At 45.1% G+C, this 72,089-nt stretch overlaps 2 protein-coding genes across 3 annotated transcripts; one reads left to right on the top strand and one right to left on the bottom strand.

Moving 5' to 3' along the window:
• The first annotated feature begins 4,323 nt into the window (after positions 1 to 4,323).
• LOC136847501 (uncharacterized) lies at positions 4,324 to 5,889 on the top strand. Its single transcript, XM_067119242.1, has one exon. The coding sequence runs from the start codon at positions 4,324 to 4,326 to the stop codon at positions 5,887 to 5,889; it is 1,566 nt and encodes a 521-aa protein (XP_066975343.1).
• A 12,527-nt stretch (positions 5,890 to 18,416) lies between these two features.
• On the bottom strand, positions 18,417 to 52,548 carry RpL17 (ribosomal protein L17). 2 transcript variants are annotated; one of them, XM_067118289.1, is made up of 5 exons: positions 52,479 to 52,548; positions 52,153 to 52,240; positions 19,322 to 19,456; positions 18,896 to 18,994; positions 18,417 to 18,690 (listed from the first exon to the last, which is right to left on the bottom strand). In XM_067118289.1, exons 2-5 carry the CDS (start codon positions 52,231 to 52,233, stop codon positions 18,448 to 18,450), a joined length of 558 nt encoding a protein of 185 aa, XP_066974390.1. In that variant the 5' UTR covers positions 52,234 to 52,240; positions 52,479 to 52,548; the 3' UTR covers positions 18,417 to 18,447. The 2 variants fall into 2 exon arrangements, with proteins under 2 accessions (XP_066974390.1, XP_066974391.1); XM_067118290.1 differs by having other exon boundaries at positions 18,422 to 18,690; positions 52,438 to 52,521.
• Between the last annotated feature and the right edge of the window lie 19,541 nt (positions 52,549 to 72,089).

The following is a 72,089-nucleotide window of genomic DNA, read 5'->3' as shown; positions in this document are numbered from 1 at the left end:
CATTTGCTCGTCATGTGGACTGCTTGTTTAACTGCTTTATCAGCCTATTCATTTCCCTTTAATCCCTACATGGCCAGGTATCCATCGTATTTCAATATTTTTTTTCATTGTTATACGATTTATGGAGTGAAAACTTAATTTGTTGTACAATATTATTATTTTTATTATAGCTTTGAATGGCTTTTGTAGCGCTTCTAGAGTCGCCATAAATCACAAAATTATTATTTTACGAATAGAACTTACCTGGCAGTTATATATATATATAGCTTAATCCCTGTCAAACCGGCAGATTTTTCAAAACTCGCGGCAACCGCCGAATGGTAGGTGTTCGATTAGGTGGTTAACAACCCTTACTGGGTGGTACTTGGAATCATTCCCGTTTTCAGTTCCTCAGATCATCTCTGCCGGTTGGACTGACAACATCGTTGCTGGTCCATCGTCGGGTTTTTCGCTCGCTTCCCTAGGTCGCTGTGATTGGACTTATAATTGGTGACGTATATTGACCTTTGGATTGGCAATCGCTTTTGTGGCTTGTTTTTTCGGTTTATTCTTTTGATTGTTCTTGGATAAGATGTCTGAATTTAAGTATTTTCGAGTGTGTGAATGAGAATGCAAGGTGAGGTTACCGAAAGCTTCGGTGGATCCTCACTCTGTTTGTTTAGGGTGTAGGGGTTTTGAGTGTGCTCTTGATAAAAGATGTAAAGAATGCGAGGGTTTGGATGAAAAGAAATGGATGGAAATGAAACGTTATGTGCGTAAATTAGAAATGGATAAGTTAAGGAGGGCTTCTAAATCTAAATCTAGGTCTGTGAGTGATGTTAGCCTAGACATTTCTTTTAACCCTTCTATTCCTAAATCACCCTTAGAAGTAGAGCCTTCTCCTGAGGTGGTAGCCCCTGCTCCTTCTACAGGAGCTGTAGCTGCTGTTAATGACCCTCAGTACGCCAGGATGGCTGCTGAGATGCAAGAACTAAAGGATCAGCTTGCAGCTTTGAAGGAAGGTAAGAGTGCAAGTGAAATTAGTGATAGTGTTTGTGTAAGTGCAGTGGAGGTGGCGACTGATCGACCCTGTCATGCCCCTAGATCTAGACCTCTACCAAGCTCCCAGGACCAAGGGAGAAGGTACGTCGACGATCGTAAGGGGGTGAGAGGGACGTATCCTCGGTCAGCCGTCGCCTCAAGCAGTCCTGTTGCTCTTTCCCAGGCTGCTTATGACCGCCACGGAAAAGGCGTGTCGGACGTGCTTGTGTCTTCTCCGAGCCCCTCTCCAAGACGTAGATGGCAGTATGAGGAGTCGAGGCCGACCAAAAGAAGATGGTTGCAGCAAGCGGAACAGTCTCGTTCTCGCTCTCCCCTTTCGTGTGCATGGAGTAGCCCAGAATCTTTTCCTTCCGACGACGACCGGAACGTCACTCCAGCGAAAAGGTCAAGACCTTTAACGGAATGTTCTCTGCAAGTTGTATGGAGGAAGGAGAGATCTCCTCTTCCTTCAGGTTCCGGAGAACTCTCGAGAGAACCGTCTCCTTCTTCCAGCTTGGCTCGACAACCTTCTCTTTCGGAACCGCAAGATGCAGCAGCGGCTGCAAAATCCTTTATGACCATCATGCAAGGCCAATTGGCTTCACTAGTACAAGCCTTTAGCCGTCTTCCCCCCCAGTCGGACAGACGTAAGGACTCCAAGTTGCCAGTGAAAAGATCAAGAAGGGAGACACCTGCTAAGGTTTCTTCTGTGAGTAAGGGGGAACTGGATTCCTCTCCCTTTCGAGTCCACAGGGGGCGCAGTTCTAGCGAGGGACGAAAGATTCTTCTCTTTTCGCCCAAGCAAAAGCCTCAGGGTTCTTCTCCCGATGCTCGACTCCTCGCCTCTCCGCCTTCTAAGCGACAGGAATTATCTTCCTCTCGCCGGAAGCATTCTTCCTTTGTTCGACACGACGACGACTTCGGTTCTCCAGGAAGGAAAGAACGCCGTGAATTCTCTCGACGCCAGGACGCATCCACCTCTCGACGTCAGGACACATCCAATTCTCGGCGCCAGGACGCATCCAACGCTCGACGCCAGGACGCATCCAGCTCTCGATACCAGGACGCAACCAGCTCTCGACATCAGGACGCATCAAGTGCTGTTTGTCAGGACGTAACCAGCTCTCGGCGCCAGGACGCATACGACGATCGTACGTCCTCCCCTGGCGCAATACAGCAAGAAGAGAAAGAGACGGAGTTGGGAGGAATTCATGACTTAGAAGATGTTTCAGAGGACGAAGATAAACCTTCTAATGCGGCTGATGATTATAAGGTTCTCTCTCGCTCTCTCCTGGAACTATATGGGGAGGAGTTTAAGCCTGCTGCTCCTCGTTCTCCTCAGTCCCAGTTCTGCAGGAAGAAATCGAAGAAGCAGTCAGCGTTTATTAAAATGAAACTGTCCATTTATCAAAGGATTGATAACTGGCTTAAGGAGCGGAGACAAGCAGTTAAGTCCACCTTCTCGTTCCCACCAGCTAGGCTTGCTTCGAAGGCGGGCATGTGGTATGAGACTGGAGAAGCTCTTGGCCTGGGAGTCCCTGCCTCCTCCCAGGCCGACTTCTCTGGCATAGTAGACTCGTCTAGGAGACATGCCCTTAATTCAGCCAAGGTGATGTGGTCGATGACGGAACTAGACCATCTCAATAAAGGAATTTTTAGATCTTTTGAAGTGTTTAGTTTTTTAGACTGGGCTCTTGGAATTCTATCCAAGAAAACAGAAACTATTCAGGCAACAGGAATTGAAGACCTTACCAGTATTATGGCCTGTATGGATAAGGCTCTGAGGGATGGAGCAAATGAGTTGGCTTCACTATTTACTGCAGGTATTTTGAAGAAGAGGGCTTTGTTATGCTCCTTCATGACCAAATCTGCTACAGTCGTACAGAAGGCAGAGCTCCTATACGCCCCCCTCTCGGAGCTTCTATTTCCGGAGTCCCTGGTCTGGTATATTTCCCAGACTCTGTCGCAAAAGGCTACTCAAGATCTGCTTACTCGCTTGGCGAGGAAGTTTCTACCGGCAATTCCTTCAACTGCTAAGAAGGAGGAAAAGAAGGTTCAGCAGCCCTTTCGGGGTAGAGTTCCATCTAGAACGGAATTCAGAGGAAGAAGGCAAGAAACAGGCGGTAGAGCGAACAGAAGGACGTTTAGAACCCGCTCTAGGAATTGAAAAACAAGTCCTCCAGACAGCAGTAGGAGCAAGGCTGTCACACTTTTGGCAGGCCTGGGAAGCAAGAGGGGCGGACACCTGGTCCCTCTCAGTCATCAAGGAAGGGTACAAGATTCCCTTTATGGGAAAACCGCCACTTTCAACAACGCCACGAGCCCTAGTGGCTCAGTACTCAAACGCTATGAAACAAGAGGCACTCCTGAATCTAGTAGATCAGATGTTGGAGAAAGGAACGATAGAACCAGTTTTGGAACTAGGATCCCCAGAGTTCTACAATCGCCTGTTTTTAGTGCCCAAGAGCTCGGGTGGATGGAGACCGGTCCTGGATGTCAGCGCATTGAACGGATTTGTAGAAAAGACCAAGTTTACTATGGAGACGACTCAGTCGGTGCTGGCAGCAGTCCGCCCAGGGGACTGGATGGTATCTCTGGACCTGCAGGATGCTTACTTTCATATCCCCATCCACCCGACCTCAAGGAAGTTTCTAAGGTTTGTAATCTAGGACAAGTGCTTCCAATTCAAAGCCCTTTGTTTCGGCCTAAGCACAGCCCCTCAAGTGTTCACCAGGGTAATGACAAACGTGGCGGGATGGCTTCATCGAGAGGGGATAAGAGTATCCCTATACCTAGACGACTGGTTGATAAGGTCGCAGTTGAAGAACAGGTGTCTGGAGGACTTACGCAAGACGTTTCTGATGGCCCAGGACCTGGGTCTCATCATCAACAAGGAGAAGTCCCAGACCGAGCCGAGTCAGACGATTCTTTATTTGGGGATAGTTCTGGACTCAGCTCGTTTTCGGGCTTCTCCCTCCCAAGAAAGGCAAACCAAGTGCCTCGAGAAGGTTCAGTATTTCCTGGGGAGACAGAAGTGCTCGGCGAGGGAGTGGATGAGTTTGCTGGGCACCCTCTCCTCGCTCGAGAAGTTTGTCTCTCTGGGAAGGTTGCATCTCAGACCTCTGCGACACTTCCTTTCAAGAGTCTGGGACAGGAAGAATCAGGAGGACTCATTTTCCTTCCACATTCCAGCAGAGATCAAGAAGCATCTGAGTTGGTGGCTGGATCCGTCGATCTTAGGGGAAGGAATCTCCCTACGCAGGAAGAACCCAGACCTAGTGTTGTTCTCAGGCGCTAGTCAGGATGGGGAGCAACACTGGAGAACAAGGAGGTCTCAGGCTCTTGGGAAGAGGGACAGATTGGATGGCACATCAACAGGAAAGAGTTGATGGCCATTCGGTTAGGATTGAAAGCCTTCAAGGAATCTGTCGCGGGGAGAGTAATAGAAGTGAATTCCGACAGCACCACGGCTCTAGCGTACATCAGGAAGCAAGGAGGGACTCATTCTCTGTCACTTTACGAAACAGCAAGAGAGCTCCTTCTGTGGGCAAAAGACCACGGAGTGGAGCTATTGATAAGATTCGTGCAGGGGCAGAAGAATGTAAGAGCAGACATGCTCAGCAGGAAAGGGCAAGTTCTGCCCACAGAATGGACCCTCAATCTTCAAGTTTGCCAGAAGCTGTGGAGATTATGGGGGAGGCCTTCAATAGACCTCTTCGCCTCCAGCCAGAACAAGAGAATCCCCAACTACTGCTCCTTAGTCCCGGACAGAGAAGCAATAACAGTAGACGCCTTCTTGATGGACTGGACAGGGATAGACGCTTATGCGTTCCCTCCATTCAAAATTATCAATCTAGTCGTCAAGAAATTCGCCCTCCTCGATTCAGGGAGAATGACCCTGGTAGCTCCTTTTTGGCCAGCAAGAGAATGGTTCACAGAGGTGTTGGAGATGTTGGTGGATTTTCCGAGAAGTCTTCCTCCAAGTCCAAGGCTTCTCAGACAGCCCCACTTCGAGAGGTATCATCAAAACCCCCTCGCTCTTCAACTGACTGCATTCAGACTATCAAAAAGCTTGTCAGAACGAGAGGATTTTCAGCACAAGCTGCGAGAGCTATCGCCAGAGCGAGGAGGGTCTCTTCACAGAGAGTTTACCAATCAAAGTGGGAAACCTTTAGATCTTGGTGTAAGCAGCATAAGGTTTCCTCAACCACTACCTCTGTGAGCCAGATAGCTGATTTTCCCTTGTCCCTCAGGCAAGATTCTAAGCTGGCAGTATCCACCATACGAGGATACAGAAGTTTGCTTTCTACGGTCTTTAGGCACAGAGGCATAGATTTGTCGCAAGATAGAGACTTGAAGGATCTTTTAAAGTCATTTGAAACGACAAAGCAGACTTTGAGATCTCCGTCCTGGAATTTGGATGTGGTTTTGAAGTTCTTGTGCAGCAGGAAGTTCGAACCCATCTCTCAAGCAACCCTGAGAGACGTAACAAAGAAAACTCTGTTCCTGTTGGCTCTTGCTACAGCAAAAAGGGTCAGCGAGATTCAGGCGATACAGAAGCAAGTAGGCTTCAATCGTAATGGAGCAGTTTGTGCATTAAGGCTCGACTTCCTCGCTAAGAATGAGAACCCATCCAAACCCTGGCCGGGGACGTTTGAGGTTCCTAACCTCACTGATTTAGTGGGCCAAGAGGAGGAGAGACTCCTCTGTCCAGTTAGAGCCCTCAAGGCATATATTTCTAGGACAAAGGACTTAAGAGGTTCATCCAGTTCTTTGTGGTGTTCAGTGAGGATCATATTAAGCCCCTCTCGAAGAATGCGTTATCATTCTTTTGAGGGAGACGATAAGAGAAGCTCACCTTTTATGTGAAGAGGAGACCTTTGGTTTGTTAAAGGTGAAGGCTCACGAAGTAAGAGCCATTGCAACATCTCTGGCATATCGGAAGAATATGTCAGTTAAGCAAATAACGGATGCCACTTTTTGGAGAAGCGACTCTGTTTTCGCTTCTCATTACCTCAGAGAGGTAAGAGTCGACTATGAGAAGTGTTACACCTTGGGCCCATATGTAGCTACGGCTTCGGTATTGGGTAAAGGAGTTACTACCTCCCCTCAACCTTAACTTTTGTGTGGGATACCTGTAATTGGGTTGGTGTTTTATGGTTGTCTGAGGAAGCTTCCTTGTGGGAACAGCAACCTCAGTCTAGCTAGATAGGTGGATATCTAGTCTACAAGGTTAGGTGGTTAGGTTGAGTAAGGTTACAGGTAATAAAAGGGGGAATAGGTAGTACAGAAGTCTAGTCACATTGTTGGTCTCACCTAGGTTGAGACCAACAATGTTTCAGCATAGCAGGTCTCCACCTGGCTGGCGCTCCTAAGGGAAAGCGACTCAAGAGGCAGGAACCTTTGAAGTTGTAAGGTGTCAAAGAAACGAGCAGGTAAAAGTTACTGCTACTTTATTACAGATCCAGGCAGCTTATATTGCGGCCGACTGACGCCGGGTTGCGAGAGACAATGGAATTGACTGTGACCTGAGGTCAAACAATAAACAATAATATGCAGTGAACGAGTACAAATTACAATACAAAACATACAGAGCTACAATATGGATACAGTCTTGATGCCTGTGAATGAAGAAACATGTGATACACAATGTGTGACATTCGTATAAATACCATAAAGTAAAAATGATTAAAATGCGTGACCTGGCACGTTTTAGGCGTGACTAATTGAGCTTGAAGAAAATGGCAAGTCACCAAAGAAAACAAGCTCAGCGGAGACTTAATTAATGGCGCTGCCGAAACACTATCCTGGCGCCGATGTGGTGACTTTACAAATACTCCCCCAAGACGAGGGACGCGTCCTGACTAATCCCTGTATCTGCTGGGACGCTGAAGGGTGCCGCGGCTCCTTGAAGATAACGGAGGGGCCTCCCGCCTGTGAGGCTGCTGGTTGGGCGGTCCCTTCCTGGGGCGCCACGCCCGCCTGGGGTGAGGGCGTGCTGGAGTGCGCGGTTGGGCGGAAGGGGTGCTGTGTCGCTGCCGGGACTCTCCGACAGGAAGGCGGGCTTTAGCCGGTCTATGGAAACCCAGTCGTCCTTGCCTGGGAGTGCCAGCTGGAACGCCTTGCTGTTCCGTTCCAGCACGCGAAGGGTCCCCTGTAGGGCTTAGTTAGTGGTGGACGGACGGCGTCGACTCTGACGAAGACGTGGGTGGCGGATGACAGCTGTGGCGGCATGAAGGTGGTTGCTTTGTCGATGTATGAGCGCCTGCAAGGGGCGAACTTGCCGCCACGTCGCGGAGCCTCTGCAGTGATGGGGAGTGGCGTTCATCCGTCACGAGCTCTCCCGGCACCACGAGGGGTTCCCCATAGGTTTGTTCAGCTGCGGATGGGGTGCCGTCGGCTCTGGGGCGGTCCTCAACCCGAGGAGGACCCACGGCAGCTGATGTTTCCAGTCCTCGGCGGTGCAGCGGGCCATGAGGGATGACTTTAGGGACCTGTGGAACCGTTCAACCAGGCCGTTGGCCGCTGGGTTGTACGCTGTGGTGGTGTGGTGCGTGGTTCCCAGCAGTTGAGCCAGGGCAGACCACAACTCGGAGAGGAAAGCGGGGCCCTGTCGGTTGTGATGTGGTCCGGGACGCCGGCGGCTAACCCAACTGAGAGCAGGGCCTCAGCGCACGCGCTGGCGGTGGCTTCTTGCATGGGTGTGGCCGGGCCACCTCGTCGAACGGTCTACCACCGTCAGGAGGTATCTGGATCCGCCTGATGGGGAAGGGCCCGACGACGCCGATGTGGATGTGGCCGGCGGCGCCCTGGCTGTGGGAACTCGCCTACCCCGACTGCGTGTGACGACCCACTTTACTGGTCTGGCACTGCAGGCACTGTTTTGCCCAGGCTGTGGCGTCCTTTTGCACCCGTGCCAGACGAACTTTTTGAAAGCAGTTTGGCGTGGTCCTGCCGGAGGGTGTGAGAGGCCGTGAATTATGTCGAATACCTGGCGCGGCGTGAGGCTGGAACCAAAGGGCGGGCTGGCCTGTGCTGATGTCACAGAGCAGGCTGGGGCCTTGGGGCGGGGTCACGTCCGCCACTTGAGGGATGTGATGGCGGTGCGGTATGCTGGGGTTTCTGGGTCAGCGGCCTGTTCTCTGGCAAGGTCCTGGTAATCTACACCAAGCTGCACTGCGTTCAACTCGACTCTGGAGAGGGCGTCTGCTACGGGATTTTCTTGCCGGGAGGTACCTGACGGAACAGGTAAATTCGGCTATGGCTGAGAGGTGGCGCTGCTGTCTGGAAGACCATGCGCCCCTGCTTCGTGAAGGCGTGAACCAGTGGCTGGTGGTCTGTGAAGATTGTGAAGGGCGTCCTCCAGGAGGAACTTGAAGTGCCGAACTGCGCGGTACATCGCGCAGAGTTCCCTGTCGAGAAGGTGCTGTAGCGGGTCTCTGCGGGACTGAACTTCTTGCTGAAGAAGGCGATGGGCTGGGGGCGCCGTTGATGATTTGCTCCAGAACAGCACCGCAGGCGACGTTACTGGCGTCTGTCGTCAGCTGGAGGGGAGCCTTGGGATCCTGGTGTGCCAAGGCGGTTGCCTTGGTGAGGGCGGCCTTCGTCAGGGAAAGGCCTGCTGCTGGCTGGGTCCCCAAGACAGGGACTTCTTGACCTTTTAGGACTTCCGTCAGGGGGCCGTGGTGTCGCGATCCCGGGGATGAACCGCCTGTAGAAGTTTACCATCCCAAGGAACTCCTGGACGGCCTTGATGGAGGTGGGTGTCGGGAACTTGGCTCACGGCTGCCACTTTCGATGTAAGAGGGCGGACGCCTGTCAGAGACACCTCGTGACCCAGGAATTCTGCTTTCTGGACGCCGAAGGTACACTTGTCGAAACGGACGACGAGGCCGTTCTCTTGGAGGCGCTGGAGGACTGCTTTGATGTGTCTCTGGTGTTCGCTGTGAGACCTGGAAAATATGAGAATGTGTCGTCGACGTAGCAGACGCAGAATTTTAGGTCCCCAGGATGCTGTCCATGAGCCGCTGGAAGGTGGCCCCGGCATTCCTCAGCCGAAGGTGGAGAAGGCGAACACATAGGACCCGAAGGGCGTGATGATGGCTGTCTTTGGTATGTCCTCTGGCGCAACAGGTACCTGGAAATAAGATTTAAGAAGGTCCAATTTAGTGAATATTTTGGCCCCGTGAAAGGAGGCCATGAGGTCTTGCATGTTGGGTAGAGGTAGTGGTCGGGCTCTGTTGCAATGTTGAGCCGCCTGTAGTCGCCGCAGGGTCTCCAGGAGCCGTCCGGTTTCTGCACCATGTGGAGGGGGAGGCCCTTGGACTGGAGGCTTTCCTGCAGATGCCCATCTGTTCCATCTCCGCGAATGCTTTTTCGCCTCCTGAAGGCGCTGAGGGGGGAAGCCTGTGGAACTTCGCATGTGTCGGGGCCCTTTAGTCACTATATGGTGGTATATGCCGTGCTTGGCTGGGGCCCCGGGACTTGGCGAAGCTCGGGCTTAAATACCTCAGGGAACTCCGACAGTAGGTGTGCATACTGGTGGGGGCGACGGCGCTGATGGTGGGTCTGGGTCCCGCCGTTAACGGGAGAGACCGGCAGGAGTCGGTATCGAGGAGGCGCTTGCGCCCCACGTCGACTAGCAGGCCGAAGTGCGCCAGAAAAATCGGCCCCCAGGAGTGGGGTTCCTACGTCCGCGGCGATGAAGTCCCGGGAGTAACTCTGGCCAAGGATGGAGATCGACAGGAGCCTGGTGCCGTAGGAGAGGATGGGGGTTCCGTTGGCGGCCGTCAGGAAAGCGGCCGGGTCTGGTGTCTGGTTGCGGTCCTCTCTGGATGCTGGGAAGACCGATTTAAAGGCTCCTGTGTCGACCAGCATCATCCTGCGGAGACGGTGTCGCGGGCGTAAAACCTACTGTTTTTGAGGCCCTGGGTTCTTCGGCTGCCATGGCGGCCTGTCCTGCTGGCCGCCGCCACCCCCGTTTTTTGAACGGGTGAACGAGCAGGGCGGCAGGCAGTTTCGGGCGTCCTTTCCGAACCACTTGTGGTAGCGACAGAAGCCCGGGGACCTCCATCTGCTGTGGTTCGGTGGGCGTCTGTTGGCGATGGCGTTGACGGGCTGCTCGTCGTCCTCTTCAGGTTGGACGGAGCTGACCGGCTGTGTGGCCGGTTTTAGCCGCTGTGAAGCCTTGACGGAGTCTAAGAGGTGTTGCGCCGTCTCTATGAGGTCCTCGACAGGCATGGTGTAGGGGTGAGCGATCTGGTTGCGTACCTCCGGGAGGAGTTGGCGAAGGTAGATTTCCCGTGTGAAGCTTATCTCCTGCCGCTTCTTTGTGCCACCCAAGTCTGGTAGTGACAGGAGATCTCGACCATGCCCCAAGCGTCTCTTGAATTGAGGTCGTGGCGTGGATTTATGGCAAGGTCGATAGCACGGGCGGCCCGCCGGCGATGGGCAGGGAGCAAGCTTCGGAGGAGGAACTTTTTGTGGTGCTGTATGTGAGGGTGTGTGTTTGGTACTCGCGAGATGAGTTTTCTGTACACGTCCTCCGGAAGGGCGTTGAGCACTGTGTCGGCCTGTAGGATTTCGTCCGTGAGGTCCGCGATTCTGAAGTGGCTCTCCACCCTGCGCAGCCACATCGATGGGTTCCCCTGCGTGAAACGGGCGGCAGCTTTACGGTGGGCGGCCCGCGATTGTGTTGCCCGGCCGTCGTGTGTTGGGCGCTGGTGTGGAGTTGCGGGAGATGCGCGGGTGTGATGGGAGGTAGGTAAACCTCCGAGTCCAGCGGGGTCGCGTTTAACTGCATGAAGGAGGGGATATCGGCGTCCATGCTCGCTCCTTTGACCCCTTACTGGGTGGGGTACTCGGCGTCAGTCGCACTTTCGTGCGCCGTGTGGCGCTGGTGGTGGGAATGCGCCGGCGAGTCAGCACGCTCAAACGCTGGTTATAGCGCCGTGTTTAGGCCGCTAAGGCGTTTTGGAGAAATCCTGGAGCCAAGACTGAGTCGCCGTGTGAGTCCGCTAATGGCTCCGGGATACTCCGAAGTCACCACTGTAAGGTGTCAAAGAAAACGAGCAGGTAAAAGTTACTGCTACTTTATTACAGATCCAGGCAGCTTATATTGCGGCCGACTGACGCCGGGCCGCGAGAGACAATGGAATTGACTGTGACCTGAGGTCGAAACAATAAACAATAATATGCAGTGAACGAGTACAAATTACAATACAAAACATACAGAGCTACAATATGGATACAGTCTTGATGCCTGTGAATGAAGAAACATGTGATACACAATGTGTGACATTCGTATAAATACCATAAAGTAAAAATGATTAAAATGCGTGACCTGGCACGTTTTAGGCGTGACTAATTGAGCTTGAAGAAAATGGCAAGTCACCAAAGAAAACAAGCTCAGCGGAGACTTAATTAATGGCGCCGCCGAAACACTATCCTGGCGCCGATGTGGTGACTTTACAAAGTCAGCTACCTTAGCAGGTAAGGAATCAAGGTGATTACCTACGACTTATAGTTGTTTCCCAACGATGTTGGCTGTCTTTCACCCTCCTCCAAATGTGTGAATCAGCTATATATATATATAAACTGCCAGGTAAGTTCTATTCGTAAAAATGAAGTTTTTATGATAAAACAAAGTTTTATGAATACTTACCTGGCAGTTATAAAACAAAGTTTTATGAATACTTACCTGGCAGTTATATATATATTTAAAGCCCCACCCTCCTCCCCTTAGGAGACAGGTCGGGCAAGAGATGATCTGAGGAACTGAAAACGGGAATGATTCCAAGTACCACCCGGTAAGGGTTGTTAACCACCTAATCGAACACCTACCATTCGGCGGTTGCCGCGAGTTTTGAAAAATCTGCCGGTTCGACAGGGATTAAGCTATATATATATAACTGCCAGGTAAGTATTCATAAAACTTTGTTTTATCATAAAAACTTCATTTTGAAGTTTCTTTTATTATTTTTTATGGCTGATGCTATTGCACATAACTCAGCTGTAAATACTGAGGTATTATCTGGTAGAGAGAACTGATAAGTTTAGTCTGGGGATACTGCAGTATACCCTACTCTGTATTGTGACTTTGATCCATCGGTGTATATTGAATAATGTGGACCTTTTCGGATTATATGTTCTACAATATGTTGTCTATGGTGTTCTGGGGTATATGAATAAATTTTGATAACTATTTTAAATGTATACAGATTCTCATTTTATTCATTGTCCAAGGAGGAGGTAATTTTACTATTAAAGGTAATTGTATATTTATATTTAGGGACTCAAACAACCTTCTAGCTCTAATTGGGAATGGAGGTGGATGATTGTTTATAAACACGTCCCTTAATCCAAATAATTTTTGGTTGGAGAATCAATTGTCTGAATTCTCAGAGCACTCTCCATTTTTACTAGCTCTCTATGGAGAGAGAGAGAGAGGGAGAGGGAGCAAGGTAGTTCATCACATTCAACTTGTAAAGATGATGTTGGTGATGATCGAAAAGCTCCTTAACATATTCTAAGGCCTTCATTATGAACTGGGTCTAATGTTTTCAGCGTTGCGTCTGATGCCAAGCCATACGTTTCGCTTCCATAATCAATGATAGACAGCACTGTTGCTTTATACAGTACAGGAAGGGTATGTCTCTCGTCTCCCCAAGTAGTGTTCGATACTTTTTTAGTTAGATTTAATGCTCTTTTACATTTTGATTCATGTGTTTTATGGGCTTTCCAGTTCAAGCGAGTATTAAACACTAATCCCAATATTTTGCTGTTTGGCCAATTGGTATGGTTTGATTTTTCATTTTTAAATCTATTTCTCCACCTTTTTTTCCATTTTTTTATTTTTATAAAACATTACTGCTCGAGTCTTTTTGTAATGAAAATTTGAAGCCTACAGATGAGGCCCACTCATCTATTTTTACTAGTTTTATTAATGATTCACTCTGCATGTTTTAAGCGAGATGCTGCAAAATCATCCATATAAAAGTTACTTTTAATTCTGATAGGTAGATTATTACTGATACCTGAACTGAACTGAATATAGAATTTAGACCGAAGGCCAAGCACTGGGACCTCTGAGGTCATTCAGCACTGAAACAGAAATTGACTGTAAAAGTCTGAAAGGTGTAACAGGAGGAAAACCACGCAGTTGCACTATGAATCAATTGTTAGGAGAGGGTGGAAAGTTAGATGGAAGAAAGAGAATATGAAAGGAGGTACAGTAAAAGGAACGAAACAGGTTGCAGCTAGGGGCCAAAGGCGCACTGATATAATTTATTGCTAAAGTAAACAGTGTGCCACTAGGGACGCTTCCTTGTGGAACGCCATTTTCAAGTGGAAATGTACGTGACATCATCAATTCCCACTTAAAAAGTGCGATTTGTCAGAAAGTTTTGGATAAACCTGGGTAAATGTCCACGGATCCTGTTTTTATGTATAATTTTTAGTATTGCATATCTTAATGTAGTGTCGTATGCCTTTTCAACATCAAAAATGACAGCTATAGTAATTTTTGTTCAAATCCTCTTCGTATGTGGTCTTCCAAGTTAGAGCATCCAGTGCAGATGTTACATTGTGACCCAAATTGAGTGGGAGTCAAAATTTTATTTTATCGTATGTGCCATGTTAGTTAAGCATTTACCATTTTCTCTAGTAATTTGCATAAAAAACTTAAAGGAATTGGTCTGTAATTGTTTACATTACTGGGATCTTTTCCAGGTTTGGGGATAGGAATAATTATAGCTTTACGCCATTCATCACGAAATAAACTTTGAAGCCACAAGTGGTTATAAAACTCTAAAGTATGATTTTGCCAAAAGTGCTAAATGGCAGATCATTTCAAAACAAATACATGTACTGTCACCTCCAGGGGCAGATTTATTGCTGTTCAACAGAGCAAATTCAAATTCTTCCATATTAAATTTTCTATTATGTATGTGCTAAATGGCAGATCATTTCAAAACAAAATACTGTCACCTCCAGGGGCAGATTTATTGCTGTTCAACAGAGCAAATTCCAACCCTTCCATATTACATTTTCTGTTATAATATATACCTTCATTTCAAAATTTATTATTAATTCTAGTTTTCTTTGTGTGGAAATGCTCATCTAAATTTTTGTCACTACTTACTTTCTTTTGGACAAAGTTTTCTTTTCCCATCTTTTATTATGGCATGTCTAGGTGGTTTAACATGGGTGCCATTTATTTTCCTGAATCTTTCCCATATTTTTTGTATGGGAGTATTATTAGAGAGATCCTCCATGAAATGATTCTTCCTTGAATTACTTCTCTTAAATTTTGCAGATGTTTTGTTATATAGAGGTTTTAATATATCAGTTTCTAATAATAACAGTCAGTTTTTGTAAAATTTCTTCTAATATCAGTAATGTTTTATTATTTTTTTTACTGAACTTTCTATTCAAATTATCTAATTGTCTTCCAATTTGGTGTTTTATTTTTATGAATTATTAATAGTTAATTTTTCAGACCACCATGGGACTTTGTGTTTTGTTGGATGAGATTTTGATTTTAGTATTGCTTTATCAGCAGCACTTGTAATGAAATCAACAAGTTATTAGTGTCATTATGGTCTTTTAAATGTTCAAATGGTTAGATATTCCTAGTGTGGAATTTATATTGCTCTCAATCTGCTTTATAAATGTTATATTGAGGGACATGCTTGGCGGGATTATTTCGTAATAATGAAATTAATATTGGGAAATGATCACCCGTATGCAAGTTGTCAACTGTATTCCAATCCAACCTGTCTATGTTTGTTGTATGCAGAGTTAAGTCGATTGAGGTGAATGTTCCATGTGTTTTAGATAAACGTGCTGATTATTTCATTATCATCTATACAGCACATATATGAATCTATGAATTCTTCTATTTTACTTCCTGCTCTATTGGAGTCTGTACAGTTACAGTACCACATCCGGTTGTGAGCATTAAAATCACCTACTATTCATGTAGGTTCCTTGGCATTAAGTAATTCTTCAAGTTTGTCAGTGTCAATATTTATTAGGCTGGTTGTATAAAATTATAAATTACATAATTATCGGTTTTTATTCACATTCTAATACTCGATATTTGCAGATCAGGAAAGTTTACAGGTACTTTGTCATAAAATACTTTATGTACATATATAGCAGTACCTAAATTTCCTTCTTCCTCTCTAGATGTAGATGCTAAGGTATTTTTACCTATTGTTTTGTTGTCATATTGTAACCATATCACTGGTTCGTATTATTTTAGTAATCTTTGTATTTCTCCTAGGTGTAAGCTGGTCTGCAGATCAGTTACATTCCATTGTATAATATAGCTATTGGAAATATTAAGTTATAGCAGCTGAGTTTGACTTTCTTTTATTGTATTATATCAACTTGGATTTTTTTCTAATAAGTTACTCATTCATTTGTTTTTCTTTATGACATACTGTAAGTGCTCAATGCACATGCACTTTTCATAGGTACTCAAATCCATGGTTTCTTTTTTTCTATATTTCGTAAAATTTCTTGTTTGTTACACCACCTTTTGTTATGCTTTGTTACTGCAAAATTCAGTGAAACAATCATTACATCCACATGTATTACCATGTATATTTCATTTGTTCTTGCACCAATTACTGGAGATGGAGTAGTTTCTTCTTCCTCTCTAGATGTACATGCCATGTTGTACAGTCTGCTGATCATGTTGTTTGTAAAGTCCCGGCTAAGCAAGCTTTCTTTGATGACGGCCCATTTTCTTTGTACCTACAACTCGCCACACTTGACGGGCCAGGTCACGTAAATTCAATCGTTTAAACTGTGTATTATATAATTATTTATCTGCCCTTCAATTATGTACCGTGTATTTCTTCTTTCGCAGGCATCAAGATTATATTCAACTTTAATTCTGTCTATTTTTACATTGTAAATTGCACTCGTTCGCTGTATTTATTTATTAATTGTTATCAACCTCAGGTCACCCTTGCTTCCATTGTCTTCCGGGCCCGACGCCAGTTGGCCGCTATATAAAGCGCCTGGACCTTGAATAAATCAGCAGTTCACTTTTACCTGCTCGTTTCTTTTGCACCTCTAATAACATAATCATTGTCATCTATGGTGTAGTTCTCTTTCACTTCTTCAGTGTTTTGGATATCTGCCATCATAGGTTTTACTTTTATTTTAGGAGATAAAGGTATATTCTTAGCTGGCTTTTGTTTTTGCTCTTTCTTTGTATCCTTTATCTTTGATATGATCAATGTTTCTCTAATAATAGTTGGTTTTTTTGTTTTGGTTGGTGTTCTCTCCAAAGGTGTTCTTTTTTTAGTCTTGAATTTCCAGTCCATCATGACCCTCTTCTGTTACTTCTGCAGTAGCATCCTCCTGTGTTCCTATTTGCATTAACATTTCAAATGAATCGGATAAAATATTATCGATCCCATTTGTACCGGTTTGTTTATTCTTTATCATTTTAGTTTTTATTTCTAAAGCACTAACTTCTTAAGATTTACTATTCTCTGCTCCATTATTTCTATTTGTATGCATTTTTGTCTCGTTATTAAAGAATATGTACGTTTCTTAAGATGGATCTTGAATTCCTCTCACTTTTAATTCCAACTTTGCCTCTTTTATAGATATCCCTGTTCTTTCTTGTAACATTTTCAAGTCTGTATTATATATATATATAGTACATATATTCTTTGGACCTTGAATGATGATCTTATCCACAGTTTACACATTTTGGGTCACTACATTTCCATTGTGTGGCATGTTCATCGTATCCATAATAAGCACATGTAAGTTCATTTCGACAGTTTTCCTTCATGTGTCCATATTTACTACAATTTTGACACTAGTGGTTTTGGAACATAAAAGATCTTGGTTCTCTATTTTGGACCAAACCTTCTATTTTTTGAGGTAGATCTTGACCCTCAAATTTTACTTTTGCAATTCTTAATACTTTATTCTGTTTACTTGGTATTATATATATCTCACAATCTTTGACTTTGGTATACCTCATTTTAAGAGTCCAACAGCATATTCTTATCAACCGGTTCATCGTTATTTTCAGGAAGTATAATATCCTGAATGCCGTTCATAGTGCCATGCTTCCTTACTTTTACATTCACATTGTCGATACTTTTTATGGATAAATAGTCTTCAGACTGGTTTTTTGCTGTGGCTTCTATAAGCCACGTCTTTATTTCTATTTGTCTGAACAACATTTCTGTCGTTGAGTGTCTTTTTAATAAGTTTTCCAACTTTACGGCTGAAATTTGTTCCTGTTTCCATGGCTAGAAACCCTGGCAAACTTCCACTCCCAAAGAGGGGGTCAAAGTGAGTCAAGGTTGGGTCAAGACATATTTACTTCTTTTGGGTTTGTTTTGTACTGAAGCATAAGGTTCCAGTGTGATTACATTTTGATTCTTTTTTTATTTTTCTAAAGAAAGGTTGAGGTTCCAGTGGTTGTCAACTGTGCCAAGTCACTGCCATTAAAAAGCCCAAGGCACTCGAATCTTTATTTTCACTTATCATAAAGATTTGAGGGAGAAAAAAAATTAACCTGAAAACCTTAAAAAGATACCATCAGCTTTTCATGGAGTTTTATTCTTCCACCAATGGCACAAGTGAGAACTGACTCCCAAATGTCACCGTCCCTACCCTACCCCTTGGGATGGCACATGATTAAAGTGGCCCAAGTGTATGCCAAACCTGCTTGCTAGGACTGAAGGTATTACGAGAATACTATCATCCCCACTCTAATCATGTTATGGGCAAACCGGATAGAATGCCGAGAGTCCTATCCTCAGAACCAGACCCCATGGAATCTGTGGTCCAGCCCTGAAGAACTAAAGAATAGCTCCGCCTGATATCTCTCAGGTCCGAACATTATTGGGCAATTGATGGTACTACCACAGTTTCCACTATTTAGCTTCGGATCTATACCCAATCCCAGTTATAACATCTTTTCCAATTTATCCTGTCCAATAAATTTTTGCAAAGTGGAGAATTCCACAAAAATAAATTCAAAGAAATGTGTAACAGTACATGGGACTCCTGGACTGAAAACCAGGAACAGATTCCTGGGGTTCAAGAGCCCCCTTACCACGTCAAGGTAGTCCCAAATCGAGGGGGGTGAATGGTGTAAGTTTGGATGTGTCTTCATGAGAAATTCACTCAGTACCCAGGGATAAACATTATATCATGAAAGTGAAGACTTGTATCCACTGAGAATGAGATTCATAAGCAAATATTTTGTACAGTAAAAGGTTTGCATGTTTTATATCAACTTGATGAAAAGAAATGGGCAACTCTTCTCAAAACAACTACGATTAAATGCCTATGTACTTACTGACAGCAGAAAGCAAGTAGAAGGCTAGTTTTTAAGGATATTGAAAGCACTTTCATTTTTTTTTTACTTTAATCACAGAATTACTCTCTGGGAGCCATAGCTTTCTGGCGTGCATTCTTTTTACTGGATGCTTTTTTCTTAGCTGCTGGTTCATCAGTAGCTTTGGTAACTACACGTTCTTTTTCAGCAAGAAAGACTTCAATGTGGCAGGGAGAGCTCATGAAAGGGTTGATGCGACCGTGAGCACGGTACGTGCGACGACGCATCTGACGGGCGTGCTGTACCATAATGTGTTCGATAACCAAGTGATCTACTTCAAGACCCTGAAAAATAATGTTTCTTTAATGCAAAGTCTGTTTACATAACATTAATACTCATTGAAAGGTGTGCCATCAGACACTTTGCAATGATGGAGGGAAAAAAATATACAAACCTCCCTTACTCTTGAACATGATGCAAAATTGACTCAAACAGAAAACTTCAATATATTCCTACATTGAAAAATATCACTGGGAACACCAAAATTACCTTGTACTGTGCATTGCTTTCTGCATTCTTCAGGAGATCGAGGAGGAAACGGGCACTCTTCTTGGGCCACCTACCCTGGGAGGTTTTCCATGCCTTGGCCTGCAGGTATTAATACCCATACATTTACTATAACTTACTAGCAAGAGTTGGTGAATGAAAAAGTGTGCAAGTTAACAACAGTTTTCCTCAACTATTTATGATAACTTATTTACTATTTTTTTCTACACATCAGTGCATCAGAGGTCTGGTTAAACTATATACAAATAAAAGGCCTCTAGAAAATCAAACCTAAATAAAATACCAAACCTGACCTTTTACAAGTTAAAATATTTGACGACTACAGTACAACAAGTTTATTACATCTGTTTACAGGGTGATGTGGTTCAATAACTTTAAAGAGAACAAAGAATGTAACATGGACTTTACCTGTGCACATCTACCCACACCACCATTGAAAACACGGAAGGGGACACACTCCTTCTTATTCATAACATTCTTCAAGAATCGAACTGCACGCGCCAAACTCATTTTCTTGATAGCATTGGCAGTTTCACATGTATTCTGAAATCAATTGTATTTGTTAAATAAAATCTAGGTCAGGCTAAGGGCAACCTATTTTAAAATTTTAACTAAATCCTTAAAACAAAACCTATTGCTACTGTTCTAACCTTGGTTGGTGCAATAGTGTTTCACTGTTTACAAAACAAGAATAAAAGCTTGCATGGTCAAATGCCTCACAGTGATATGCACACTTCTTAAAAGGTACCTGAACAAAATAACCACCATAACACTGAAGGAATAAGGCAACTTTATGGTGGACATTACATTGAATTTAATCATGAAAGGCACAGTAAAACTGATTTACTTTCAACTCAAAGGATAATTTGTAACAAGTTCTTTATCAATATACAATCTCATGAAATGCTGTGCACTGAAAGGCTAGAGATGAATTTGTTAATTCAAGTAACTGTACATTTTTACCGTTCTGTACACTAAACTCTTTATCTCCAGCCACCTTGATTATAACTCTCTACTTTGATTAAATGACAGTTATTTCTGGTTTTGAAACAACCTGTAATACACCTCATCAGTGGGCCAATTTCTTTCCATACCCTGTTAGGTCTAAGGTTCTGGGGAATACATGCAGGGACAAGGTCAAAACTTCTGGCAACATTATTCTTTTGCCTGGGTCTTCACATTATTTATGAGAGAGAGAGAGTTAAAAGCTCCCCCCCCCCCTTCAAGTGTATTCTGCATAAATTTGTACAATAAGACTTCAATTTACCATTCTTGGAACTTATTTACATTATTACAACTATTTTTGCTAGGCTATTTTTAATATGTGGGATGCATTTTGTATACCCCTTCAAGTGACTGTTGAAACGTCGACAAGAGAGATAGTACTTTTCCGCAAGTTGTGGTATAGTTTTATGCATTCTTTCTAAATTTACGTACAGTGGAAATGCGTATTATGCAGAAGAAAGATGTTATGTTTTGTTGTTTCATGTATTTAATTGTACGTATACGTGTAACAGTGCTTAACTATCGGACATCAGTTGTTGTTAAGTTGTTAGTCGAACTCGAAACGTTTGGTGGTGGTCAAAGACGGCCACGAAGTCAGTCTTGTCACAACCTTGGTACAGTATAGTTGTATCTAACAGGGACTCAAGAAAAGGGAATCCAGCCATAGTTGTCGGTACCTTCTCAAGAAAAGGGAAGGCAGCCATAGTTGTCGGTGCCTTGAAGTCCACTCAACCCTTAAACGTCGACTGGACGTACCGTACATCGACTAAAATTGTCTGTTGGGTGCCGAGTGGACGTACGGTACGTCGACTACAAAATGTTTTTTTAAATATTCGCGGAAAAATAATTATAGGCCTACTTTGCGAAAGGTTTTAAATCATGCGCCTTGAGGGTGCTGGGAGTTCACGGATCACGCTGTTGTTTTGTTTAGAAGCGTCACCTAGCCGTGCATGCGCCAATTTCTTCCTTCTCGCACTACAAAGCATCAGCGGAGCATTGTCGGAGAGCAATCTCTTGACGCATTCGTGTTTTGCAGAACTTTTGTGAGTGTTAGCGTATTAGTGACGCAACAGGACGTTTGCAGAGATGTCCCAACGTCGTCAGGACTGTGAAAGGCACATATTGCCTGTCGGCAGTGAGCATGTGAGGCGAGTTTTAGATTGGGATGCTGGAGAGGGACCAAGCACCCAAGGTGACCCAGCTTTTCAACGCCGTGTTGTGTGGCCACGTGTGGCCGAAGGGGACCAAGGACCACATCCCGTGCCTTTTACGAACCCTAGGAAGCGTCGGGGTGTCCTGTGGGGCATCCGTAAGCATTTGGGAGGCCTCCAACAAAAGGACATTGATGAGTACTTGTTGGAGCTCGATCGAGAGCAGGTGGAAAGTCCTCATTTTGATGGCAGTTGGTCATCTAGTGATGAGGACATCACGCCCGATGTCAGTGATGACGAGTATTTGTTCCCAATGTCCGTACGGAAGCAACAGCAGGAAAGTGAACTGGAGTTTAGTGGTTTCAGTGTGTATGAGGGAGAGAGTGAGGAGGAGGAGGAGGCACCGATTGTGGCTGGTGGGGACGAGACAGAAAGTGATGGTGAAAGTGAGGGAGATGGGCCAGTGGGGAGGGTGGAAGTGCGAAGTCGTGGGTGGTTGGAGGACCCCACCCCACCTAACATGCACCCATTTACGGCAGCAACTGGACTGACCGTCCCTGTGCTTCTCACTGCACTGGGGTTCATTCAGCTCTTCCTGACGCGGGAATTGCTGGAATACCTCATTGCAGAGACGGCAGATTACACTCGGTACTGCCGTGAGGAACTGCAGACGATGTTGTCGTATCGCTGGCGGGGCTGCAACCTCACGGACATGGCGCATTTTTTGGGGCTACACTTTTTTTTGGAATGATGCCTGCTGCCGACGTCAGGCAATATTGGAGGCAGAATTTTTTTTTAAGTACGCCCAATGTGCCCAGCATTATGCCCCGTGATAGTTTCCTGGCGTTGGACAGGTATTTCAACGCCTTCAACCCAAGGGCCATACCGCAGAGTAACCCAGCCCGCCTCATCTTAGTCTGCCCAGTGTTGGACTACATTTGGGAACGGTGTCAGTTTCTCGTGGTTCCTTCCAAGAACCTTTCTTTGGATGAGGGGATGATGCCATACAAAGGGCATCTAAGTACAAAAGTGTACAACCCAGGAAGCCAAAGAAATATTGTGTGAAGTTATTTTTTATTACGGAATCCAACACTGGATACGTCGTGGACTTCTCAGTGTATTCTGGGGTCTTCTCCACGCTGCGTGACACTGTCTTTGGTCTTGTGGATCGTTTCCGTAACCAGGGATACCACCTGTTTATGGATAATTATTATAACTCGGTATCCCTGGCCCAGATACTGTATGAAGCAGGGGTGCACGTCAGTGGTACCCTTTGGTTGGTGCGTGGGGCCCCAAATGTCCTCAAGAGGTTTGCTAGCCAGCCACAACATCTGGCAAGAGGAGAGAGAGAGTGGCGGCGGAAGGGAGATGTCTTCGTCATCTGTTGGAAGGGGGTCAGACTCGTGCCCATGATTATGATGAGTCATGAGCCCATCCAAGAAGAGATCGTTCAGCGGAAGACGACACGTCGGCAGGGCCGCGTTACGTACGAGGAGTTTCGTATCCAACGGCCTACTGTCATCGGGTACTACAATAGGCACAGGGGAGGAGTTGATCTCTTTGATCAACTAATCTAGTATTATCCCTTCGCCACGAGAACCATGAGGTGGACACAGAAGCTCCTCAAATAATTCCTTCAGTTGGCCCTCCAGAATGTCTACATCCTCTACTGTGGGTACAATTCGGACACCCGGAGGTTGTCCCACATCGAGTTTCTCGAGGTGGCCGGGAATGCCCTCATAAACTTTAATCCAGAGGAGTGGCCTTCCAACACCGGCCCCCTGCCCCGAGCTCCAGATCTGCCCCGAGAGGATAGGGCAGATGTCGCTAGGATGGCCAACCTCGGTCTTCCTGCTCCTGCCGACGCCGCCCTTGATGATGCCGCCACCCCCGCTGCCGCCCTCCCTCACATTCCAATGTCCCGTTGGGTAGTGGACCCTGTGTGTCGGCTGCAGGCAGGGGATCACACACTGGAGCTCCTAAAAGGGCATAAGCAGAAACGGTGCCGGGTGTGCCATATGAATGGCAGAAGAAGAGACACCCGGTACGTCTGTCGCACCTGCAAGGTAGCACTTTGCAGGTTCCGGGAGTGTGACCGCAAGTACCACACTGCGGTCATATATTGGAGTGCGCCTACCCAAGGGACACTGGAAGGCGCAGCAGACTGCCAAAGGGCGCGCGTCTCCCTCCTACACCTGTGCCTCGTCATGTCAAGAGGAAAAAAATGCAAGACTCTTCAATGGAGGAGGGAGAAAACAAGAACAGAACAAAGAGTCTGGATTACGAGTGAGTATTCTGCATTGATTTTATATTTAGTTTTATATTTATTACAAGTTTTTATATATCTGTATTTATTGGTGTTTTGGATATTTTATGATATATATATGCACCCTTGAAATATATAATATAATATATTTATATATATATATATATATATATTATATATAAATATTATATAAAATTTTTTATTTATAATCATAAATTGGGTCTTTTTTTTGCAAAAAAAAACATTCTAGTGATATTCAATCATTTACCTTCATTTTGCAACAAACGGGAAGTCTCTACCACAATATTTCAATTTATGGTGAATTTTGAAAAAACTTTTCCTTCCACCGCACGGTAACTGTGCTGAAAATCTCAGAATTTCTTGAGTCACCTTGTCGTAATGTTTGCGCCGTTTTATATCAGGCGTTACATAAAAGTTATACGAAAATGTGTACAATTTCATGAGAATACAACAAAAATACTATGGTTGTAGCTTTTATCAGTTTTGAAATATTTTCATATAAATCACAATAAGTGACAAAATTTAAACCTACGGTCAACTTTGACTCGACCGAAATGGTAAAAAAATGCAACTGTAAGCTAAAATGCTTACATTCTAGTAACATTCCATCATTTACCTTCATTTTGCAACAAACGGAAAGTCTTTAGCACAATATTTCGATTTATGGTGAATTTTGAAACAAACTTTTTCCTTACGTCCGCGCGGGTTAACTCTGCTGAAAATCTAAGAATTTCTTGAGTCACCTTGTCGTCATTTTTGCGCCGTTATATATCAGGCGTTACATAGTGTTATATGTGAAAATGTGCGCAATTTCATGTAGAATACAACAAAAAATAAATCGTGGTTGTAGCTTTTATCAGTTTTGAAATATTTTCAATTAAATCACAAGTGACAAAATTTAAAACCTTGGTTTGACTTTGACTCGACCGAAATGGTAAAAAAATGCAATTGTAAGCTAAAATGCTTACATTCTAGTAACATTCAATCATTTACCTTCATTTTGCAACAAACGGAAAGTCTCTAGCACAATATTTCGATGTATGGTGAATATTTGAAAAACTTTTTCCTTCCCTCCGTGCGCGGCAACTCTGCTAAAAATCTCAGAATTTCTAAAGTCACCTTGTCATAATTTTCGCACCATTTTACATTAGGCGTTACATAAAGTGGTATACATGAAAATGTGCACAATTTCATGTAGAATACAACAAAAAAATAACTCATGGTTGTAGCTTTTTTTATCAGTTTTGAAATATTTTCATATAAATCACTAAGTGCCAAAATTTAAACCTTCAGTCAACTTTGACTCGACCGAAATGGTCGAAAAAAGCAATTGTAAGCCAAAACTCTTACATTCTAGCAACATTCAATCATTTACCTTCATTTTGCAAGAAACAGGAAGTCTCTGGCACAATACTTTGATTTATGGTGAATTTTTAAAAAAACCTTTTCCTTCCACCAGCGCGCAGTAACTGCTGAAAATCTCGGCATTTCTTAAGTCACCTTGTTGAAATTTTCGCACCATTTTATATTATGCGTTACATAAAGTGTTATGCATGAAAATGTGCGCAATATCATGTAGAATACAACAAAAAATAACTCATGGTTGTAGCTTTTATCAGTTTTGAAATATTTTCATATAAATCACAATAAATAGAAAAAATTCAAAATTTGGTCAACTTTAACTCGACCGAAATGGTAAAAAAATGCAATTGTAAGCTAAAACACTTACAGTCTAGTAATATTCAATAAATTACCTTCATTTTGCAACAAACAGGAAGTCTCTAGCACAATATTTCGATTTATGGTGAATTTTTGAAAAAAGATTTTTTTTATGTCCGCGTGTTACAAATTCATGCATCATTTTGTGATAATATTTTCTCTGTGTTGCTTTGATCATTTTACAATTTATTATATACCAAAATCATCGCAATTTAGTGTACAATAAAGAAAAAAAAAGAAAAGAAAAACTCATTAGCTTTAACCGTTTTGCTCACAGCGCGATTTGTATACAATTATATGAAATTTATTTTCGCGCTGTCATATATTCCAATAGTTATATATATATTTTTTCATTTCTGATGGTTGCATACTAAACTTCAGGCAATGACAAAAAAAAGGAGCCAAAAATGAACTCTTAATCTTAAAAACTAAGCGTGCTGTGATTTTTTGAAAAAAACCTTTTTTCTGCTTCGGCACTCGCTCCCAAACGATGCCGGCATACGGGAGACGCTTTTGTAAATAGAGGCTCGGCGTTTAAGGGTTAAGTATTCCTTTTCACCACAAAGTTCATTTAGGGAGATTTCCTTTATGAGATACACATATCTAAATGTAAGGAGAATTTCTTGAAGTGTGCTTTGGATGAGGGTTAAAAAGTAGAGATTGTGCTCATGACAATCTCGCTCTAATTCAAGCTAGGAATATTGAATGTGCCATTTGAACTAACAGTAAGTCTATATCATTTAGGTCTTGGATTAATATACACAACACAATGCAGTGTTTTTGAATGCAATTTGGAATACGAGTGAAGTAACCTGGGTGTCACAGTGTAAGACTCAGGCTATGATTAGGTTAGTACGTTTCAAACCATTTAGCCCATACAATTACACTTGTTCTGAATGAGTCGGAATAAATTTGTGCCGTGACCAGGAACGTGGTGAGTGGTTGTTATAGCAGTGATCCATATAGTTAGAGTTCACAAAATTTTAAGATTTGTTGTGATACTTGGCGATATAGATAAAGACGTGGCCGGCTGATGATGGCTGCCATTTTAGAATTAGTCACGTGTTAGCCTAGCCTGAAATGGATGAGATACTTACGTGGAATTTAATTTGAAATAAAATCCTATGTTGTACATTGTATATATGTATTGTATAGTCAAGGGCACATATATATAATATAACTGGTAGTGATCTACCACTGATTAATTTGCAGAGGTGTAGCCAACTTCTAAATATTATACTTGCTAGTGCAGTATATGTACTTTTTGGAGCTGGCAGTTTGTACACTCTTTTAATATTGAAACATATATTTGGTGTTGGTAGATTATGCATCTAGATGTCTTCCAGTGTGTGTGTGTGTGTGTGTGTGTGTGTGTGTGTGTGTGTGTGTGTGTGTGTGTGTGTGTGTGTGTGGTGTGTGTGTGTGTGTGTGTGTGTGTGTGTGTGTGTGTGTGTGTGTGTGTGTGTGTGTGTGTGTGTGTGTGTGTGTGAGAGAGAAGAGAGAGAGAGATGACTGGTCAAATAAAAAAAAGGTTGAAACCACTGTTGATGCAGGTGATATCAATAGTATTTCTTCACTCAGCGACTCCTTAAAGGAATATTTGTAGAAAATCCAGGAATTGGATAATAAAATATTGGCTCTAACGGATCCTGGACGACAACCTGACCAAATTTTGAATCATCAAGCTGAATTTAACCTAAACATAGGCACTGAATTTCATAGACCTCCATCACGAGTCTTCTAGCTGTAAGGGGTGAACCTAGTACTCCGATATTGCCTTCTGTTAAAGCTAGTGTAAAGTTACCTAATTTGAGACCTCAAACATTTAGATGGTGATGTACTGGAATGGAATTAATTTTGGGAACTTTATGAAGTATCAGTGCACCAATGTGCTGATTTTGAGAAAATATAGAAGTTTTCTTAATTGAAGGGCCTATTGGAAGGTGAGGCTCTGGAACTGATATCTGGTTTTAAATTAGCAGGTGATAAATATTTGCAAGCAGTGAATTTGTTAAAAGATCCCTATGGCAGAAGAGACAAAATCAAGGCAGATGCAGAATCGCTACAAGGTTTCAGAGCGAAATTTGAATGCTGCATAAGATCATTGGAAAGTAAACACCTGGAATTGAGTGAATTGTATACCATCTTGCTCTCCACCAAACTATTGTCGATTCACTTAAGGTAGATTCTTGGGCCTACGAGACGTTTGTTTGGCGGCCTCTGATTGGCTAGTACCGGGAGGCAGGCAACTCGCTCACTGTCTCATTTTTACATATGTAGCTCAGAAAACTACCAATATATTTAAATATTTCTTCATTTATCTCAATTTTGCACAAGATAGGAAAGTTTTGGTCATACCATAGGATTTGGTATTAATTGTACAGCTAAATATTTCCTGAAATCAATAAAAGAAAATACAAAGGAATTACGACGAGTAAAAGTGGAGAGAGAAGCATTTAATTCTTTATACCCGTTTTTACTTATAATCGGATTTTGCATCATTCATGCAATCAAGATAAAATAAAACTTGTGTTTTCATACAATAAATTCACCCTGAATACCCTGGTGCTTTCAGATTTTAGATGCGTGTGATATGTGAAGAGAAAATGAAGAATATGTCTTATTATGTTGGTAGTTTTCCGAGCTACATATGTAAAAATGAGACAGTGAGCAGTTGCTGCCTCCTCCATACCCTTAGCCAATCAGAGGCCGCCAAACAAACGTCTCGTAGGCCCAAGAATCTACCTTAAGTGAATCGGCAATAGTTTGGTGTAGAGCAAGATGGTATACAATTCACTCAATTCCAGGTGTTTACTTTCCAATGATCTTATGCAGCATTCAAATTTCGCTCTGAAACCTTGTAGCGATTCTGCATCTGCCTTGATTTTGTCTCTTCTGCCATAGGGATCTTTTAACAAATTCACTGCTTGCAAATTTTTATCACCTGCTAATTCTTGTCCGAAGAAAAGAATTCATCTGGTCAAGAGTACCCTCGCAAGCAAGGACCGGAGCGGCCCCCGAAACTCTCGGCCCCTCGGGAACTGCAAGGGTTGCGAGTGGTGAAGATTATTCATTGGGGGGGCCGCGGTCCTGTCCCAGGGATCCTCACACTGACGAATTGGCGCACAGTTCTCCAAAAACGAGGGCAATCGCAACTTGAAGAGGAAGACCCTTGCTGTTTCCAAAGCGTGAAACTCCTGTACCTCTCTCCTTGGACACATCCCACAAAACTCTCCTCTGCTACCTGGTTGTACTGTGAGACAATCTGGGACAGACACCCAAAGCATGCCAGGCAGCCGAACTCTGAAGACAAATTTGTCGGAGCTCTCTCTCTGTCCGTCTCGCGCCTCTCAGAACAACTGAGAGGGAAAGAGAACAGAATAGGAGAAAGAGTACCCTTACCTGTCCTGCCAGTAAGACCAGCAGGAGAGGCAGACCGTGAGCGATAATCAACCGAAGGAGATCACTGCCACATGGGGAAGAAGAGTGCTTGTGCAGTGGCAAAGCGCTTTCCTAGGATGGGAAGAGGGAAGAGCAGAAAGTTCACTCAAAAAGAGCCAAGAACCCGATTCGGAAAAATACGAGTGGAGCAGAGCTGAGCCGATCACGTGAACACATTCCAGACTGGGAGGTATGAGCTGGACTGGGAGGCAGGCGGGGTGAGCTGAGCGAAGCCAAGCCAGTCTTGCAAGCGCAACCAGGGGCTGGGTGGGGCGAGCAAGCCAAGCCGATCGCACGAACACAATCGGAACTGAACAGGGTGAAACTTCGTCTGCCGTGAACAAGTGCTAGCTTCCCAAATTCTAAACTCCTTGAGGCGGCGGCCCCTCGAGAAGAAGGTTCAAAGGGGAATTCTGTCTCTGCTATCCTGCATGGTCAAACCGTAAGGTTCAAAAGACACAAGGATGAAACCCAGCCAAGTAACTGAAGCAGCTGGCAAGCAGTATCGAGACACCTGGGTTTCTTGGCACTTTCTCTCGTCCTGTGCCTCTCGCCAGGAGAGCGCTCATGATTCATAGGATTCGAGCGGCCCACTAGACTCCCAAAAATCGAGAGTGGCTGCTCTCAGTTTCCTAAGAAATTGAAAAGAGCCAGGTACAGAACCAGTCTTAGACACTGACTTCTAAGACTGGCAATGAGGTGTGGCCTCACGAGGCCACAAGAGCACCACACCCCACAGGAGAATGCGAATCTGTTCCCTCCCGGGGACGGGAAGAGCCAACGAGATAAACTTGTCTCCCTGAAGAGTCAGTCCCTTAGAAGTCCCGCAATACTCCCAAAGGGAATCTCTTCCGTTTCTTCTGGTGCTCGAACCGATAGGATTGAGACACCAGGCTGGAGACCCAACCAAGCACTGTTAAGCACTCGGGGAGCACTTGTGGTGCAGGCAGGAAGAGCTGAGACACCTGGGTGCCTCAGCCCTTTCTCTTGCACTGCTCCCAAACTGGGGAGACGAGAGTACTCTCCAGACCAGATCCAGATACTCGATATTCCACCAAATCTTGAGCACTGGAGGTGGCTTGCAAACAAGCGCCCAAAGCAGCCTCTGTCTTAGAGGTGGAACCTTGAGGACTGGGAACAGAATCGCAAACCGAGGTCTGCACGCCAGCGGCTCCCAGAACACAAAACCCAGGAGTAAGCGGGTGGTTTCCTAACCCGAAGGTTGGGAAGAACCGACTCCTTGGACATCTAGAGCCTGCCTCCTCCTCAGGGAGGCAGTCCCTAGATGTCCAAAGGCATCAAGGGGAAAGCAGCGGCCTTCCTCTCTTTCAGCCAATGGAGGGCAGCTTGTCTATCCAAGGCGCGCCTACAGCTCATTAACAGTGACTCCAAACAAAAAATTGCATAGAATAAAAGTTGTTCTGCATGCTGAAATCTACCAGAAAAGTAACATACTTGGTCAGTTTCCTTGATTTTGTCGAATCGACAATTTTTTCAGTGTAGCGTAACTTTTTCTAAGTACCAAGTTGACGTGAATGATGTCATGCAGCACTGCTCTCCCGTAGTTCTTAAGATGGCCGAAGTGTGGCTCTCCCCTCAGCCCGTAGTTCCCAAGGCTGCCACCGTATGTGGCCCCGACCTGATCGTGGGAAATTCAATTCCGTACAATCGTATCCCAGGCTGACCAAGGTCATTCCTAGGGCCCACGGATAAAATACATCGAACCAATCAGAATTTGTCTGATTGATATGATTCATAGGCCCATGCCCTGACCACAGTCACCCTTTTCTTTCCTTCTGTAACCACCGAGATGGAGAGTCAGGGCCTCAATTTATTTCCCAAAGTAACATCCGTTGAAGAATTTAATTCTTTCACAGATTTGTACATTCCGATCGTTCTTGAGTGTTTACATAATACTGGTGAGTTACTAAGTGGCTTTACCAAGAAGGACTGCTTGGAGACACTTCCGGTTTGTGTACTTTGTGTAAAACTATTCTGGTTTGTGTACTTTGTGTAAAGTCGGAAACCGACGTTTCCTACAAGATAGAATCCATCCAGCCACTGGACATCCAGTATACATGTGGCACTGTGTTATTCCTCAGTGCCGAAAGAAGCTATCAGTGCATGGTGAAATATGATGTTTTGGTCCCTGTTGTATGAAGCCCGGTTTCATGTGTTCAAGCGTGCAGTCGCCACCCTCTACCCACCTCCTGTTTGATGCCTCCCAACAATAAGGTAAGTTCATTGATGTATATATAGGCAAAGGGAAATGGTCCCTAAGTAAGGCTAAGAGCAAATAGGCAGCATATATTTGGTAAGTGTTCTTGTTGGCGAGCGGAAGTCAGGGCTGCTCATGCTGTTCGGACGTCCACTCAGGCTAAGAACAGCCTATGTGTTGGGACTATGAACTCAGCCAGAACAATTACCATATATTGTGGGGGTTTGTTTATATACGCAAGAAATAGCCTAAGCCAATCATGTCTGAACGTACAGTTAAACCCTAAATTTAGAGTAAGCAATTGAAAAGAGCCTAGTATGCAGTTTGTCGATTGAGCTATATAACCTTGTTTTCTGTTACTACCTTCCTCACGTCGCTCGTTTTCTGTGACCCGTGGCTAGCAGGCGCAGCGCAACAATACAGCCTGCCAGAACATACAAGATTGCCAAGAATCTTTCAAAATGCAAATACCGCCACCCCCAAAACTGAAAGCAGAAATGTTAAAAAAATTATCGTTAAAAAAATTAGCATTAAAAAAGTAGCATCCGTTCTAATGTAGGTAGGGAGTAGCCTAACAGATGTTTCTTATGTAAGCTACAAGTAGCCTAGGCTGGCGGTGTCCATAGGTGCATCTGGGTAGACTACCTGAATGTTGTAGCCTGTTGTAAGTAGTGGTGGGACACGGTTTTGTGTGCAGAGTATCGGTTCAGCCTCACATATGGCGGGTCAACCTCTTGTATGTAGGCTAACGGGTCAGAAAATCGGGAATTCCATACATTACTGGCGGTGTAAAACCCATCTGTTGCTTCGCCCCACCCAAAACCCTGGTTCCCAACAGGGTCCCCCTTACCGTTAGTAGTTTTCCTGTTTTTTTTTTTTTTTTTTTCCACCAAATACAGCAGTGGTTTTTACAAATATCAAAAACATAAGGAGCCATTTTCATTACTAAGCGTTTTCTACAGCGTTTCTTTGGCAGCAAATTGGGCGTTCCACAGACATTCACATGCTCCCTGTCCGGTTCTCAGGACCCCCTCGAACCTTGCAAGAGGAAGGAAGAGGCAGCAGAAGATAAAATCGAAGATGAGTTGAAGGCGACAGCTACTCCCTAGGGCGACTTCCTTCACCTTCACTCCAACATCTACAGGATGGTGGACACGAAACATCATAACCTCCAGGACAGCTAGGCAGCAACACAACAGAAGCAGCCCAGGACACGACCACCAGGAGAAGCAGCAGGCACAATCAGGACAGCTGATCCAGAAGCTATGGAAGCGGTTTGGAAGGCAGGAGCTACAGCAACGCCCAGGAACGCCACTTCCACAGGGCGACTTCCTTCACCTTCACTCCCACATCTTCTACAGGATGGCGGACATCATAACCTCCAGGGCAGCTAGGCAGGAACACAACGGAAGCGGCCCAGGACACGACCACCAGGAGAAGTAGCAGACACGATCAGGACAGCCAAAGCAGGAACTACGGAAGTGGTTCGGAGGGCAGAAGCTACAGAAATGGCCAGGAACATCATCAACAGCGACAGGAACAATCAGGACAGCTGCGGCAGGAGACCAGGAAGAGCCGCCCTGAGACTCGTCGAATTAATAGAAGCATAACACACAAAACAGATGGACCACAGATATGCCAGAGGTAGTGCCACAGTTTACATGAAGGCCAGCAATGACAGCGATCGATCCACATCAGTGGGAACAAAGTCGGAATGATCCCGATGTGGAACTGTGCCATTCCAACCAGGTACTGTGGTCAATCCAGAAGCAACACTTGCATGAATGTCGGAATGCCTCCATGCAAGATATCCCGAGATATCCAGCCAAATACTGCTGTGCCTGCGATGCTCACTGTCAACCTGAGAGAAAAGGCAAAGATGATTAGCAGAGGGAGACTCCTCTCACTACGAGGGGAACTGCCCTACGCAGCATGAGTGGGGGCCCTTACAAGAGGTCACCTGACCGCCTGAGGCCCCCCCCCTCGCAGTCTTCGCCTAACGATGAGTGAAGAGGGAGAAGGAAAGATCTCTATCAAAGGAGAGATAAGGAAAAACCTACAGGGAGAGGAAAGGAAGGAGGGGAGGCCACCAAAGACGCCGTAGAAGCAGAACTTATCGACGACGCCCGCAGCCCCACCCCCCCTCTCTATAGCAGGAGCCCAAGAAGGGAAGCGAACTCATGTCCCGATCAATGAAGGGGAGCGAAGATAATACGTCCCAATCTAATATCTCCGAATGTACTGGGGAATGCATTCAGTGTCTAAATACAGGGCTACTGGAAGAGAAACATTACCACTTGGTTACGTCCCTCTAAATATGCCCTTGGCCGTCAAACCTGAGAGACATGGGAGCGACGGCTTATGCAAGGTTATCACAAATCGTAGGTTTGTATTAATAAATATCAAACACACGTAATATATACACAAAAATACAGGAAGATCCCACTGGGATAATAAAGACCTTAACGACAGTCAGGTAGAGAGACCTGAAAACACTTCTGTGATGGATGACGGCCAAAAGCAAACTGGAATGGTTACATCTTGTTCAAGAGTGTAACGGCCATGTCCAGCTTTTCCGTAAGTAATTCCTAATGTAAAGGACCGACGGTTTGTATACATGTCGGAACAAACCAATTTCGAAGGTAAAAACAGGCATGGAGCTATTACTTAAAAATACCTCTATGGGTTCAAATATTTTGCAGATTTAACACAGGAAATGGGCAGTTTGTTTACACAAGTGACTCAGCAAGTATCGAGATGGGTACGAGTCACTCATCCACTTTGAAAGTGTTTTAAAAGTTTTGAGAGCGTCATGGCCGGCAAGTTAGCACCGTACACAGCTAAATTTTGATGAACCTCTGTTCAATAGGAAATATGCCATTATTTTGTAATTTAGGAGAAAACCGTTAGTTTGATAGGAACATAAGAGGCCTCGGCGTGCTGTGTAGAGGCGCCACAAGTCTACATAGCTGACGGGGGGTGTGGGGGGGGTGTCGTTCATATGTATTTTCTGGAAGTGTCCAAACAACGGAATTAAGCAGTATCTCACGGCCCGAGCGTTTACCCTAGTCAACATTTATTTTTCGGAAGACTCCGGCCACCTCCCATGTTATAATTTATATTTTTCTTAGGTAAAACACATCAAAACTAAAAGTTTTATCAACACACGACCATCGCAAATGCTTAATAACATGGAAAAATAATCAAATTACGACTTATAAGGTAAGACAATACCGGCCCCCAACCCCCCTCCATAGCCAATACAGCAAAATTGTAACCAGTAAACACCCCTAGGTTACGTTAGGTTGTTATTTTGGTATTTACTGTATTGATAACTAAGAGCCAGCCGATAGAACGATGACACCTACGTAAATGAGTAAGCTTATCTTCATGATTAATTTGATACCCATAAAGTATGTTCGCTAATTAATAATATGCTTAATAACGATTTTAATGCAAAAAAAAAAAACACTAAAAGTGAAACTTAGTAAAAGTCCATAGATCTTTCACATGACCTGAAAACGAAGTTAGTAGGGTAGTGTGGACAACCGAGGAATGCGCCTGTAACTCATTAACAACGGCTCTAAATGAAAAAATGCATAGAATAAATGTTCAGCGTGCCTGAATCTACCCAAAAAGTACCTTACCTGACCAATTTGCTTGATTTTCCCATATGACAATTTTTTCAAGAACCCATCGGCAGTCAAGGTTGTGTCGTTGAAATCGACGAGACATTATTCGTTTGGAGGAAATATTAAGGCATTCCCTGTTAAATCTACCAAAATTTTTTTAAATTAACACCCTCACCTCTCAGATTTTGATGAAATTTGGTTTATAGGGAAATCATAGGCTCTGTATCCATTTCTGAAATTTTTAGATCAATCTGACAAACGGTTCAAAAGATATGACCTCAGGAAATTTGAGGTCACGTGTGAGGTGTCATATTTTCGACCCATAACTTGGTCAATAATGATCAGAATTGCATAAATGTATATATATATATTTAGAATCAGAAAGATCCAAGGAATTCAAATATACAGGTTTTAAAACTCTATGATGAAAAATAAAAGTTATACAATAAAAAAAATTTGAGGTCACAATTTGACCTCAGGGTTATCAACTGAGAAATTTTTTTATAGATGTAAAAAATGAAGGATAGGGCATTAGCTATTAGAATCAGCAAAAAAAAAAAAAAAAAAAAAAAAAAAAAAAAAAAAAAAAAAAAAAAAAGTACATATTTTTCATGAAACTAACCTATTAGTGAACAACATATTCATAAGTTGGGCGTCAGTGAACTACCTATTTTTTTCACACTCATGCTCATATTAAGTTCTTCCTTGGCCTGGTCGGTATCGTTCTCGGCTAGCACTCTGCAGGGCCTGCGTTCGAATCTCCCGCCGGCCAATGAAGAATTAGAGGAATTTATTTCTGGTGATAGAAATTCATTTCTCAGTATAACTTGGTTTGGATTCCACAATAAGCGGTAGGTACCGTTGCTAGGTAAACAATTGGTTCTTAGCCACTTAAAATAAGTCTAATCCCTAGGACCAGCCCTAAGAGAGCTGTTAATCAGCTCAGTAATCTGGTTAAACTGAGGTATACTTACTTTATGCTCATATTTTGACATAGATTTCTTTAGATATAAAAACAAAGACAGGGTTCTCAGCTATGAGAAACAATCATAAAAAGCAACAGTATGTTGGTAAGCTATGAGAAACAATCAAGTGTTGTTAACCGTTAAACACCAAGCCTCTATTTACAAAAGTGTCTGCTGTATGCCGGCAGGGTTTGAGAGTTAGCGCCAAAGCAGAAAGTTTTTTTTTTTTTAAATCACAGCATGCTTAGTTTTTAAGTTTTAAGAGTTCATTTTTGGCTCCTTTTTCTCATTGCCTGAAGTTTAGTATGCAACCATCAGAAATGAAAAAAGATATCATCATCATGTATAAATATTGGAATATATGACAGCACAAAAAAAAAATTCATATATTTGTATACAAATCACGCTGTGAGCAAAACAGTTAAAAGCTAACGAGTTTTTTTTTTTTCGTTGTACACTAAATTGCAATGATTTTGGTATATAACAAATTGTAAAATGATCAAAGCAACGCAGAGAAAATATTATCACAAAATGATGCATGAATTCGTAACACGCGGACGTAAAAGAAAGTTTTTCCAAAAATTCACCATGAATCGAAATATTGTGCTAGGGACTTCCTGTTTATTGCAAAATGAAGGTAAATGATTGATTATTACTAGAATGTAAGAGTTTTAGCTTACAGTTGCATTTTTCTACCATTTCGGTCAAGTCAAAGTTGACCATAGGTTGAAATTTTGGCATGTATTGTGATTTATATGAAAATATGTCAAAATTGATAAAAGCTATAACCATGAGTTATGTTCTGTTGTATTCTACATGAAATTGCACACATTTTCATATAAAAAACTTTATGTACAGGCTAATAGAAAACGGTGCAAAAATTACGACAAGGTGACTAAAGAATTTCTTAGATTTTCAGCAGAGTTAGCTGATGCTTTCTTTTGGGATAAGAAAGAAATTCGCGCATGCGCAGCTGGGTCACGCTTGTAAACAAAACAACAGCATGACCCATGAACTCCCAGCATTCCTCAAGGCGCGATTTAAAATTTTTGGCAAACGAGGCCTATAAGTATTTTTCCGCGAATGTTTAAAAAAACTTTTTGTAGTCGGCGTATTTTACGTCCACTCGGCACCCGACAGACAACTTTTGTCGATGTAAAATATGTCCATTCGGTGTTAAAGGGTTAAACAACCTGTTGAAACAAACTGCTACTTGTCTAATTTCAGCATCCTTGTCCACAGGTTAGTACAGTTGCAACCATATAACTGGGCGGCTGGTGGGTATGGTGCTCTGATCCTCAGAGACTATCAAGACTCAAAACATTAAGTGTACATAGCTATATTTCCTAAAAATTTATGTTATCTAATTTATAGTCATGTATTCATACCTTTACAGATTACATCACAATGGTTTGACATTTGAAATACTGCCAGGACTCAATTAAAAAGCACAAAAAAAGCATAACAATCAATCTTAGAAAAGTGACAGCTACACTTGCTGAAAAATGTGATGGTAGACTGAAAAGAGACTCATTGTGAACTGTTGGAAAATTATAATGAAAAATCCCACTATACAGTACTTAGTACCACTGAAAACAAGTCTGATCAAGATTCAAGTGAATCATGTACTATTGACAGTGATTTAAGTAACATTTCTCCAATTAAAGATGTGAAAAATGACAGTGATTGCTTCATAGTGTAGTGGAAAATCCTTCAACCTCACTTGAACCAGTTCTTGCACTCCAGACCAAACACCAATTACAAAAAGTAAGCACTAAATCAACAATATAACATATTTAATACTAGCCTACATCTGTTTGAACTACTATATTGAATTTATGGTAGCTACTGTATATACAGTACAACATATATAATTTGCAAGCTTTTACTTTGAAATGTTAAATCTTTAATATTACTACTGAGTTGACACAAAACGCAAGCTGAGCTACATCCAGTTCTTTAGATATATTCAAGTTTGAAGTCTCTCTTTCTATTGTTTTCAGAAGGGTTGTCATCAAGCCAGAAAAAGAGCAAGGCTCGTGGTAAGCTACTATCTGCTCAGAAATCTCTGAAAAAGAGTCTGGAACTCAGTTATGGTGTTGAAATTCTCGATAAGGAAAATAATAGTGCAGAATCTGAAACTCAATCTGAAAAACATCTGAACAAATTAATGAATGAATTTAAACAGTCATTCATGGAGAGCAAATGTCACAATCACAAACTATCAACGACATAATTAATAAAACAGCTAGCTTCTTTCTAACTACAATATACATGGTAAAAAAAAGCCGTTTACTGAAATCAGAACATGGAATCCTTCCAAAAGTTCCAACAATGAGCAAAGGAAAAGTAATAACTGAAGAGAACAAAGATATAGTTAGGAGATTCTATGAGTCAGATGATGTTAGTTGTATGTGTCCTGGACAAAAGGATTGCATTAAAGTTATCAGTGCTGCAGGTCCAAAAAAGGTGCAAAACGATTGATCCTTGGAAATTTAAAAGATTTTTTAACTATACACTAATTATGAAAAGAATCCCAAAGTTGGATTTTCCGCATTTGCAAGATTACGGCCATCATATTGTGTGCTTGCTGGTAGTGGTGGGACTCATTCTGTCTGTGTGCACTTAATCATCAAAATCCAAAATTACAGCTTAGCTGCATTGGGGGAAAGAGGTCTTTCTTACAAGGATCTTCTGGATTACAGTGTTTGCAGCAGAGAGAGAGAAGAGAGAGACCTGCATGAGGCAACTTTGCAATGATTGCCCAGGGGAAGAGGGTGTCCTGAATTTTCTCAAGTTGTCTGACAGTGTGAAATCAGCTCCAAATGAAGTAACTTACAATCAATGGGTCTGTTGACCATTGTACAATGGTTGATAAGGTGGAACCACTTCATGAATACTTATCATCCCTAGTACTATAAGCAGTTAAAGGAATCGTTACCACCTGAGAGCGAGGTAGTTGTAGTAGGGGATTTCTCTGAGAAATTTTCTTTCATATGTCCAGGATGCTGCCCAAGGTTTTCACTGGGACAATTCAGTGTACAGTTCACCCTTTTGTCATCTATTACAGATCATCTGTAGACCATGAACTTAGCCATTTTAGTGTGTTTCTTATCTGCATCACTAAAACACGACACTATAATGGTTTACACATTCATAATGAAGCTTATGACTTATGTTAAATTCATATGCCCACAATTAAAGAAGGTGCACTATTTCTCAGATGGATGTGCTGGCCAACAGAAGAACAGATATAACTTCACAAACCTTTGTTACCATGATGAGGACCTTGGTCTGGCTTGTGAGTGGCATTTCTTTGCTACATCCCATGAAAAAAACGCCTGTGATAGGATTGGAGGGAGAGTAAAAAGAGCTACTGCTCGTGCCAGTTTGCAGAGAACTACTGAGAGGCAAGTTCTTATACCAGAACACGTTTCAGTTTTGTGAAGAAAACTTAAGATCAAATTTTTCTTTGTTACTACAGCAGAATTGAAAGAAGCAGAAAAGAAAGTAGGGCCATTCCTGGAACTCAGCAATATCACAGATTTGTTCCCCTGGACAAGGAAGAGCTGATGGTGTATCCCATCTCAAGTGGCATTGGAGAAAAGAAAAGAATGAAGAAAGGTCACATTTCTAATGAACCTACAATACTTGGTAACCCAAAGTGTATCAAACCAGGAGAGTATGTTGGAAGCATTTACAACATGGAAGTTTGGTATGGAATTGTGGAGGAATACCGTACTGTGAAGAGTTTGATGATTTCACAGTGAACCTTCTACACCCTTCTGGGTCATCAGGAACAAGTGCATACTATTATCCATCAAACAAGGATTCATGTGCTGTACCAGGACATCATATATTAACTGTAATGAGTTGTCCTAGTCTAGGAGGCAGCAGCAGAATTCAATACATTTTTCCAAAAAAAGAAATTGATGAAAGCATTGCAAATGCAAAACTAGTGTTGGCTAGCACATGAATCCATAAAGTAGGTGTTGTTCTTTGTTATAACTATTATTCTTTGTTATAACTATTATTTCCAGTGCAGATTAGCAGTTATATAAGTTTTATTTCTTATATTCTTGGTGTTTGCCAAGCTCAAATTTATATCTAAGGACTAAGATATTACAATTCCTGGAATATATAAGCAATTTATAAATTTGGTGTTTACTTAAGTGACATGAAAAGTACCAACAATGATTTTTTATTTTGTTCACTTGTAAGTTAGTTACATAAAAAGTTCCAACATTACCAAACATTTTTATGATTGTTCCTCATAGCTACGAACCCTGTCTTTGTTTTTATATCTATAATAAAAAATCTGTATATCAAAATATGAGCTTAAGTGTGGAAAAATAGGTAGAACTGACGCCAGACTTATGAATATGGTGTTCACTTATAGGTTAGTTTCATGAAAAATACTTACATACACAAACTTTATTTTTGCTGATTCTAATAGTTAATGTCCTTTCCTTCGTTTTTCACATCTATAAAAAATTCTCATTTGATACCCCGGAGGTCAATGTGACCTCAAATTTTGTTTTCTGTATAACTTTTTTATTTTTCAACATAGAGTGGTAAAACCTGTATATTTGAATTCCTTGGCTCTTTCTGATTCTAAATACATATATATTTATGCAATTCTGATCATTATTAACAAAGTTATGGGTCGGTGAAAATGTGACCTCACACGTGACCTCAAATTTCCTGAGGTTATATTTTTTTAACTGTTTCTCGGATTGGTCTAAAAATTTCAGAAATGGATTTAGGGTCTATGATGTCCCTATGAACCAAATTTCAGCAAAATCTGCGAGATGAAGGTGTTAAGCACTGCTTGATCTGACAGAGAATGCCCCCTCAATGCAGCCAACAATTAAGTCAAGTGTGGTTATTTGGTGGCAATGAAAAAGTTTGTCATTCCTCTTAATCAAGAAGGACAAGACAGAAGTGCCGAACCCCTAATTTCTATCATCAAACGAAACATTCTTCCCGGATCGGTTGCGATCGTCGATGGATGGGCAGTATACTGGAATCTCGCTAACGAGGGCTTTTCGCACAAAGTCGTTAACCACAGCGAAGAATTCGTTGATCACACAGACAGCAGTGTGCACACACAAAACATTGAAAGGCTCTGGAGAGATTTATATAAAGGAATGGGCTAGGAGACCAGGAAACAGATCCAAATATCTAGAACAATATATATCTAAGTATTTGTTTGGTAGATCTAAGCCGGCTGTCCGTGGTGAGCTAGACTATGGCAGTTGACATTTTTCTACAGAACTTACCTGCTGAACAAGAATTTAAAGTAATATTTTGTAGCTCGGCTGTAATTAAGCTGCAAATCACCTTAGAACTGTAGCCGACGGTAAAGGGGACCAGTTGGGAATCGGGGTTTTGGGTGGGGGAAAACACTTTCGAGAATAGCTAACAGTAAGGGGGACCCGTTGGGGATTCAGGGTTTTGGGTGGGGTAAATAACTTGGGAAAAGGTTTGGGCACCTTGTGTTGTATTTCCTCTCATATATGTCATTTGGAACACGAAAAACAAGCGTAAAAAAAAGGGGTGAATAAATGGACAGCGGGAGCCGTTCCAAAGACACTTTTCATGCATTACTACTACTGCTGATTCTAGGCCCTATCAAGCATGCGCGGTCTTACCCAATGCCTCCAACTGAGAGAGTATCCTAAGCTGGTTCCGTGGTGAGTTAAGACTATGGCAATTGACGTTTTCCTATGTTATTTTACTTGCTTTACAAGAATTTAAAGTACAGTGAACTCTCCGGATTTGCGTTCTCATGTATTCATGGGTTTCTCTTTGGAATGTATCTACCCATTATTTGCAGAAAATTCGCCCATTCGCGGTATTTTTCACTGATAAATATTTACTAAATACTGTATTTTCATCTCATTTTCATGACTAAATGCACTTTTTGTGATAAAACTATTAAAAATACTCAAGTAATGCTCGAGTTACAATATTCAGCCTATGGTAATTCGATTTTGCAATGGGGTAAACAATTAATACTAATACGACAATATTATTTGTAAAATATTTTTAAATTTCATGTGGGCGCAGGCAGTGAGAGACCAAATTACAATAGACAATTTTCCTCCGTCTCTTTAACCCATCTTCTAGTTAAAAAGGTAAAAGAGAATGATAAAAGTATTGTTAGTAACACTATACTCTTGCGTAAATGCGTACAACCATAAACAACCGACCAAGAAACTGTTGTTTTGCTCATAACCGAATTGGATAACAACAGCTGTTTACCTGGTATTTCAACCACCGTACGGTAATAAACAATTACCATACGTTACGGCACAAATGATGTTAAGTAGAATAGGAGTGATATATTTTTACATTATACTCTTATTTGCTATGTACAAAAGTTCAAGGAAATATACAGCTAAATTAAACTGCAAGTTGTAGCTGAAGCTGAGAAAACAATGTTCAAGCTGCTAAAGACTATACTGTAACTTATTGTGCATTGGCAACATGGATGAAACTCAATCGTAATTAAAATGGGAGAGAAAGTATTTTAATCAAAACTACTGGGCATGAAAAAACACATTACTGTTATTTTTACGCTGATAAACGATAAATACGTAAAGCTTGTATTATGATGAAATCAAGTGAAAATAGCGAATGGAATCTTGAATTTTTTTTTTACACAAAACAAACGTCCCCAAATGGCCGTCGTAATCTACTAACAAAATATAAATTAATTTCACAAAAAGACGTATTTTAGCTATATTTCAACTTAAAAACACTTCGTATAATGAAAAATAACCTTGCCCCATATATATAAATAAAGTATCTAGAGATACATTTACGCTAACTAGAAAAAAAAAAAGGCGCTCTGAATGGCATTAAACAAGGTGAAATAAACACTGCATAAGCATGATCGCAATTTATAATACAAAAGCAATATAAGAACATATGCAATATTATTGGATAAAGTGAATTAAGGCATAACGTTTTAAAAGATACATGGAAACGATGCATGTTCATTATGTTGACGTTTGTATAATAGGATATGTGAATATAGAGGAGAGCATAATGTAGGCTACGCTAATTCTTGTTTGTTATTCAATTTCTTTGTACTGAATTATCGTAAATCACTTTGCATTAGCTAATATTAATAATTACTATACCGTGCATGTAAAGAGTATATTTTTTGTATCTCATTTATAGATTTGGTAATCAACAGTTACCTTATACATGCTGTGGAAGATGTCAGTGATAAGGGAACGATTGATAACCATGTAATGTGTCTGCATGACATCAGAAATTAAGATGTATTGTTGAAAAACTGCCAAACACACGGCAGGCACAGGGTAAGAAACTGAGACACGGCCATTCCCTCTGGTAGCTAAAACGTGTTTCTGTGCGTGCAAAAGGGTATGTGAAGTGCTTTTGCACAGGTATAAACATGTCTGCATACACATTTGTATGCCTGTGTCTATTTATGATTGTGTGTATGCATTAGTAGTTATTGAAGATTAAAAATTTAATTTTCAGATTAAATGGTAGAGCAACCTTTTAACATGGATGCTTTGGTGGAAATGGAAGATGGCACAAAAAGTGTAGTCCATACAAGTGAACTTGAATGCATAGGCGGTAGAGAAGCATTTAGGAAAGGACAGAAAGTGAAAATGCATTGGAATAATGATGACTATTTTGGTACCATTACAGAAATCGAAACAGCATCAGTTACTAGTAAGGAGACTGATAGTGAGACTTGCCTCTTAGTAGTATTCAAAATGTGTTGGGTACAAATGGGAAATTGAGCTCTCAGGAGAGCTTAGAAAGAGAGGATGTGAAACAGTAAAAATAAATGGCAACAGTGATAGTGATGAGAACTTACCCCTTAGTCATATTACAAAAGGGAAGAAAAAAAGAAAACTGCAAGGAACAGAATGTAGAATGTGCTTGCTATACTGATGACACCCAATCTCCCATTAGCTTTTCAAAAGAGGATGCTGATACAGGAGTTCTGAACAGGGAAATACAGAAACAACAGGCTGAAAACCGTGATCTCAAAATTTCTCCCAGTGATGATAGTGAATCCCCCGTCTATGACAGTGATAAGGATCCTCATGTACCAGACTCTCGCGTCAAAGACTGCAAAGTGTCAGATTGTCAAGGTGAAGTCTTGAGTTCTTGCCAAATATGCAATCAGCTGTTGTTACAATCATTTTGTAAAAAATGGGCCATGTGAAAATAAGATAACCCATCGAGTTAACACCCTGACTGCTATGTGCTCCATATATGGTTCACAGGGGACTCTCTGAATGAGCGATGTGTACCCTATGTGGTACACATGCTAAGAATTACATATTTTTTTCAAGTATCCAAATTTTAATCAAAATGGGCTTTTTTATACCAAAATATTATTGTAATATATTGGAAATTAATTAAATTAAACTAGAACATTAACTAAACACTTTATTTATTACTGAAAATAATCTTCATATGCTGGCAAAAGGGGCATATTTTTTTTTTAAATTCTTTCTTCAGTAACAAAAATAGAAAACATTATCATTAGATCAACAAAAAATGCTATCCTTTTAACCCTTGATTATATTTATATAAATTCAGTAGAAAAACAAATCAGTTTGGTAAACATTTTACTTCTGAAAAAAATTAAGTGTCCTTTTCTTGGTAAAAAAAATATCCATTTATATTTTGTATAATGAAGGAAATCATGTAGTATTTAGAGTACAAGTATAAAATTAATATTCTTTCTGTTTTGCTTCTACATAAGAAAAACAAATTAACTTTTCATCATATTGGGACAATGGGTAATTTGTATATCAGTCTATATATGAATGTGTGTATGTAATGCATGTATGTATATAATGCATGTATATATATAATATATATATATATATATATATATATATATATATATATATAATATATATATATATATATATATATATATATATATATATATATATATATATATATATATATATAAAAATGGATAGCTACAGAAAAATGGGCTACTGTATACAGATGGGCAGATACAGTATATGAATAAGAACTGCAGAAGACCTAAATAATTTACTTGTATATAAATACTTTTATTTATGCAAAATACAAATTTATATTGCCAAAAATACAGCCTGTACATGTTTCCTAATGTGTGTCTGTCTAACATGTATGTGCATCTTATATGTATTATATTCATGTGTATGTTTATATATATTCCTATATGCACATGTGTGTGTACTACAAATTTCATGTACACATGAAAACATACAAAGGTTATATATATGTGTGTGTGCATGTACATACATGTGTCTGCAAAACACCAAATGACTAATAAATCTGTTATAAAATAACAATATATTGAAATTCTACACATTTTTCAGTTGACCACGTGGTACATATCGCTTATAGTAACGTGTGCAATCATTCAGGGCGATGTGTGCCTTTTAGAGTCACACTGAGTATGAGCCACGTCTGGTACACATTGCATACGGTAATTCCCTAGATCAGTCTGAGCGATGTGCACCATAACTGAACATCCACAGTGTGACCATATTTGGCACACAATGCCAGCAGAACTGTCTCTAATAGTTTTGGGCGACATGAGCCATGTATGACCACATCTACTATGTCCATATTAGGTACACAACACCTGTAATTAAGACTTTTGTTATGTCAGGCGAAGTGTACCACATAAAGTCACGCTTTTTACACTGGCTGAGCACTCGGCTTACCTTAGGGATACACCATAACACCTCTCACGTCAATAGCTAGCTGGTTACTGATTTTATGAGGGTTTAAAGAGAACGCCCATTAGGCCGTTTCACAGTACTGCCAATTGCAGTCAACGTGTTAAACCAGTGAGGATCAAGAAGCAACTTGCCATCCCTAGGCAGCCTGAAGACTTTAAGGTGGAAGAACCAAAGAGAGGAAGGGGCACTTCCTCGTTTAGCAAAAAGAAGTACGAGAAATAAAAAAGGGACATGAATGCAGTCAAAGGTGAAGCATAAATCAGTCCCAAGACAGGAAAAACTGTTTCTGCTAGGATTTATTTAAAACCTAGATGCAATGGCATTGGATGTACCAGAATGGGTAAAGAATGTTTCTCTTTTTCAGAAGAGCAAAGACACTATAGTTATAAGGCTTTCTATGGTACTGGCAGTCTTCAGCTGCAGAGAGTACATTGTTCGATTTGTGCAACCAACAGAAGTGAAACAGAGAACAGTGAAAAATTACGCATCAAGGAGGTCAATTTCTTTTTTGTACCACTTACCAAGGAATGATTCCCATTTATAAAACCATGTTTCTGAATACCCTCAACATTTCAGAAAAAACACTGCGGACAGCTCTAAGTAAAAGGCAGTCGGCAGGCACTGTCAAGGAGAGGAGACGAGAGGAGAGGAGGGAGGCCAAAAAAATTTCTAGAAGATAAGCAAAGAGAGGCAATTCTTGAGCACATCAATAGATTTTCGAGAACAGTCATTATATTCGCCAAGATTCCAAGAGAGAGTATCTGCATCCTAATCTCAATAAACAGATACTGTATGAAATGTTCAAAGAAGAGTATGCCTCAAAAGGGGTTTTTGCATCTTATTCAACGTATTGTAACATCCTGAAAACACATTATATTTCATTTCACAACCCCAAAAAAGACATGTGCAAGATATGAGAAAATTACAGGAAAGGATATGCAGAAAAAAGAAAGCACTTGAGGAATTATTTCTGCAACACAAGAGAGAAAGAAGCTGTGCGACTAAAGAAAGACAAGGCAAAAACAGAAACTGATGACAGTATAGTAGTGACAGCATTTGATCTTCAACAGGTTATTTATCTACCACAAACTAATGACAATCAGCTGTTCTATAAAAGGAAGTCAGCAAACTATAATCTGAAGGTGTATGAATTGAAAACTAGAGGGCCATTGCTTCACGTGGCATGAAGCCCTGGGTAAAAGAGGTTCTTCAGAAATTGGAACATGCCTGAAAATTTATTTAGACCATATAAACACTGAGTATATGTATGAAAGAATTCAATTTCTGATGTATCTGTCTATGTTAACAGCATCTAAATACCTTTGTTACTAATCTGTTAGTAAATTAAAACATTGAGCAAATTCTTTAAATTGCTCTCCTGAAAAACAAGAAATACCGAGATACACCACTTTGTTTTGAGAGCGGCGATATGTATACAGTACATGGCACCGAATACCCTAGTGTAGGCTAGGCTATGTTTATGATACGTTTTGGTACAGGTAGTGCTCGAGTTACGATAATTCATTTTTACGATGGGGTTAGCAATTAATATCGATCCAAAAATATTTTGAAAATATGCATTTTAAATTTTCGCGGGCGACTGGCGCAGGCAACAACATACAATCAGGCAGCGTACAATGTACAACACGTTGGCCCGAGAGGCTGGAATAGGTACATTAATTCAATGAGCCGACCTCATTTGCTCTCGTGTCGGTAGTTAAAATAGGCCAGTGTTCGTTTGCAATTTTTGTGCGTTTGTAAATACAGGTAGTGCACAAGTTATAATTCGAGTTTACAATGGAGTTAGCAATTAACACCGGTATGACAATATTTAGAAAATATTTTTAAATCTCGCGCAGGCACAGGCAACAGCGTACAATCGGGCAGCAAGAGAGGCCAACTTACAATAGACCAGCTTCTTTTCCTCCATCTCTTTATTCCACCTTCTAGTTAAAAAAGTAAGAGAATGATAAAAGTATTCTTAGTAACCTTATACTTTTGCGAAAATGTGTACAGTACAGCCAAAACCACCGAAAAAGAAACTGCTGTTTGGCTAATAACCGAATCGGATAACAGCTGTTTCGCTTGTATTTCAACCATCGTGCATTGGCAACATGGATGAAACTCGACCGCAAATAAAACTGGAAAGTATTTTAATCAAAACTACTGGGCAAGAAAGAACACACATTACTGCTGTTCTCATGCCGATAAAAGATAAATACGAAAAGCTCGTAGTATGATGATGAAATTAAGATAAAATAGCGGAGGGAATCTTGATTTTTTTTTTTTACACAAAAATTTCACCAAACGGCCAGCCACCAACGTCATAAAAAAAAAAAGCTAATTTCACAACGAGACATGTTTAAGTTATATTTCGACTTAAAAACACTTCGTACAACGATAAATTATATGTCCCATATAAATAAAGTATCTAGAGATTCATTTACGCTAACTAGAAGCAAGAAAAGCGCTCTTGCACATTTACTTTGGTGTTTGTATGATACAGTGTTATTACGTGAACATAGAATACAGTATAATGTAGGCTAGGCTACTGTACATAATATACCAAAATGCAGGCTAGGCCTTGTTTGTTATTCAATATCTCTTTACACTGACTTACCATGTCAATCTGCATTGAACCTGCAGAATTAGCTGACACTAATAATTACTATACCATATATGTATAGAGTAAACTGTGTAGTGTAGGCTAGGCTACCATATATGTATAGATGGTACTGATTACCCTAGTGTAGGTTAGGCCATATTCGAGTTATGATTTTTCTTAAACACGATGGGTTTTTGGAACCTAACCCCATCGTAAGTAGGGCAATACCTGTATTTCTTACATTTTTTCCAACAAACTATGGTTTAAACGCATTTTTAGTTTGTTTTGTGTGTGTTTGAACTATCAAAATAGGCAGTTCTAAGTGCTTTCAGAAGGGTTGTAAGTATTCACTGGTTTTAGCTATTCACAGGGGAGGTGTGGTACACATCGCCCGCGAGTACAGAGGGTTTACTGTAATATTCTTTCTACATTTTCTGTAACCCATGGCTAGCGCGAGCAGCGTAACATTACCGCCTGCCAGAACATAAGAGCTTGCCAAGAATATTTCAAAATGCGGATAAGGCACAAAGCGCTTTTCCGCCACCCGTTTACGTTTCTTCGCCCCGACCGAAAGCTTCGAATAGTGTTCAGTCGAACTAGACTATGGCAGTGATTTATTTGTATGGTTTTCTATTCCTGGAAATGTGTTTTCCCAGTTAATTTTGATGCGTTTTCCTCAAATTTCACCGTCATTTCTGTCGGTAATTTACGTATTTTCAGCCCCTTAACTCTACTCAATAGTAAAGGGGGACTGTGGGAATTCAGGGTTTTGGGCGGGGAGAACACAGAAATGGAGCGGATATGCTTACTTTTGGAAGCGTCCCCTGGAGGGGAAAAACGCCAGGGAGCCTACCACCGCTTGGGGGGAGTGGCTGAATGGGAGGGAGATAACCGGGGGCAGGGTGGGAGAAAGTTCCTCATGTGCCCCACCAGGGGGGGGGGGAAGTGAGGAATGGCACAAGTGGGGGGAGGGAGAAAGGTTGCGCAAACACAGAACGCATTAGGAACAAGAGTGGGTAGCAACGGGACAGCTGGGGACGCAACACAGCCTGGTAACGGGCACGGGACTAGGAACATGTGACTGACAAAAACAAAACTTCAACTCCTTTACCAGCAGCCCTAAAAATGTAGAAAAAAAGTTTCCAAGGTAAAAAACTAGACGGAGTAAAAAAAAAAAAAAAAAGTCTGTACACTAAGAAAAGAAGCCCTAAGAAACTTACCTAGGGACTCCAAGACTGCACTCATTAGGTACCGGGGCTAAAATTCATTTTTTTTTTAACAGGCCGTGATTTTAACGCAGGTAAATTAACACCTTGTAGTTGCCATATAAGTATATGTTAATTTCCCGGCAGTTGACATAAAGTTTTCGCAGCTAACGCCCAAAGGTGGCGCGTTTTAGGATCAAAGGAGCGTGCAGGAAGGAATCAGCTGGTGTACTGAAATGAAATGCTTATGAATCGTTCCAACACAACAGAGAGGTGCAATAGTTGGAAATGCCTGTGAAGATCGCATATGAATCCCCCCCACATCCCCTTCAACGGCGGGAGAAACTTCTCAATTCCTCCTGAATCCCCTTTCACCATGTTTAGTACTGGCATCTGGGGGATCAAATGTATTTTGCCGTGTTTAATACTGGCACCTGGAGGTTTAAATGCATTTTGCCATAAATTGAAGCTTTAGAAGAACCAGAAACAAACATTATCCCCCCACCCCCTCCAATGACGGGAGAAACTTCTCAATTCCCCCTGAAACCCTTTTTGCCGTGTTTAAGTACGGGCACCTGGGGGTTCAAATGTATTTCGCCGTGTTTAGTAGTGGCTCCCGGGGTTTAAATGTATTTTGTTGTAAATTGAAACTTTAGAAGGACCGGAAACGAACATCATCCCCCCATTTTCCTCAGTAAGGAGTCAGCCTGTGTACCAAAAACTCCCCTATAAGTTTGCGCATGCATGGCAGCATTCGAAACAGCAGTAGTAGTTAAAGGTTTGGTAATTCTCAGTATTAGCTCTGCACCTCTTTTTACCTAGGAAACTGTTTTTTTTTTTTTACACTTTTAGGGCTTCTGATGCTGGCGGTGCATTTGTTTGTTGCTGGCCAAATGGAATGTCCCTTCGCAGTGTTTAGTACTGGCCCTGAGGGGCGGTACCCATACATTAACAAGTTATTGCACTTGCCGGATGGGATATGAACTGTTCCAAACAGACACACCCGTGCTCTGTCTTGTAAGGATTGCGTATGGAAACCCCTTGTTAGATGGACTTCAGGGGTTAACTACATTTGTGCACCAAAAAATTGAAGGGAAATCCGATTACAGTTTCGTATGCTGGGCCGCCTAACTCATTCTGCCGTGCCAAGATCCCTTCGCCAAGGTAAGTAGTTCCACCCAAACAGCTGATGACCAACGACCCAAAATGCCCCGCGACCTTCCTCAGTCTCTTCCGGGTTCAAGAGTTGCTAACATGGCTACTTTCGTGTCTTCCGTGTCGTATCCGACCCACATGGAATTTGCGGCTAAGAATCCAGTGACCCTTATGGATTTAGGCGTTTTGTGTCACGAAGAGCGTTCATTGCTGGTTTACCTAATGAAAAGTGGCCTACTTGGCGATTTCAGCGGGACTTGTGGCAAGTGTGACGAAGGCAGCGTCGTCCCTTGCCCCTTTAAAGCTTTCCTTGAATTAATTAAACGTGCATATCCTTTAAATAGAGCCGTTTCAACACCCGCCAAAATGCAGTCTAATGTCGCCGATTCCGACTTCGAATGAGGTACGTGCTATTTCGAAAAGTTACAGATTTACTAATTCCACGGCCCTTCTGGTGGGGTCCAGGGGGGGGGGGGGCCTGGCCAGGTAAGGGCACGCCGTCCTATGTTAGGTTAGGTTGGTTTCGTTAGTTTCGGTCGCAACCTAGGTTTGTGGGGGGGTCCAGCCCGGCCAGGTAAGGGCACGCCGTCCTAGGTTCGGTTAGGTCGGTTTTGTCAGATTGGGTCGCCATCTTTTTGTATACGTCCGCCGATTCTCTAGCCGGTACCCACTGCCACCTGGTGGTGGGTCATGGCTAGGAAATCGGCAGACGAAACCCACAGCACACGAAACTGTAACCACACCGAAATCCATAATTAGCAACCAAAACACTGTAGAAAAAGTCAAGTTAGAGGAAATCGCCGCCGCCGTGGAGCTACTACTTAGATTTAAAGTTTTTATCTTTGTAACGGCCACCTTTGTCGTCTTTTTTTCTACATTTGTTTGGGGGTTTTTCATCTCTGTAGTGCCATAAACAGTAAAGTTTAGGTGTTTTCTTATTACCTGTGGTCTACCCCACCCATAACCCTGCCTTCCCTAGGGGTTCCGCAAATTGTAGGATACTAACACCCCACCCATAATCTTGCATTCCCATCGGGTCCCCTAGCTTGTTGGATGGAGGGAGCATATCAGCTGTCCTAGTGGTATACCCGACCCGTGACCCTGCTTTCCCATTGGGTCCCCTACCTTGTTGGATGAAGTTCTGTGGTTAATCACATTCATGCAACTAAAATTGAAGGTAAATCTGTAATCAGCAACCAAAAACTGTAGAAACTGTTAAAGGCAGATCTAAGTAGTTGGTCTGCGCAGGTGATTTCCCTCTAACTTGACTTTTTCTACAGTTTTTTGGTTGCTAATTTTAGATTTACCTTCAATTTTTGTTGCACAAATGTAAATAACCTCTGAAGTCCACCCAACAAGAGGTTTCCATACGCTATCTTCACAAGACAGAGCACGGCTACGTCTGTTTCGAAGGTTCATATCCCATCCGGTAAGTGCAATAACTTGTTAACGTGTGGGTAACCCCCCCCCCGGGGGCCAGTACTAAACACAGCATAGGGACATTCCATTTGGCCGGCAACGAACAAACACACGGCCAGTATCAGAAGCCCTACAATTGTAGTAGAAACCAGATTAAAAGGTAAACAGAGGCATGGAGCTAATACTTAGAATTACCCAGTTGAGTTAGAAGGAAATTGCCGCCATGGAGCCACTACTTAGGTGTACCGAATTTTGTGCAAAAAACCTCAAAAATTAAGTGGGAAAACACATTTCCTGCCCCTTGGGAGGAAGGGGGGTTCCTCTTTATCAGTAGTTGCTGGAATTTTAGGCTCTTACTGCCCTATCATTTCCTAGCCATTTTTGCATTAAAAATCCAGCTGGAACCTTCCGAAATGGGTGTCTGGAGTCTTCCGACAAATGACCCTAGATAACTTTGAATTAGACATTTTGCTCCATTGGTACGGGGTAATAAACCACTAGCCTAAGCATAGTTGGAACCGACAGGATTTACTTTTTCAGAAGTGTTGAGACCAACCCTATGTCTACTTACTAAAAGTAAACTCTCAAGTTGACTTACGAGACATTTATGGTAGGGTACTTTGCCAGACATTGATTAGGCAAGGTCCTATCTAAAATTGGTGATTCACTCAAATATATAATTTCAACCCACCTTGAAACTGCATCGCAGGTTCGACCCCTTCGCCCTGCATGACTTGGTTGGATTTTCCGGCTGAGCGGCGTACCGCACCATCTTGAATCTATGAAAAAGAGCGAAAAATTAAGACTAACAACTCGGTCCCATGTTGCCCGCACGGCACCATGAAAGGTAAACAAAAATTATTTCACGCTCGCGTTTAACACTATGAAGGCTTACGTTACTAAATATCGCACCTAGGTAATATTCAATTATAGTATTTTCTTTTCCCACAATAAGACTTCGGTTTGCATCATTTACCTTCACGATGTTAGACGATAATAAAGTACATATTTACGTACCAGTTTGGATTCTCTCGGCCGACAGATGAAGGAAAGGAGAGACATCTGTAGGAAATTGAATGAACTAAAGGAGAAAGTTCTTTTCGTTCACTTTGAAAATTGAAGACTCTGCACTTAATACATAATATTTTTACAAGTTTTTAAGATGCGATTTTATAGATATATTAATCTAATGTAAAATTTACCTATATTATTGTAATGTAATGGGATTTTAAAATTAAATGTGTGATGAACCACCCGTGTTGGCACCAATAATTACGGTTTAATTTTGCTCTTGCAAACCCAATTATTAACTATGATTTCGGAATTAATATGTGATTTTAAATAATAATTTTTTAAACAATTAGACAACATTTTCTAAATAGATACATTATTTTTTTCAGTAGCAGCTTGATCAGTAAAGCTATAGAGAATGTGACATTCTTTAACACGGCCCAAAAAGTCTTGCTCCTTCAACTCCACTTCTGCTTTATTTTGTTTGTACTTACTGGCAGAATTTTAAAGCTAAATTTCGATTTCAAAGTCTCTGTATGCACACAAGAGTCCAATTAATATCTTCTTAGCCCGTAAAACGCCTTGTAGTACTAATTATAATATTTTGTGATTCATTATATGCTTTTGCTCAATTGTGCTTTGCCCAGAATATTTTTTGCTTTGTTTAACTTGTCATATTTTGTTTCACGACGGCAAGGTCATTTTAGTGTTTGCAGTTATATCACTGTAGAACATTTTAAGAAGTAGAATAGATAGCAAACAGAACGTAAATAAAAAATGTAATAATTGTTTAATAATAATGTTGTCATCACTTGTGGCTTGATATGTCAATTGTCCTGACTTACATTCGGAGGCTATCATTCATTTTAGGACAGTTAACTCAGACTAGCCTACACATAACAATTCAATCCTGGGCATAGGCTAATACAAGTGTGATACATCGGCCTAGGTTAATAAACCCAGGCCTGCTCTTAGCTTGAACTGGTACTTGACGTCGTAGACGGACGAATCTTCATTTCTGGTTAGGGTTGAGGGAAATGCTGACTCCCGCGGCTTGTTTAATGTTTCTTAGCATGAGGATGCATGGTGTAAACAACTTACTTCTAGTGTTCCTTCCATAATTGTTAGAACTGGGTCCTAAACTGGTACTTATACCGGTTCCCTTTTACAAGGGAGAAACATGGCATTTATAACGAAAACAAGGGGAGCTACATTCCTTTCCCCTCTCAAGTCGTCGTACACGTCTTGATACTCTTAAACAGTGCGATTTGAGCTTACGCAACTATGCACTTAGTTGAACTTACGCACTTACGCAAGCACACTCGATCATAGAAAACCTCAGCCTCGAGTGGTTAATTTAATGTCTTGATAAGATGAAAACCAATTCGTTTTTCAGTCCACCGATTATGAAGGGTATTGTCATCAATTCAAAAGAAGAATTTCCATCATTACATCACTTTACCCCTACGGAAATTGATTTTCATTTATCAAGGACAACCAATCCTTAAAATTACAATACTTAGGGCAGACTATAAATCTAACAACAACAATACACGTCTTGAAACAGTGAACACTTCCTATCTCTCAACCAGAGATATAAACTGCAACGTTTAAACAGTGAGATCTGCTGACAAACATACAGAGCAAGTTGTGGGACGGCACCGTAAGGCGCGTTTCTTCTTAACATTCCTAATAACTTGACCAAGCTAAACACTTATGTAAGAGTGAACTTAAATTCAGCTAAAATCTAATTACTCCTCATTAGGGATATCATCACTTATGATCATTTTTCTCACAAAACTCGCTTACATCATCATTCAGGCTCATTCACCCAATAACCTAAGCAGGAAAACTTTCCTTTGAAGATAATATAGGCTACCTCTTAAAGCATCCTAATGACTAACTTACACATCAGTCACATAACCTGAACAACTCAACCAGAGTTTGTAAAGCTTTTGGACGGGTTACTCTTCCTACAAAACTCAACTGAGTACAAGTTCCCTGTACACAAAACAAGCTGTGTCATTATCAGATCTATAATCTATGAATGTATAAGAGGTGCTAAAAAAACGAGCAGGTAAAAGTTACTGCTGATTTAATCAAGTCCAGGCAGTTTATCTGGCGGCCGACTGGCGTCGGGCCGTGGAAGACAATGGAAGCAAGGGTGACCAGAGGTCGATAACAATTAATAAATAAATACAGCGAACGAGTACAATATACAATGCAACAATAGACAGAATTAAAGTTGAGTATAATCTTGACGCCTGCGAAAGAAAAAATACACGGTACACAGTTGATGAACAGATAAATAATTGCATACACAGTTTTGTAAAGCCACCACATCGGCGCCAGCGTATTGTTTCGGCGGCGCCATTAACTAAGTCTCCGCTGAGCATGTTTTCTTTGGTGACTTCCCATTTTCTTCAAACTCAATTAGTCACGCCTAAAACGTGCCAGGTCACGCATTTTTAACCATTTTTACTTTATACGTATTTATACAAATGTCACACATTGTGTATCATATGTTTCTTCATTCACAGGCATCAAGACTGTATCCATATTGAAGTTCTGTATGTTTTGTATTGTAATTTGTACTCGTTCACTGCATATTATTGTTTATTGTTTCGACCTCAGGTCACAGTCAATTCCATTGTCTTTCGCGGGCCGGCGCCAGTCGGCCGCTATATAAACTGCCTGGATCTGTAATAAAGTAGCAGTAACTTTTACCTGCTCGTTTCTTTGACACCTTCACAGTGGTGACCCCGGAGTATCCCAGAGCCATTAACGGACCGACAGGCGACTTAGTCTTGGCTCCAGGATTTCTCCAAAACGCTCTTAGCGGCCTAAACGCGGTGCTGTAACCAGTGTTTGAGTGTGCTGACTCTCGTTGGCGTACCCCACCAGTGTCACTAGCGGAACCACACGGCGCACAAAAGTGCGTACTGACGCGAGTACCCCACTCCAGTAAGGGATCAAAGGAGCGAGCATGGATGCGGGTATCCCCTCCTTCATGCAGTTAAACGCGGACCTAGCGGACTCGAAGGTTTACCTACCTCCCATCACACCCGCACCCGCCCCCGCATCGAGGCCCTCCCGCAACTCCACACCAGCGCCCCGAACACACGACGGCCGGGCAACACAATCGCGGGCCGACCTCACCGTAAAACTAAGGCTGTTTATGCAGGGGAACCCATCAATGTGGCTGCGCAGGGTGGAGAGCCACTTCAGAATCGCGGACCTGACGGACGAAATCCTACAGGGCGACACAGTGCTCAACGCCCTTCCGGAGGACGTGTACAGAAAACTCATCTCGCGAGTACCCAAAACACACACCCTCACATACAGCAACACAAAAAAGTTCCTCCTCAAAGCTTGCTCCCTGCCCATCGCCGAGCGTGCCGCCCGTGCTATCGACCTTGCCATAAACCCACGCCACGACCTCAATTCAAGAGATGCTTGGAGCATGGTCGTGGATCTCCTGTCACTACCAGACTTGGGTGGCACAAAGAAGCGGCAGGAGATAAGCTTCGCACGGGAAATCTACCTTCGCCAACTCCTCCCGGAGGTATGCAATCAGATCGCTCACCCCTACACCATGCCTATCAAGGACCTCATAGAGACGGCGCAACATCTCACAGACTCCGTCAAGGCTTCACAGCAGCTAAAACCGGCCACACAGCCGGTCAGCTCCGACCAGCCTGAAGAGGACGCAGAGCAGCCCGTCAACGCCATCGCCAACAGACGTCCACCGAACCACAGCAGATGGAGGTCCCGGGCTTCTGTCGCTACCACAAGTGGTTCGGAAAGGACGCCAAAACTGCCTGCTGCCCTGCTCGTTCGCCCGTTCAAAAACGGGGGTGGCGGTGGCCAGCAGGACAGGCCGCCATGGCAGCCGAAGAACCCAGGGGCTCAAAAACAGTAGGTTTTTACGTCCGCGACACCGTCTCTGGCAGGATGATGCTGGTCGACACAGGGGCCTTTAAATCGATCTTCCCAGCATCCAGAGGACCGCAACCAGACACCAGACCCGGCCGCTTTCCTGACAGCCGCCAACGGAACCCCCATCCTCTCCTATGGCACCAGGCCCCTGTCGATCTCCATCCTTGGCCAGAGTTACTCCTGGGACTTCATCGTCGCGACGTAGGAACCCCCACTCCTGGGGGCCGATTTTCTGGCGCACTTCGGCCTGCTAGTCGGCGTGGCGCGCCTCCTCCTCGATACCGACTCCTGCCGGTCTCTCCCATAGCAGCGGGACCCAAACCCACCATCAGCGCCGTCGCCCCCCAGTATGCACACCTACTGTCGGAGTTCCTGAGGTATTTAAGCCCGAGCCGCCAAGTCCCGGGGCCGCAGCCAAGCACGGCATATACCACCATATAATGACTAAAGGGCCCCCGACACATGCGAAGTTCCGAAGGCTTCCCCCTCAGCGCCTTCAGGAGGTGAAAAAAGCTTGTAAAGCCACCACATCGGCGCCAGCGTAGTGTTTCGGCGGCGCCATTAACTAAGTCTCCGCTGAGCATGTTTTCTTTGGTGACTTCCCATTTTCTTCAAACTCAATTAGTCACGCCTAAAACGTGCCAGGTCACGCATTTTTAATTATTTTTACTTTATACGTATTTATACAAATGTCACACATTGTGTATCATATGTTTCTTCATTCACAGGCATCAAGACTGTATCCATATTGAAGTTCTGTATGTTTTGTATTGTAATTTGTACTCGTTCACTGCATATTATTGTTTATTGTTTCGACCTCAGGTCACAGTCAATTCCATTGTCTTTCACGGGCTCAAAAAATCAGTCGGCCGCTATATAAACTGCCTGGATCTGTAATAAAGTAGCAGTAACTTTTACCTGCTCGTTTCTTTGACACCTTCACAGTTTAAACAATTGAATTTTCGTAGCCCATCCACCGTGAAGAATCGTAGGTGCAAATAAAATGGGCCGTCATCAAAGAAAACTTGCTTAGCGGAGTCTTTACAAATACTCCCACTCCCCCTCCCCCGCAAGACGTAGGCAACGTCTGGTTAATCGGCGTATCTGCTGGGGCGCTGAAGGGTGCCCCGGCTGCGTGAGGACAACGGAGGGACGCCCTGTGTGTGAGGGTGGCTGGATGTGGGTGTGGGCGGCCTTTTCCGGGGGCGGCCGCATTTCCGCTTCTTGCAAGGGCCCGGTTGCGGTGGTGGCTGCGCCGGCGGAGGGTGCGGTGTGCTGACAGTTGTGTCTTCCTCCAGGAGGGCGGGCTTGACCCGGTCGATTGACACTCAATCGTCCCTCCTGTGGAGTGCGAGCAGGAATGCCTTGCTGTTCCGCTCCAGTATGTGGAAGGGCCCCTTGTAGGGCCTGGTCAGTGGCGGCCGACGGCGTCATCTCTGATGAAGACGAGGGTAGTGGAGGCCAGCCAGCCCAGGTGGCGTGAAGGTGGCCGGCCTGTCCGTATATGTCCTCTTGCAGGGGGCAAACTTGCCGACGATTTCGCGAAGCCTCTGGACCAATGGGTTGTGGCGATCCTCTGTCACTAGTTCGCCCGGGACCACAAGGGGCTCGCCGTAGGTTTTCTCGGCTGCTGAAGGGGCGCCGTCGGCCCTGGGGACAGTTCTCAACCCGAGGAGGACCCATTGCAGCTGGTACTTCCAGTCCTTGGCGGTACAGCGAGCCATAAGGGACGCCTTCAGGGACCTGTGGAAATGCTTGACCAGGCCGTTGGCGGCTGGGTTGTAGGCCGTGGTGGTGTGATGACCTGTCCCCAGCAGCTGGACCAGGGTGGGCCACAATTCGGACAGTGATGTGGTCAGGGACGCCGAAGCGGCTGATCCAGCTGGAGAGTAGGGCCTCGGCTTATGCGCTGGTGGTGGCTTCTTGCATTGGCGTGGCTTCAGGCCACCTTGTTGAGCGGTCTACCACCGTCAGGAGATATCTGGACCCGCCCGACGGGGGAATGGGCCCAACGATGTCGATGTGCACATGGCCGAAACGCTGCCCTGGCTGCAGGAACTCGCCTACCCCAGATTCGGTGTGCCACCCCACCTTGCTGGTTTGGCAATGCAGGCACTGTCTCGCACAGGTTCTCGCGTCCTTCTGCACTCCGTGCCAGATGAACTTCTCTGACAGCAGCTTGGCTGTCGTCCTGCTGGAGGGGTGTGACAGGCCGTGGATCATGTCGAATACCTGGCAGTGGCGGGAGGCTGGCACTAGGGGGCGGGGCTGACTGGTGCTGACGTCGCAGAGGAGATTTGGGCCCCCGGGGGCGAGGGGCACGTCCCTCCACTTTAGGGACATGATGGCGGTGCGGTAGGCTGGGGTCTCTGGGTCGGCGGCCTGCTCCCTGGTGAGGTCTTCGTAGTTGATTCCCAGCTGCACTGCATTCAGCTCGGCTCTGGAGAGAGCGTCCGCCACAGGGTTTTTCCTGCCGGGGAGGTACTTGATGGAGCAGGTGAACTCGGTGATGGCCGAGAGATGCCATTGCTGCCTGTAGGACCACGCATCCCCCTGCTTGGTGAAGGCGTGGACCAGCGGTTGGTGGTCTGTATAGATTGTGAAGGGCATGCCCTCCAGGAGGAACTTGAAGTGCCGGACTGCATGGTATACTGCGCAGAGTTCCCTGTCGATGGTGCTATAGTGGGCCTCTGCGGGGTTGAACTTCTTACTGAAGAAGGCGATGGGCTGGGGGGCGCCGTTGATGACCTGTTCCAGGACAACACCACAGGCAACGTTGCTGGCATCCATTGTCAGCTGGAGGGGGGCGCTGGGATCCTAGTGGGCCAAGGCGGTTGCCTCGGCGAGGGCAGCCTTCATCAGGGAGAAGGCCTGCTCTTGGCTGGGTCCCCACAACAAGGATTTTGGTCAACCTTTCAGGGTCTCCATCAAAGGGGCCGTGGTGTGTGCGATCCTGGGGATGAACCTCCTGTAGTGGTTCACCATCCCAAGAAATTCTTGGATGGCCTTGACGGAGGTGGGGATGGGGAACCTGGTGACGGCTGCAACTTTGGATGTGAGCGGACGGATGCCACCTGGGGATACCTCGTGGCCCAGGAAGTCGGCCATCTGTACGCCGAAGGTGCATTTGTCAAAACGTGGCTGACAAGGCCGTTCTCCTGCAGGCACTGCAGGACTGCCCTGATGTGTTTCTGGTGCTCCTTGTGGGACCTGGAAAATATAAAGATATCATCTACATAGCAGACGCAGAACTTTAGGTCCCCCCAGGATGCTGTCCATGAGCCGCTGGAAAGTCGCCCCAGCGTTCCTCAGGCCGAATGTAGAGAAGGCAAACACATAGGACCCGAAAGGCGTGATGATGGCAGTCTTTGGTATATCCTCTGGCGTGACCGGTACCTGAAAATAGGATTTTAAGAGATCCAACTTAGTAAATATTTTGGCCCCGTGGAAGGAGGCCATGAGGTCCTGCATGTTCGACAGGGGATAATGGTCAGGTTCCGTTGCCAGGTTGAGTCGCCTGTAGTCGCCGCAGGGTCTCCAGGAACCGTCCAGTTTCTTCACCATGTGGAGGGGGGAGGCCCACGGGCTGGAGGCCTTCTTGCAGATTCCCATCCGTTCCATTTTGGTGATTGTGTCCTTTGCCTCCTGAAGGCGTGGATTTCTGCCTCCAGAACTTTTGCATGTGCCGGGGGGCCCTTTGTTTTTATGTGGTGACATATGCCATGTTTGGCTGTGGCCCCGGACTTTTGGCGGAGCTCGGGCCTGAACATGTCAGGGAACTCCGTCAGCAGCTGCGAGTATTGCGGGGATGGGGGCAGAGCAGATGGTGGGCGCCTTGGGTTCCGTTGCCAACAGGAGGGACTGGCAGGAGTCTGTATCTATTAGGCGTTTCCGACTGACGTCAACTGCCAGCCCGAAGTGTGCCAGGAAATCTGCACCCAGGAGCGGGGTCCTAATGTCCGCGACGACGAAGTCCCAGGAGTACCTCTGGCCAAGGATGGAGATCGACAGGGGCCTGGTTCCGTATGAGAGGATGGGGGACCTGTTGGCAGCCGTCAGGGAGACAGCCAGGTCCGGTTCCTGCTTGCAGTCCTCTCTAGATGCCAGGAAGATTGATCTAACAGCCCCCGTGTTGACCAGCATCATCCTGCTGGAGACGGTGTTGTGGACGTAGAAGCCTATTGGTTCTGAGCCCCTGGGTTCTTCTGCTACCATGGTGGCTTGTCCTGCTGGCCACCGCCTCCACCGTTTTTTGATCGGGCGAATGAACAGGGCGGCAGGCAGTTCCAGGCGTCTTTGCCGAACCGCCTGTGGTAATGGCAAAGACCTGGGGAATTCCACCTGTTGGGAGGCGCTGGGATCCTCCTAGTGACGGCGTTGACCTCTTGCTCTGTGCCCTCCTCCTGCTGGATGGTGCTGACTGGGAGTGTGGGCGCTGGTACCCGCTTTGTTGCTTTTACAGAGTCCATCAAGTGCTGTGCTGAGATGATCAGGTCTTCGAGGGGCATCGTGTAGGGCTCCGGGATTTGTGTGTGGACCTTTGGGAGGAGCTGATGGAGGAGGAGCTCCCGCGACAGGCTTATCTCGCGCTTCTTTTTACTGCCGTCGGTGTCTGGGATGATGAGGAGGTTTCGGATCATGCCCCATGACTCCATGACGCTCTGATCCTCCCATGGGTTGATGGCGAGGTTGAGGGTGCGGGCAGCCCGCTCGGCAACCGGCAGGGAGCATGTCTGGAGGAGGGTTTTCTTCAGGAGGTGGTAGGTAAAGGGGCATGCTTCAGACACCCACGGGACGAGCTTACTGTAGATCTCCTCCAGCAGGGCATTGAGTACTATATCCGCCTGCAGTACCTCATCGTTAAGGTCCGCAATCCTGAACTGGCTCTCTACCCTGTAGAGCCACTGCCGACGGATTCCCCTGCTTAAACGGTAGCAGTTTTATAGACAAGGCAGCCCTGGATTGGCCCGCTGGGCTGGGGAGAGTGCGGGGCACGGGCAGGGGTGTGGAGGAGCGTGAGAGCCTCGGCGCGGTGATGGGCGCTGGTGATATGGGAGGGAGGTATACCTCTAAATCTGCAAGGTCAGTGGTTAATTGAACGAGGGAGGGGATGTCCGCGTCCATACTCGCTCTTTGCCCTCTTATATGGCGTAGGGTACTCGCGTCAAAACACACTTGGGAGCGCGCTGTGTGAGTCTGCTAATGACGCTGGTGATTTTGCCAACGAGAGTCAGCACACCCAAATGCTGGTTCAGCACCGTGATTATTCCGCTAAATCCTGAGAGTAAGCTCCTGAAGCCAAGACTGAGTCGCATATGGGTCCGCTTAATGGCTTCGGGAACCACTCCAGGGGTCACCACTATTAGAGGTGCTAAAGAAACGAGCAGGTAAAAGTTACTGCTGATTTATTCAAGGTCCAGACAGTTTATATAGTTGTGGAAGACAATGGAAGCAAGGGTGACCTGAGGTCATAACAATTAATAAATAAATACAGCGAATGAGTACAATATACAATGCAACAATAGACAGAATTAAAGTTGAGTATAATCTTGACGCCTGTGAAAGAAGAAATACACGGTACACAGTTGATGAACAGATAAATAATTGCATACACAGTTTAAACAATTGAATTTTCGTGACCTAGCCCGTCCACCGTGATGAATTATAGGTACAAAGAAAATGAGCCGTCATCAAAGAAAACTTGCTTAGCGGGGACTTTAGAAATGCAGTATACTTGGAAATTTACATAATTATATATATAAAATTGTCTAAAGCATGCAAATACAAAAATATACTTCGCAGAAAATACAAAAATACACAATGCAGTATAAGAAAAATTATCTCAGATTTCTTCAATTAACCTAGAAAGAGGAACAATATTACTAGCACCTCTGGGTTGTACTTGTAAAGTCCCCGCTTAATGTGTTCTCTGTAGAGAACATCCCGTTTTCTGCAGTGTCTTCTCATCGACCTAAGGTCGATCAGAATATATATTTATCATCATAATTTAAACTGTATATATATGTTGTCTTTCTAAACAATCATGCTTTATGTACAAGTAACGAGTTATTTATGTTATGTGTCAGACATTATTGATCACTATGTTTTCTGTATGAACCTGTCCTGTTTTTGTAAGAAATTAGTTTGACCTCAGGTCACCTATAAATCTTTGTACCAGCGGTCTCTGTGAACTACGCAGATGTCCGCATCCCACTTCATAAGCAGCTCACTTTCATCAATAAACCAGGAGTACTTGTCTTCCTGCTCATTATTTCACACCTCTCTCACAGTGGTGATCCCCAGAGAGGTTCGAGGAAGCCATTAACGGACCCAAACGGCGACTAAGTCTTGGCCCAATGAATCTAATCCACACCCCTAACGGACTAACTACAGTGCTCTAACAAAGCGTTCGGGTGTTAACCGACCCTCGTCAGCAGGTCGCCAGCATCATTAGTGGACCCCCACAGCACACTCCCCCAGCATGTATTGGTGCGAGTGTTCCCTCGCTCTTCAAGTGAGAGCGCAAAATGAGCATGGATGCAGACATTTCCAACCACGTACAAATTACCGCGAACCTCTCGGAGGCAGACACCTCCCTCTCACAACCCCCTCCTGCGCGCACCTCCACACCGGTACCGCCGCCCCACGCGATGACCCCCTGATGGAACAACCAAAGACGGCCCTTAACATAAGGCTGCCACCATTCACCAGGGAGAATGCAGCATCTTCGTTCTATAGGGTCGAGGAGCAGTTCAGAATAGCAAGCCTGACTGATGAGGTGATGAAGGTGGACATCGCCATTAACGCCCTCCCGTAGGAGATATATAAGAAGATTGCCGTTTGGTTGATGATGACGTCGGTCCGCGCCACCTTCCAAGAACTGAAATCCACTCTCGTCGAGACCTGCTCCCTTCTGGTCTCCAAGAGAGCTATCCATGCCCGCGGCCTCGCCCTCAACCCCCAGCGGGAGGGAAATCTCTTGGAAGTGTGGCATGCCCTCCAGGACCTCCTCCTCCTCCCCGAGACTGACAGCAGCGGCAGGCACAAGGAAATCAGTCTGTCGAGGGAGATCTTCCTGCGGCAGCTACTGCCGGAGGTCTGTGGGCAGATCACGGATGCGTACACCCTGCCTGTCGAGGACCTAATCAGGTTGGCGCAGCAGCTGATGGACTCCACGAAGGCGGCTAAGCGGGCGACCATGCCCGCACACTCCGCCAACTGCCTCCTGCAAGAGGACCCCGCCACGGAGCCCATCAACTCCATCGAGCAGAAAAGGCCGTCCCACCAGCAGAAGAGGGAGCGACCAGGGCTATGCTACTTCCACCGGAGGTTCAGGAGAGCCACCCAGAGGTGCGAAGCCCCCTGCCCTTTCTTCCCTTCAAAAAACTGAGGAGGTGGCAGCCAATGCCACAGGCCACCGTGGCAGCAGCAACAAAAACACCTGGGGGGCCCTTACCATTAGGTTCTACGTCCGCGACGCGATCTCCAGCAGGATGATGTTGGTCGACACTGGAGCCATGCGTTTGTTGTTTCTGCCTTCAGGAGAGGACCGCAGACGCCCGCCGGACCCAACTACCTGCCTGATGGCTGCAAACGGGTCCCCCATCCTCTCCTATGGCACCAAGCTCCTGTTGATCTCCATCCTTGGCTGGAGGTACAGCTGGGAGCTCATCATCGCGGACGTCAGGGCTCCACTCCTGGGGACGGATTTCCTCGCCCACTTCAGTCTAGCAGTCGACGTCGGCTGCAAACACCTGCTGGACACCCAGTCCTGCCAGTCCCTGCCCTTGTTGTCTGTCCCCAGGGAGCCCGCCATCTGTTCCATTGAGCCCCGCCAGTATGGTTCCCTCCTGAAGGAGTTCCCAGAGGTCTTCAAACCTGAGCTCCGCCAGATGCCAGGGACTCCTGCCAAACACGGGATATACCACTATATCAAGATGAAGGGGCCCCCGACCATGCAAAGTTCTGATGGCTTCCCCTGCAGCACCTTCAGGAGGCCAAAAAGGCCTTCACAGAGATGGAAAGGATGGGCATATGCAAAAAGGCTCCCAGCCCTTGGGCCTCCCCTCTTCACATGATGCAGAAAGCGGACGGTACCTGAAGGCCCTGTGGCGACTACAGGCGGCTGAACCTGGCAACAGAACCAGACCACTACCCCCTGCCGAACATGCAGGACCTGATGGCCTCTTTCCATGGAGCCAGGATATTCTCCAAAATGGACCTACTAAAATCTTATTTTCAGCTCCCAGTAGCGCCGGAGGACATCCCCAAAACTGCCATCATCATGCCCTTCGGGTCCTACATCTTTGCTTTCTCCACCTTTGGCCTGAGGAACGCGGGCATGACTTTCCAGAGATTGATGGACAGCATCCTGGGCGACCTGGACTTCTGCGTCTGCTATGTCGATGATATCCTAATCTTTTCCAGATCTCGGGAGGAACACCTGCGATGCATCCAGAAGGTCCTGCAGCGCCTGCAGGAAAGTGGCCTTGTCATCAGGTTTGATAAATGCACCTCCGGCATTGAGAAGGTGGAGTTCATGGGCCAGAAGATATCCCTGGAAGGCGTCCACCCAATGTTGTCGAAGGTTGAAGCCGTCGAGAAGTTCCCCACCCCAACCTCCATCAGGGCCGTACAAGAATTCCTCGGGATGGTCAACTACTACAGAAGATTCATCCCAGGGATTGATCTGACAGAGGTCCTAAAGGGACGTCCAAAGACCTTAGTGTGGGGCCCAAACCAGCAGAAGGCTTTCCTTCTGACGAAGGCCTCCCTCGCTAAAGCAACATCTTTGGCCCACCAGGACCCCAGCGCTCCCCTCCAGCTGATGACGGACGCCAGCAACGTCGCCTGCGGAGCAGTCCTGGAACAGGTCATCAGAAGGACCCCTCACCCCATTGCCTTCTTCAGTAGGAGGCTAAACCCCGCTGAGTCCTGCTACAGCACCTTTGACCGAGAACTCTTCGCAGCATACCAGGCGGTACGGCACTTCAAGTTCATTCTGGAGGGGACGCCCTTCACAATTTGGACCGACCACCAGCCACTGGTCCACGCCTTCACAAAGCTGGGCGATGCATGGTCCCCTAGGCAGCAGCGGCACCTCGCAGCTATCGCGGAGTTCACCTGCACCATCAAATACCTCCCCACAGGAAGAACCCGGTAGCTGACACCCTCTTGAGGATCGAGATCGGTTCCATACAGCTCGGGATCAACTACGAGGACCTCGCCCGCGAACAAGCTGCTGACCCTGAGACCACAGCCTACCGCACAGCCGTCATGTTGCTGGAGTGGAAGGATGTGCCCTTCGGCTCAGGAGGATCAACATTACTGACCAATGTCGGTACCAGACGCCCCCGCCCCCTGGTACCCACCTCCAGACGTCGGCTGGTCTTCAACATCATCCATGGCCTTTCCCACCCCTCCGGAAGGACAACAGCCAGACTGCTGATGGAGAAGTTCGTCTGGCACAGCATACAGAAAGATGCGATGTCCTGGGCAAGACAGTGTATGCAGTGTCAGGCAAGCAAAGTGGGACGGCACACCGAATTGGGAGTGGGAGAATTCCCCCAGCCAAAGAGACGCTTTGGACACATCCACGTCGAAGTAGTAGGTTATCTTTCCCCATCAGGAGGAGCCAGATACCTTCTGACAGTCGTCAACCGCTCCACCAGGTGGCCCAAAGCAACGCCCATGGAAAAAGCCACCTCCAGTGCGTGCGCTGAGGCCTTCCTCTCCAGCTGGATCAGCCAGTTCAGTGTCCCAGACAACATAACAACAGACAGGGGACCCACTTTCCTGTCCGAGCTGTGGACCAGCCTGGCACGTCTAATGGGGACCACTCACCACAGCACCACTGCCTTCAACCCTACAGCCAATGGAATGGTGGAAAGGTTCCACAGGTCCCTGAAGGCGTCCATCATGGCTCGTTGCACCACTGACAACTGGAAGTACCAGCTGTCCTGGGTCCTCCTCGTGATGAGGACCACCCCCAGAGCCAACGGCGACCCGTCTGCAGCAGAAAAGGTTTACGGGGAGTCCCTCGTAGTCCCAAGCGAACTCATCACTGAGGACCGGGACGACCTGACAACACAGAGGCTCCGCGACAGGGCTGGGAAGTTTGCCCTCTGCCGGCGGACATATACCGACAGGACGTCCCCCTTCATACCTCCCAGTCTATCCTCCACCACCCACGTCTTTGTCAGGAATGATGCTTTACACCCACCCTTAACCAGGCCCTACAGGGGGCCTTTCCTCGTACTGGAGAGAAACAAAAAGGCATTCCGTGTGGCCGTCCCCGGGAAGGATGACTGGGTGTTGGTAGACTGCCTAAGCCTGCATTCCTGGAGGAAGAAGTTGGGAGCACTTCCCAAAGCCCCCCGCAGGAAGCGGCGCCCCCTCAGCCCACCCCGCCCGCATGAAAACCTTGTGGGCACCCCCGGAAGGCCCCAGGTCCGGGCAGGGGAGCAACCCAAATCTTCCATCTGCAGGGCACCGGAGAAGTCGAACGCACCCCCCAGCTGACATCGAGAAGGCGCAGCCCTCTCCGCCGCCCCAGCAGATACGTGCTTTGATCAGACGTTACCTACGTCTTGGTAGGGGTGGGGGGGAGTATTGTAAAGTCCCCGCTCAACGGGTTCTCTGATGAACCTCCCATTTTCTACGGTGCCTTCACAACTGACCTGAGGTCGCAGTACTCAGTCTTATTATCATTATTGTAATTTGTACATTTATTACCTGTTCATTTGCTCTTATACACAGTATACTCGTATGTGTCAGAGTATTTTTGGTGTCTAATCAACTGTTGTTAATCATCCTGTTATCTATATGTACCTGTCCTGTTTTGTGTAGAGAACTAGTTTTGACCTCCGGTCACTTGTAAATTTTGTCCTGACGTCCACATATACTCTGACGTCTATGAGCAAGAGCCCGTGCTGGCATAAGGCCAGCTTAATCAAAAACAACAACATCAATAAACTAGCACTACTTGTCTTCCTGCTCTTTCTTTTGCACCCTCTCACAAGCACAATACTGATTGTTTTCTTTATTCTTACTAAATTTCCTTAATTTGTTAGACAAATCATTAATCTGTAAGAGGTGTCAAAGAAACGAGCAGGTAAAAGTTACTGCTACTTTATTACAGATCTAGGCAGTTTATATAGCAGCCGACTGGCGCCAGTGCGCGAAAGACAATGGAATTGACTGTGACCTGAGGTCGAAACAATAAACAATAATATGCAGTGAACGAGTACAATTTACAATACAAAACATACAGAACTTCAACATGGATACAAAAACTTCAACATGGATACAGTCTTGATGCCTGTGAATGAAGAAACATATGATACACAATGTGTGACATTTGTATAAATACGTATAAAGTAAAAATGGTTAAAAATGCGTGACCTGGCACGTTTTAGGCGTGACTAATTGAGCTTGAAGAAAATGGGAAGTCACCAAAGAAAACATGCTCAGCGGAGACTTAATTAATGGCGCCATTAAAAACACTACCTGGCGCCAATGTGGTGACTTTACAAATACTCCTCCCCAAGACGAGGGACGCGTCTGACTAATCATTGTATCTGCTGGGATGCTGCTGAAGGGTGCCGCGGCTCCTTGAAGATAACAGAGGGGTCTCCCACCTGTGAGGCTGCTGGTTGGGTGGTCCCTTCCTGGGGCGGCCGCGTGCCCAGCGTCTGCGGGGGTGAGGGCGTGCTGGAGTGCGGTTGGGCGGAAGGGGTGCTGCGGCGCTGCTGGTGCTCTCCGACAGAAAGGCGGGCTTTAAGCGGTCTATTGAAACCCAGTCGTCCTTCCCAGGGAGTGCCAGGCGGAACGCCTTGCTGTTCCGCTCCAGCACGCGGAAGCGTTCCCTGTAGGGCTTGGTTAGTGGTGGACGGATGGCGTCGACTCTGACGAAGACGTGGGTGGCGGATGACAGCTGTGGCGGCATGAAGGTGGTTGATTTGTCGATGTATGAGCGCCTGCAAGGGGCGAACTTGCCGGCCACGTCGCGGAGCCTCTGCAGTGATGGGGAGTGGCGTTCATCTGTCACGAGCTCACCCGGCACCACGAGGGGTTCCCCGTAGGTCTGTTTGGCTGCAGACAGGGTGTCGCTGGCTCTGGGGGCGGTTCTCAACCCGAGGAGGACCCATGGCAGCTGATGTTTCCAGTCCTCGGCGGTGCAGCAGGCCATGAGGGATGACTTTAGGGACCTGTGGAAACGTTCGACCAGGCCGTTGGCTGCTGGGTTGTACGCCGTGGTGGTGTGATGCGTGGTTCCCAGCAGTTGAGCCAGGGCGGACCACAATTCGGAGAGGAAGGTGGGGCCCCTGTCGGTTGTGATGTGATCCGGGACGCCAAGTGGCTAACCCAACTGGAGAGCAGGGCCTCGGCGCATGCGCAGGCGGTGGCTTCTTGCATGGGTGTGGCTTCGGGCCACCTCGTCGAACGGTCAACCACCATCAGGAGGTATCTGGATCCTCCTGATGGGGAAGGGGCCCGACGACGTCAATGTGGATGTGGCCGGCGCGCGCTCTGGCTGCGGGAACTCGCCTACCCCGACTGCGTGGACGACCCACCTTACTGGTCTGGCACTGCAGGCACTGTTTTGCCCAGGACGTGGCGTCCTTTTGCACCCCGTGCCAGATGAACTTTTTTGAGAGCAGTTTGGCCGTGGTCCCGCCGGAGGGGTGTGAGAGTCCGTGAATTATGTCGAATATCTGGTGGCGGCGTGAGGCTGGAACCACAGGGCGGGGCTGACCTGTGCTGATGTCGCAGAGCAGGCTTGGGCCTTCGGGGGCGAGGGTCATGTCCTGCCACTTGAGGGACGTGATAGCGGTGCGGTATGCTGGGGTTTCTGGGTCAGCGGCCTGTTCTCTGGCGAGGTCCTGGTAATCTACACCAAGCTGCACTGCGTTCAACTCGACTCTGGAGAGGGCATCTGCTACGGGATTTTTCTTGCCGGGGAGGTACCTGACGGAACAGGTAAATTCGGCTATGGCTGAGAGGTGGCGCTGCTGTCTGGAAGACCATGTCCCCTGCTTCATGAAGGCGTGAACCAGTGGCTGATGGTCTGTGAAGATTGTGAAGGGCGTCCCTCCAGGAGGAACTTGAAGTGCCGAACTGCGCAGTACATCGCGCAGAGTTCCCTGTCGAAGATGCTGTAGCGGGTCTCTGCGGGATTGAACTTCTTGCTGAAGAAGGCAATGGGCTGGGGGGCGTCGTTGATGATTTGCTCCAGAACAGCACCGCAGGCGACGTTACTGGCATCTGTCGTCAGCTGGAGGGGGGCCTTGGGATCCTGGTGTGCCAAGGCGGTTGCATTGGCAAGGGCGGCCTTCATCAGGGAAAAGGCCTGCTGCTGGCTGGGTCCCCAAGACAGGGACTTCGGTTGGCCTTTTAGGACTTCCGTCAGTGGGGCCATGGTGTGCGCGATCCCGGGATGAACTGCCTGTAGAAGTTTACCATCCCAAAGAACTCCTGGACAGCCTTGATGGAGGTGGGGTCGGGAACCTGGCTACGGCTGCTGAGTTTCGATGTAAGAGGGCGGACGCCTGTCGGAGACACCTCGTGACCCAGGAATTCTGCTTTCTGGACACCGAAGGTGCACTTGTCAAAACGGACGACGAGGCCGTTCTCTTGGAGGCGCTGCAGGACTGCCCTGATGTGTCTCTGGTGTTCGCTGTGAGACCTGGAAAATATGAGAATGTCGTCGACGTAGCAGACGCAGAACTTTAGGTCCCCAGGATGCTGTCCATGAGCTGCTGGAAGGTCGCCCGATACGTTCCTCAGCCCGGAAGTGGAGAAGGCGAACACATAGGACCCGAAGGGCGTGATGATGGCTGTCTTTGGTATGTCCCCTGGTGCAACAGGTACCTGGAAATAAGATTTAAGAAGCTCCAATTTAGTGAATATTTTGGCCCGTGAAAGGAGGCCGTGAGGTCCTGCATGTTGGGTAGAGGGTAGTGGTCGGGCTCCATTGCAATGTTGAGCCGCCTGTAGTCGCCGCAAAGGTCTCCAGGAGCCGTCCGGTTTCTGCACCATGTGGAGGGGGGAGGCCCATGGACTGGAGGCTTTCCTGCAGATTCCCATCCGCTCCATCTCCACGAATGCTTTTTTCGCCTACTGAAGGCGCTGAGGGGGAAGCCTTCGGAACTTCGCATGTGTCGGGGGCCCTTTAGTCGTTATATGGTGGTATATGCCGTGCTTGGCTGGGGCCCCGGGGACTTGGCGGCTCGGGCTTGAATACCTCAGGGAACTCCGACAGTAGGTGTGCATACTGGTGGGGGCGACGGCGCTGATGGTGGGTCTGGGTCCCACTGTTAACGGGAGAAACTGGCAGGAGTCGGTATCAAGGAGGCGCTTGCGCCTCATGTCAACTAGCAGGCCGAAGTGCGCCAGAAAATCAGCCCCCAGGAGTGGGGTTCCTACGTCCGCGACGATGAAGTCCCAGGAATAACTCTGGCCAAGGATGGAGATCGACAGGGGCCTGGTGCCGTAGGAGAGGATGGGGGTTCCGTTGGCGGCCGTCAGGAAGGCGGCCGGGTCTGGTGTCTGGTTGCGGTCCTCTCTGGATGCCGGGAAGATCGATTTAAAGGCCCCTGTGTCGACCAGCATCATCCTTCCAGAGACGGTGTCGCGGACGTAAAAACCTAGTGTTTTTGAGCCCCTGGGTTCTTCGGTTGCCATGGCGGCTTGTCCTGCTGGCCGCCGCCACCCCCGTTTTTTGAATGGGCGAACGAGCAGGGCGGCAGGCAGTTTCGGGCGTCCTTTCCGAACCACTTGTGGTAGCGACAGAAGCCCGGGGACCTCCATCTGCTGTGGTTCGGTGGACGTCTGTTGGCGATGGCGTTGACGGGCTGCTCTACGTCCTCTTCAGGCTGGACGGAGCTGACCGACTGTGTGGCCGGTTTTAGCCGCTGTGAAGCCTTGACGGAGTCTGTGAGATGTTGCGCCGTCTCTATGAGGTCCTCGATAGGCATGGTGTAGGGTGAGCGATTTGGTTGCGTACCTCCGGGAGGAGTTGGCGAAGGTAGATTTTCCGTGCGAAGCTTATCTCCTGTCGCTTCTTTGTGCCATCCAAGTCTGGTAGTGATAGGAGATCCACGACCATGCTCCAAGCGTCTCTTGAATTGAGGTCGTGGCGTGGGTTTATGGCAAGGTCGATAGCACGGGCGGCCCGCTCGGCGATGGGCAGGGAGCAAGCTTCGAGGAGGAACTTTTTTGTGGTGCTGTATGTGAGGGTGTGTGTTTCGGGTACTCGCGAGATGAGTTTTCTGTACACGTCCGCCGGAAGGGCGTTGAGCACTGTGTCGGCCTGTAAGATTTCGTCCGTCAGGTCTGCCACTCTGAAGTGGCTCTCCACCCTGCGCAGCCACATCAATGGGTTCCCCTGCATAAAAGGCAGTAGCTTTATGGTGAGGGCAGCCCGTGATTGTGTTGCCTGGCCGTCGTGTGTTTGGGGCGCTGGTGTGGAGTTGCGGGAGGGCCTTGATGAGGGGGCGGGCGCGGGTGTGATGGGAGGTAGGTAAACCTCCGAGTCCGCGAGGTCCGCGTTTAACTGCATGAAGGAGGGAATACCCGCGTCCATGCTTGCTCCTTTGATCTCTTACTGGAGCCATACTCTTCAGTAGTTCCTGCGCGCGCTGTGTGGTTCCGCTAGTGACGCTGGTGGGGTACGCC

The sequence above is a fragment of the Macrobrachium rosenbergii genome, chromosome 16, assembly GCF_040412425.1.
Source record: "Macrobrachium rosenbergii isolate ZJJX-2024 chromosome 16, ASM4041242v1, whole genome shotgun sequence".
NCBI classification, from domain to species: Eukaryota; Metazoa; Arthropoda; class Malacostraca; order Decapoda; family Palaemonidae; genus Macrobrachium; species Macrobrachium rosenbergii.
The sequence above is the reverse complement of the archived record's forward strand: the minus strand, read 5'-3'. Positions and strand labels throughout refer to the sequence as shown.

Bases quoted from the DNA above. Each gene is read 5' to 3' on its own strand.
- LOC136847501 (XM_067119242.1), top strand. From the start codon at position 4,324: ATGGGGAGCAACACTGGAGAACAAGGAGGTCTCAGGCTCTTGGGAAGA.
- RpL17 (XM_067118289.1), bottom strand. From the start codon at position 52,233: ATGGTGCGGTACGCCGCTCAGCCGGAAAATCCAACCAAGTCATGCAGG. The intron at 19,457-52,152 runs GTGGGTTGAAAT...AATTGATTTCAG, and splicing joins ACCTGCGATGCAGTTTCAAG to AATACATGTGAAACTGCCAA. The intron at 18,691-18,895 runs GTAATTTTGGTG...ATTATTTTTCAG, and splicing joins AAAGCAATGCACAGTACAAG to GGTCTTGAAGTAGATCACTT.